This window comes from Schistocerca piceifrons, chromosome 2 (assembly GCF_021461385.2).
Source record: "Schistocerca piceifrons isolate TAMUIC-IGC-003096 chromosome 2, iqSchPice1.1, whole genome shotgun sequence".
Classification (NCBI taxonomy): Eukaryota; Metazoa; Arthropoda; class Insecta; order Orthoptera; family Acrididae; genus Schistocerca; species Schistocerca piceifrons.
In genome coordinates, this window is record NC_060139.1 from 362,662,658 (window position 1) to 362,734,746 (window position 72,089).

Consider the following 72,089-nt stretch of genomic DNA (forward strand, 5'->3'; position numbering starts at 1 on the left):
GATGAAATTAACAAACTTCGAAATGACATCAATGGTTTGGAGCTCGCAATTTCAGTACATTCGGGCATGAAGTCCACACAGGGCAACAAAAACAGCCTTAAATCTTCAACGCCTACACGTCACAGCACAGTAGAAAGTTTTGACCATTCTAAGGATGATGTTAAGCCAGATTTAAAGAAGCTGTAGACTCAGATAAAGTCTTCCACATGGCGTTCATGTGTAACGGAGAATTCTGTGGTGGAGCCACGATCGGAGTTCGAAATAACGAGATGTTTGCCCACCAATTTCAGCTCCTCGCCCCCACCACACTTGCAATTATGAGAACTTCTATTAATGCTGTGCCAACCGCAAACGTGGTTTGCGCTAATGGAGATCATATTCTGGCAGCAAAAGGTGTCTAATGACTATGAACAATTCAACTTAATAATAGGCATTTAAGGTTAGCCCCATGGAAGGGGAAGGGGGGGCGGGTGCAGCTGGAACTGCCTGATTTCAATAAACAAGTGTCAGAATCAAGCTCATTAAAACGCACCACTCCCAAGTGAGTGCTCATAAAAGTGTTACACAAGCATTTGAATTTATATGTTGACCCTTGTGCAGTGCCACCTGAGTTGGATCAACTTCATATAAAAAATTATTAGAAAAATTAATTGATATTCCCCAAAATCTGTGATCAGGGAATGAATATGCAAACTATGTTTCACTACTGAAATTACATGAAGTTTTGGTATCACAATGAGATTTATTTAAATCAAACACATTCATGCGAATAGTGATTACGCACTCGAATGTAAAATGCACGTTAGTCTTGAACATCAGTCACAGGAGAAATCCGGGTCTGTACGTTGGCAAAATTGACCATTGATCCTACATGTTCTCTGTGACATACTGTAGCACATAGTGTGTGCCAGAGGGCAACGAGATCAGACGTGAATTAGAATACTACACCCTAGTGATTGATGACTTGGGAAAGAATACTGTGGAACATGCACAATTGATTCGTATTACACCCTCAGGACAGTTGACTCTACTACAGAGGGGTGTGTAAACAGCCTATTAACTTCCTAAATGCGAGAGCTGCACGTATTAACACTACTACTGTCATCATGCGTGTGGGATGGTGGTCGATGCTGCGATCAAGGAGGCAGTGCGCCAAGTCGATCAGAGGACTCTGTGGCGACGTGCAGGAAAGAAATATCGCCATGAAAATTCTAAGTTTTGCTTCTGGCGGTCTGGATGACGCCCAAACAAGTCTCTCTGTTGTTTGGAAGGGAAATGCACGTTGTTCTGCGCAGCAGCTACCAGAAGTCACAGCACTGAGTCCGCCAGAAGCCAGTAATTGCCAATCCTCGCTGACAGCAAACTCTACAATAATCACATATGCAAAACTAGTGCACTGGACTCCTGCCATGATATCCTCCACTGGACTAGCTTCCCATCAGAGTAAACGGCACCTGCAGACGTGAGCTGAAGTCATAGTCAGGCCATCAATCACTGAGCTCGCAGACTGCACGCAGGAAGCCATAGGCGTGGGTGTACGCCAACGCAGTATGCGAAAAAGGCAAAGTCATATTCCTCCCCCACCCTCTCTGCTCCACTCGCGGATCGCGCGAGGAAAGAACGACTCTCTGGACGCCTCAACGAGTTCTAATTTCCTTTATCTTTGAATGGTGATCATTGCGCGATTTGAAAGTTGGTGATAATAATATACGCTCTACAGCCTCGGCGAAGTCAGAGGGTTGCTTACTCTGCGGGGCTGAACACACAGTTCTAGGACGGCCATCAAACAAAAGTCTGTTGGCTCTGTAGCCAAAGCCTCAACACATCTTTGGACGCGCGGTCTTGGTCGCCTTGCCACGGTTCGCGCGGCTACCCCTGTCGGAGGTTCGAGTTCTCCCTCGGGCATGGGTGCGTGTGTTGTCTTTAGCGTACGTTAGTTAGATTGAGTAGTGTGTAAGCCTAGGGACTGATGACCTCAGCAGTTCGGTACCATAGGAGCTTACCAGAATATCCAATTTCAATAATTTCGCACGCAAGCATCATGCATCCAAAGGAACACGCCAGTCTCACTGTAAAACTATTAGCAAAGGCGCCAGGGCGGGGTGGCCAGCAGGACTTGAAAGCTATACATGTGTCCCCAGCCAGAGTACAAAAGCAGCCATGAGGTCACACTGCAGTTACCAGTCCATCAGCCGTCGACCACCCCTTGCCAGCTCCCAGCAGACCCGCTATTGTCCTTTCCTCCCGCCCTTCCAAGAATTCATCCGACGTCCTCGACTCATTAGCGCACCCCTTGGCTGCGTGCCTCGACTTTACCAAGTGGCCACAAAACAAAAGACAGAAAAAAATCAGTGGAAGGAAGAGAGTTTCACAACCAAAAGTAATTGAAATATCGGTTCATTAGCGTACATAACGCTCAATAACTGTATCTGCATATAAAAGACAACCACACACATAATAATAATTGAAGAAACGGCAAAATGAAAAATGGAATGGGCCTGAAGAGAGATAGACGGACCAAAACGGCCTGTTATATTTCAAGTAATTTGGAACAATAAACAATAGCAATGACGTCGGATATTATAGTGCACCGCCGCCAGATAGAGCTTACAATAAGCTGCAGTAAGAGCTGATTTCTTGCAGCACAAAGCCCACCAACTTCAGAGTCATACAGGTACTAAGACAGGTGAAACGCGCTGGCAAGATACAATCTGAGTTCTGGCGACGTCTGCACAAATTAGTAGTCATTTCCGCAGTGCCAGACAGTTTGTTGCTATGCTTTTGGCAGAACAACCACCGACACACGTACAGACGACATTGGCGGCATACGACAACAGATCATCCAACAAATTACTGCAGGCCACACAAAGGGTCTATGTAACACTCAGGTCGCCCACAACAGCTGCCATGACATTGGCAGACCTGCCGGAGCTGGCAGATAATATCACCTGACCCTAGAACTCTGGTCTGCACGGTTACCACGTCGCGAGACCCAACACTAAATTCGAGGTTTAAGAGCCACAACAGAAGCGCTTGCAACGTAGTTGCACATGCAGCAACGACGACATGGCGCCACAAGTCACAACCAGGATCTATTCAAGGAGATGTCATCGTCATGTGGACTATGACTACAGTGGAAAGGCTCTCACCAGGTATGCTGGTATCACAAACGTTTCGGCCGATATGCTCCAAAGTGTACGCCATCGTGCATATACTCAGATGACCAAAGCGTCCTCCAACGTGTCTACACGCTATTGTCAGCAGCACATTCTCTCACATCGAAAGGACTCTATGTGGCAGGTAGGCATACAGCACGATGTGCCTCGTAGACACTGACTCAGACATCAGCACACTTCCTGTCAACCATGCACCACACAACAAGCAGGACGTTCAGTCACGGATGAAGGCAGTTGATAACGGCACGATCAGCACTTACGGATACGAAATCTATGTCAACAGTGGTTTCTCCAATCATTCATGGGGTCTTCTGTAGCTGCCGATGTCTCTAAACCTATATATGCACTAACTTCCTAGCACGTCTTGTGTTAGCCGCTGTCCTTCAAGGGAACAAGGTTTCTAAAGTTAGTGGACAGCAATACAGGAATTAGTGGTCATAAAACTTTCAGTGTGGTACAGTGGATAGACAACACAAGCCCTTTGAAGGGACCTAACACAAATGCAACATGACTGCGTTCTGATGACAACACAATTAAGTCAGCAAATGAGTTGCAAGTATAGGTTCGCCACAATGGCTTTAAGTACAATACAGTGCACTACATTTGCACAACAGTAGGATGGCCTGTTTGTTACACGTGTGTGGAATCACACTTGTGTGACTGAGAGAGATGAGGACAGTTTTTGAGCATATGTTACAGTCTGGAGTTATTCACCATTCGGGCAGCTCATGGTCTTTCTACATCTGGTTCATAAGAAAGATGGCTCGTGGAGGCCATGTGATGATTACTGAGCTTTAAATACAAGAAAAATTCCGCACTGGTATTTGGTGCCCAACGTACACGACTTCACGTTCACACTGGCCAGCGCGAAGATTTTCATTATCCTTGACCGTAGTTTCTTAGTGTCCTTGACTGCAAAAAAGGGATACAGCCAGATACCAGCAGCTGATAGCGACATCCTGAAGACTTCCATGATCACATCATTTGGTTTATTTGAATTTTTGTTAATGTATTTAGGTCTAAAAAACGCCACCCAGATGTGGCAATGTTTTATCAATGAAGTAATCAAAGAACTTTCACTTTGTTTCGCGTACTTGGACGACATTTTTGTGTTCTCCCCTTGTGCTCAAGTACATGAACAATATCTGAGCAAAGTACGCCAGTGTCATTTTGATTCATGGAGTAGCGTTAAATTAAAGTAAATGCATCATACAGAGGATTCAGTTTCATTTTCCTGGGCCGTACTGTTTCAGCCGACAGCACTTACTCATTGGCAGATAAAGATACAACATTACAATCTCTGCCAAAGCCAGCACATTATTAGCATTTGAGACGTTTCCTGCGAATGGTAAATTTTTACCAATGCCACCTCTCGGCAACAGTGGCAGTAGAGAAATTGCTTATGGATGCAGAAGTGGGCTCTGATGTCACAGGATGCCGATCAGTCAAGTGTACACCAGAAATGGACAAGGCATTCCATCATCTACCAGTGAGTTCAAGCTAGACAATGTTACTCACTCACTTTATTCCCCACAAATACCTAACTGTAGTCGTTGATGCGAGCCAGTCAGAAATTGGTGCAACCGTCCACCAACAAGTAGATGAATAATGGCAACCAGTGAATTTTATCTCTAAAAAGTTGCAACCATCCCAGTAGACGTGGAGTGCATATGATAAGGAACTTTTGGCAATATATGAGGCAGTCAGGGACTTCTGACCTCAAATAGAACCTCGACCAGTAATCATTTTACAAATCATAAACCCATTACCTCTGCACTCAAGAACGTTAGTGATAAGTGTTCACCGTCCTAGACAGTTTAAATACATTGACTTCATAAGCCACTTTATGACAGACATTCAGCATGTAAAAGGTGCCAAAAATTTAATGAGTGACCACTTGTTTTATATTTGTGGAATGTCGGAGATTATAGTCCATAAATAACTCTATGCGGAGCATACCATGGACCTATAGTTATGACAGCTGCTAAACGACTCATCTACAGGTTTAAACCTTGAACAGATTTCTGTGCCCAGCTCAAAGTTGAAATTATAGTATGACATTTCCTGGAGCAAACCACGACCACACATTTCGAAGAAGTTCCGAAAGACAGACTTTGACAGCATCAACAGCTTATCTCATCTGGGGGCCAACACTACGGTCATATTACTAACGGACTGCTTTGTGTGATCTTCTATGTATCAAGATGCATGCGCCTGCATACGTTCATGTGTTCTATGCCAACAAAGTAAAGTGTGCTGTCACGTATATGCCGGCATCAGTAGCTTTCAAGGTATGCCAGTTAGATTCGCCCACTTCCACGTCGACCTAATTAACCCTCTTACACCATAGGAGGGATCGAGTTACTTGTAAACAGTGGTAGAAAGATGTGCATAATGGGCAGAGGCAACCCGGATTGCTGACATATTGGGTGAAGCTATGGTGAAAACGTTTATATGTACATGGATTATGTATTTCAGGTGCCATCCCTACCTATCAAGCCCGACTGTCCAAGTCCACACTGTTCCAGGGACTGGCCAAACTGTGCGCTTTCCCACAACCATCTATCAACCTGCCGATAATGGTAGAACGCTGGCACACAACTTCAAAGACATCACTAATCTGTCGGAAAGAGAAGTGGAAAGAGGCTCCTCCCTTTGTTCTATTAAATCTTCTATTAGGGTACAAACCGTATATTGGAGCGTCCAAGGAAGAGATGGCTTACTGTGAGCCTCTACAACTTCTGATGGATTGCTTAGTGCCATCACCACTGACAGACGCAGCGGAACTTCGACTGCACCAGTATACGATGCTCACCCCCTTCTCTCCACAGCAGTCATCAGGTGTTACTATACGAAGACTTGCACAGCTGCAGGCATGCGATACTGTGGACAGACTCAATCAGGTCCTCACTACAGTCAACATACACTGGACCATTCCCTGTGTTGAGCAGAGGCGATCATATCATGGACATACTGTGTAATGGCGCGCCATTGAAATTATCAATTGCAAGAAGATCATCGAAATAGTTCAGAGGTGGGCTGTTAGATTTGTTACCAGTAGGTTCGAAGTGAAGGAAAAAATCGCAACCCAAAAAGTAATTAATGTAGAGTAATACATTTTGTCTAGTTAACAATGCAAGACCACAGGTGTTGAATGCAAGCATGTAGATTTGTATGCACCGTGTTGCACCGGTGCTGGACGTCAGTTTGTGGAATTGAGTTCCGTGACTGTTGCACTTGGTCAGTCAATGTAGGAACGGTTAACGCTGTTTGGGATGACGCTGGAGTTTTCACCCAATATGTCCCACATGTGCTCGATGATACACAGATCTGGTTGACCGAGCAGGCCAAGGCAACATGTCGACACACTGTAGAGCACATTAGGTAACATCAGCGGTATGTAGGCAGCATTATCCTAGAATGCTGTTCATGAATGGCAGCGCAGCAGGTTGGATTACCAAATTTTCGTGCAAATTTGCATTCAGGGTATGTGGGATAACCACGAAAGTGCTCCTGCTGTTATACCAAATCGCACCCTAGACCACAACACCAGGTGTAGGTCCAATGTGTCTACCATGCAGACAGTTTGGTTGCAGGTCTTCAACTGCCCTCACACACCACAACACAAGCCCATCACTGGTACCGAGGCAAAACCAGCTTTCATCAGAATACGCAAAGGATCTCCACCCTGCACTCAAGTGAGCTCTCACTTTATACCACTGAAGTCGCAAATGGTGGTGGTTTGGAGTCAGTGGAATACATGCTACAGAGCGTCTGGCTCAGAGCTGTCCTTGAAGTAATCGATTTGTAACAGTTCGCTGTGTCTCTGTGGTGCGAACTGCTGCTGAAATTGCTGTTACAGATGCAGTACGATGCGCCAGAGCCGTACGCCAAACACGACGGTCTTCCCTCTCGGTAGTGCCACGTGACCGTCCGGTGCCCGGTCTCCTTGCAACCGTATATATTCCCGTGACCACCGCTCCCAGCGCTCATGTACAGTGGCTACATGACTGCCAAGTCTTTCTGCAGTATCGCACATGGAACACACAGCTTCTCGTAGTGAGGTCTCGATAAAGGCGTCCGTGTCGGCTTAAAGACATTCTTGACTAACATCAACTCACCACGTCCAGTCTCAGAGGTAACTAATACTCACGACCCTTACAACGTGCACTTAAGGTAAACCTCATTAGCATACTCATAGTGGCACTACTAGCGTCACTATTATGCGACTGGTGCTAAATTTTGGGTAGACGTCATCTTGCAGCTATTGTAACCCGGCTACCAATTTTCGTTTATGTCGGACAATTCCTTGGTGTTGCAAGATTTTTCCGTCAGTGTATTGCGGAGATGCTTAGGAACTCAAATGGGAATCTCTAAAGGGAAGGTGACGTTCTTTTCGAGGAACAAGAAAATTTAGAGGATTGACATATGAAGGTGACGGCAGATGAATTATGCTGGCGCTAATGTGCATTTCGCATAAGGACCACGAAGATAAGATACGAGAAGTTAGCGCTGATACGGAGGAATATAGACAGCCATTTTCCCCTGTCTGTGTTGGCGAGTGGAAAAGGAAAGGAAATTAGTAGTGGTACTGTAGAGTCTCATAAATTACAAATATGTAAAATTAAATCACAACAAATAACTGGCAATCGCTTGTTATGCTATTAATTCCAAGTCATTCACTCACTCATTCTTAATTTTTCGTTACAAATAGGGACCCCAGAGCGTTGCTTAAAATACTCACATTTGAAACATAGGCTTTGGTATGTTCGACATTCGATGGTAGAATCCCCAGCACCACTTCAGATGAATTAATCCCTTTCGCCTTGCAGATGACGTCATTTGTTCTCATTATTCCGTCGCAAGTTAATTCAGTTTTTGGTGATGTTGTCCGTATACTATGCACGTGCAATTCTTTCTTTAACACGAAAATTTCTTCTGGTGGTACATCAAAGCAGCTAACGTTATTGAAATGATGACGACCTAGAAGTTTTAAGTAATACATACGTAAAAGTCAGATGCACTATTTTGTACAACAATCAATACAAAAAATTATGATTGTATCTATCTATGACTAACAGAACACTGTTATTGGTCTACGAATTATGAAAATACTTACCGCACGGCATGTACGTAGTCGATGGCAACATGACGCTCGCAAAGCTGAGATGCCTCCTCAGCTGCACAACGAATGCTGCCTTCTCCTTAAACGTGAAAGGGTACAGTCCTGAAGCCACAGACCACGTTGTGAGGCAACTCACGAGGGCTACCAGTGAAAACGTGTACCGGCTCGACATTGCCAGCGTTGTCGACTTCGGCATGTGCTTTTCAAAAAGTACTGAAACTCAGCCTGAAGGAAAACAATAACAGGTTAGTACTTGGTATAGAAATCGTACCCATACATCTTACCGTCTGCTGTTTGTTCTCCGACAAATGTGCTATCTAATCACCTATCGTAAGATGATGCAGAAATTTAATCTCCCGAAGACGCTCACACACCTTTCCTAACTCCCAAGTTAATCTTGAAACTACAGTACTACTGAAAAATAAAACTGTGTGAAAGAAAACCTCACGTCACTCCTAAACGCTTTCCCAGAAACAGGACTTCTAAGGTCACTGCGACAAACAGTTTCATTTATCTCATAACCTGGCTCGAGAACTAGATTTTTTTCCGAGTGAGTGTGTACAGTAGCCAATTGGGAACGTGTAATGGGGTCCAAAAAGTCGCGACTTGGCCTCGTTTCAAATGATGCAAGGCAGGTGCGCCGACGGCGTTTATCCTGCAGCATGTGGAGGGTGTAGTTCAGACTGGAGTTGTTCTGTGATGTTGGGATGTTTCTCGTAACATGACTTACTTGCTTACTTACTTACTGGGTTGGCCACACAACCGCACTCGGTCTCTGATCACGCCAATCAGCCTCCTCCATCTTCTTCGGTCCGTGTGTTACTCTACAGCTAGTCTCACGGTATTCATATCCGCTCTGATCCCGTTAGCACATTTTTGCCGTGGTCTTATCCTCAGTCTGCTGCCTCTGATGCCTTCTTCCATCATCTGCCTGGTGATCTGGCCTTCTCGACACAATTCCTGAGCATACCACATCCGTCTCCTTGAAAAGCGTCAAAGCAGAATGCTTTACCTCTTTGCGTTCCAGTGATATATTATTATGCAAATTGGCCACATTTTTTATGGAAATTAGGGTCAATTTGATATACAAATCAATTTAATTTCAAATTAAAATCACTCAAAAGCGGAGAGACCATGGAAACGAACATTTTTTTCAATTATAATACAATTCTTCCATCTAGACAATATAGATATCCCATTGCATGTACTGGGTAAGGTCTAAAGCGATTTTTGAGGGCTGTGTTAGCCAAAAAGCAGCAAAGACAGTCCAATGGGAGAACCGTTCCAGTAGAATCGCTTTGTTGTCTGTCTGTCTTTCTGTCTGTCCGACTGTTAAAAACCTCTTGCCTCAGAAACGAGTAGACGTATCATGTTGAAATTTATGTCAAATACTGAAGTCTGTGGTTCCTTGGCGGGGTAAAACATCGAAGCTCCAAAGCCAATGCAGTTAAAAAGATACGATCATTTATGTCACAGATTTTGATAATCGCAAACTCACTCGTTGAAACCTGTAGCGTACTTCCCATTGGCCTATAATTACGAAAGTCGTGAAAAAGACAGGTTTCACAGTACGTTGAAAGGAAAAATCCGAAAACTGTTAATTTGTAATTCAATAACATGAATTTTTTGTCATTTCTTATCTGCCTCTCTGTTCTTTCGTCCGTCTGTTAAGTCTCCGTTTTCTCAGGAACATGTAACCTGCAAAACACCATATCTACGTGCAATTATCGCTCCTGTATATCTCATGATGGATAAATTCCGAAACGCGTCATATGAGCAATAAAGTCATTCCTTGCCGGATGATTGATTTCTACAATTGCGACCCTCTCACTCTGGATGCTGAACTACTGGTTATTATAAAAATGATCGCTTGCCTCTTGCGTGGCTTTATATCACATTTATGGTACCGAAATTAAAACATTCTTGAAAATTTTGGATTTATTGGACCGATATCTTACTAGTATCAATGTCGATGATTGGCAAAAATGGTCGAGATTCTGGATTCCCAGAATGGACGCTCTATTTACATAATTGAATTTGTACGGAAACCTCAGTGCGCGAGTCATACCCGCCGTACCTGGCCAATTTTCGTTCTTTTTTTTCGTTGGTGGAATAGAAATGTTACTTTTTGGCTGATAGCTGCTGCTTGACATGCGGGTAATGTCCATAGAACTGACTAGCTCTGCGCCTTTAAGTTCACTTTGGATTTTGCTCTGAGTATGGCGACTTCAAGGCGCATTCACGCTGCAACGATGGTTAGATTTACGTGCAGCACCGGTGGTATAGGTCGTAATGAATTTAATAATCGTGAATAATTTCACAGTTGGGCTCTAACTGGCCACTGGGCTGACACAGTTGGACAACAACTTCACTTATATTCCAAGCAAGAATGCAATCAGTGTTGTCGATTCGCTTATTTGAGTCAGTTAGAATATAATATGTCTGAGAGCTGAACTTAGCATCACGTGCTTACTTTCCCATACTTTTCCAGCCATAAGTCACTTCGATTTTTTCTTGTTCTGTGTTATTATTGTCCTTGCATTTGGAGTAACTTTTACTGAAATGCTTGGCAATGTTTTCAGCCAAATAAACTTATGCTATTAAATTCAGGAATTTGTCATAAATTTCAATTTCATTTAATAGCTCAGTCATCCCTGTTCACGCTTGAAGAAACTGCGTCATTGCACATACTCATTGATCCATTGCTGGGCCTAAATTAGCATTAATTTACTCCGTTGTGCACAGTTAAATTAGATTCGTTCCTTAGGGGAAAGATGTAGGTAGGGAACTAATTAGCATCATTTCTCACTCTCCTTAATAGAGAGGGAGGTTTCGCATTCACTCTTTAATTACAGCCACAATGTCCAGCGATTCGTTCAGCTCAAGCAATTCACGGTTTTCCCTTTTTCTCCAATCGTCTCCATCCTTCACTGGTCCAAAAATTCGCACGGAACAGCATTTCAAATGTCAGAAGTTATCTTTACATCTTTTGTCAGGAATACAAATCTCTGCCTCGTATAGGACGACACGTTATATTGCTATCGTGCAGATCCTAATCTTCGTGGATCTCGATAAAAGCTGGGACACGAGCAGCTTTCTGAATGCAAACTTTGACCTGTTTCCTGCTTGAGTTCTTGCCATTATTTCCTGGTCCATTCCATTCACTTCAATGAGTATTTCCCCAAGATATTTGAAGTATTTTACCCTCTCAAAGATTTTAACATCCACATTTGGATCTGTCATCGTTCTCTCTGCTCACTACAAGGTATTTGGTCATATCCATATTCATATATTTATCTTCAGACCTGTTCCTATGGCATCTTCCGTTAACACTTTTGTCATCTGAACCAGATCTTGCTCATTCCGTGCTATTAAAACTACATCATCCGCATAGGTCAGGATGTTGGTCCTTCCACCTAGCTGTCTCTAGACATGCTACCTTTCTCAGTGCTCCTTCTAGAAACAGATTAAACATAAGAGGGGAGAGACTGTCTCCCTGTCGCACTCCATTTCTCACCTTGAGCATTTCTACCATGCACTTTCACCGTGCATGTTGTCTCTTGTATATATGTTCGTGTTGGTTTTATTAGTTTTCTGGAAACCCACTCCGTTTCCGGCTCTTTCCATGTAGCTTTTTGGAAGTCCATAAAATGATAGTGAACATCTCTACCAAATTTCCAGCTCTTTCATAGCCCTTGCCTTATTATATGTGATTTGCCTACGGTTGATTTTCCCTTTCCAGACACTGGCCGTTCGAAGCTAGCCGCTTCAGCAACAACAAGCTCAGGAACTTAAGAGCTGCGCACAGTAATGTAATATAGTTGCTGCATTTGATTGGGTCTCCTTTCTTAAGTACTGGGCAGATGACAGACTGCTTCCATTCTGCTGAGATCCTTTCTCTCCTCCAAATTACACAGATTGAATGGTACGCTCTCACTTGTAGGATATCTTTTCCCTCTTTCAGCGTTTTTGCAGGTATGCCGTCTATTGTAGTGCCTTTCCTCTCTTCAGCATTTTTGTGACTTGTCCTACCGAGCATGGATGATATTTTCGGCATTTCCTTCTCAGCTGTTGATACTGTCACTCTGTCTTTTCCGTACAATTCTTCTTCTTCTGATGCTGCTGCTGCAGCGCTGTTAATGGTGTCACCCGCACTCAGGAGAGTTTCGAAATAGTTTTCCCATCCCTCCACAGCTATCGTTTCATCTGGTATGGTTTGTCCTACTTGATTTTTGACCACGTCAATCTTTGCCTTATATCCTTTCTTGAAAAACCTGACTGTCCTGTAAAAGTCTCTCGTATTGCCTAATGTTCGATGCTCTACTGCCAGTGTTGTTGTGCCATTTATATACTCTCGCTTTTCTGTTCGGACGACTTCCCTTCTCAAGCTGCTACCATCTAATCGAACTGTATTCTTCCATCTTCTTCGTTTGCCAGTCATATCACTTCAGCCGGTTTTCTCTTGTTGACTGCGTCCCTACACCTGTCATTAAAGCAGCTTCGCACCTTCTCTCTCTCTCCGACGGTTTCAGCACCTCATCTGCGGCGTATTTGTCTTCCATTTTGAGCTTGGACCATAACTTGTCCACATCATCTCTTTCTTCTCCCAGGGCAGGAAGCCTCTTTCGGGTTTCAGTTGTATACCTATTTTGTTGTGGTCGTCTTTCAGTGGATGTGAGTTTGTTTTCCAGCATGCTTCTCTCCTCCTGCTCTTTCTGTATTGTATTATTTCACGAATAATTATTAGCACAAGATGTTGTTGTTGTTCTTGTGGTCTTCAGTCCTGAGACTGGTTTGATGCAGCTCTCCATGCTACTCTATCCTGTGCAAATTTCTTCATCTCCAAGTACCTACTGCAGCCTACATCCTTCTGAATCTGCTTAGTGTATTCATCTCTTGGTCTCCCTCTACGATTTTTACCCTCCACGCTGCCCTCCAGTACTAAACTGGTGATCCCTTGATGCCTCAGAACATGTCAAGAAGAGAAGATAGTGAACTGATTCTACTATTTCTGTACGTCTTCTCAATAACACTTCTGTGTCCAGCATTCACTATCATCTGGTCTATTTTTTGTGGGTAATTATCTTAGAAATGTATTTGCTAGAAAGATAGGTCTCACAATCTCTAGGTTTTTTGAAGTTGTCAGATTGACTAGTCTCATTCCGCTGTTGTTGGAGAAATCGAGTAGACTATGGGGACCTCAGAAAGGTCTCCCTTCCTACTTTGGCACTGGCATCATCTAGGGACACTTTTACATCGTGTGACGGTGCATCTTCATAAACTGATTCTAATTTTTTGTAGAAACTGCCGTTTTCGCTATCGTATTTATGTTCTGCAGGTGAATGATATGAGACAATTGTTACGTCGTAAAACTTTCATTCTTATCCAGTATATTTTTTCATTGACAGCCTTGGAGGCCATGCTATTTCCCTTATGATGTTGGTTACTGAAAAACCAACTCCAGGTTGAAGTTAACCTTCTCTATTTCCACTACAAAGGTCGCTGCAGAACTTATGTTTATAAATCCCTTCTCTCGGTCATCTCATCTCTTGTAGTGTCTAGCCTGTACCTATTCAGTTCTTCACCTACCACTTCCACCGCTCCAGGAGTATAGAGTGATCTTACATTCTAGGTGCCACACTTCATTCTGTGACTGCTCGGTGACATTCTATCATTAATCTTTGATTTTCTGTTGTCATTTCACTGATGTTAAATACCGAATCAGAAGCTATTTATTGGCATTTCTCAACAATTGTCTTTTTTACGGTGTGGAGGAGTTGGTCCCACACCCAGCCCCCCACCTGAAGGACCATGGCATCCCATAGAGTCTGGATCATCAACTTTGACCAACCTTGCACGGGAGACCCTACCAGTTACAAATATATCACCATAATAACTCTCAGGATAATTTAACAGTGCAAGCCCTTGCACTACGATAAGGTAAGGATACCAGTGGGAAGTTTGTGCGAAGATTTGGGCCCACTTATTCACATCGCCCTAAACTTGAATCAGGATGTTTATTTCAACATGAGGTTGTTATGGACATTCTCGTCTTTTAAGATGACGACAGCTGTGTTCACAGTACGGCTTGTATACATTTCCGGTTTGCATACTGTCGCACATCAGTTAGCCAGATAAATCACCCGATCTTAATCACAAAGAAAATTCTTGAAGATGTTTGGAAAAGCGGCTGAAACGTAACAATCAATATCACAGTTTGGTAACTCTACGGAATCTCATCATTAATGAGCGGTTTAGCTAGATATGGAATACCTGGAGAAACTCATGGGCTTTCTTCTTGCCGAATTGATGCTATTATTAAGACTAGAGGCTGTGTTACACTACATTAGAGTGATGACTGTTTGGGGAGACCAACTTTTTCTCCAGTGTATTCAGCTGTTATGTTTTGGTGTGCTTTTCATAGAGAGAATGTGCATGGGCGTCTGTAATGCTGTTTGAGAAAAGTGAAATTAATTTAAATTTATGTTGCAACAATAGCGAAATGCAACGTTAAAACATGCTAGTAATGGAACTGAGTATGTTCTGCCACTCTGATTTATGACCCTTATGTAAACAAACATCACCTGTCACTTTCATGGTGAGCTCCCACCCCTCCATAGTTCAATAGGTCCATTGTTCTCCTTATTTAAACAAATTGATTACTTCACCTAACTTCATTAAGTAACAAAATGCTCACTTGTGCTCTTAACTTACGTTTATGTAAGTCCAATTTACAGCCAGTTGCTGTTAGCCTTGCCTTAATTGCCTTTATTTACTATCCAAAACGACTGCGGCAGTGAAAAATTGGTTATCTCTATATATAGACACCATCTTTATCTTAATTAAGATAATTTATATTCCAGAACGACCAAGTTCAAGATCCACACCACGCCCCTGATCCAGATAGGTAATGGGAAAGATACCTCATTGGTGGGATTTTACCCTCGCTACTAATCCCACTCCCCAGGATATGGTAGCCACTGTCATGAGGTAGACTTGTCATTTGTGCTTTGTACATCGGTCGAGAACCATGAAGCATCAGCAGTAGCAGCAGCGATCAGCCACCGCATGCAGGCAGAATGAAAAGAAGAAGAAGACTGCCACATTCAAATGTAACTATTGTTAATCACATCCATGTCTCTCATCGCTCATTATTTTTGTTCTTACTTCTATTTCTATTTATTATTCATCCCACAGCGCGATGGGCCCCCGAATAAGCAGTGGAGTAACAACTGTGTACCCCGCTGAAGCAGCCACATGCAGTCAACCTACATGATTTGTGGGATCAGTAACTGTACCCAGATTTCGGGTTTCAACCAAGACTAGAACTGCAGCAAAAGCAACTTGTTGACCTATCTTATTTATCAGATCATCCTTTCCCCTACATCTAGTCTGAACTGCAGCAGCTGCAGCAGTATTATCAGCATATGAACGATGCACTGGAGCAGGACATACAAGAACTCTTCTTGCAGGATTTCATTTCCCTATACCACCATTGTCACCACTGCTCACTGGGCAGTTACTGTGGCATACCTCACCTATTCAAGTGATGTTATTATCTATGCTGTACAACCTGAATGTGAGTGGAGCGAATGTGCGGCTGCCGTAATGTCGTCTAATCATGAGTTCAACATAGTGGTAATGTTTGAAAATTTCCAGCTTAGTGGCAGGAAAGCTGTGAAGATTATACACTATTCAGTGCTACTGTACTGCCATACAATATGTGTTGGTAACAACACAAGACAATCAAAATATTCAGCAACGAGAATACCACACAGTGCACCCACTATCAGGAATCAACATTCCGAAACTTACTACTTGCTAGCTTTACTATCGAATCTGTTGTGAATCTCCATATTAGGTGGTGGGAGTGTATGTGGGATTCTTTTGTGTGTATCAGAGTATTTACAACGATGGAGAAGGCGCTGAATGCCATTAAAATTGTCACGAAAGTGTGCCACTTGTCACCAAAATGCTGTGCGGAAATTCGCACTGTTTGCAAAACGCCTCCCACGCAATCGTTTCCTCAGTTGTGGAATGAGGTTGAAGTCACATCGACTGAGGTCTGCTAAGTAGAGTAGGTGTGGGAGGATCCATCTTGTAGCAACGCCAGCATCACATTGAATGTTTCCAGCCCTGGTGCTGAGCCGTCTTAGAATGTCGTCGTAATCTGTCGATTGATTTCGGTAATGTTTGCAGCAGGCTTTCGAATGTACTTACTGTGATTACGGTGACGGCACACATTCATACAATGTACCGTAGTTTCCTTGACTTATGAAATGATCCTCACACTTGCACTAAAACGGAATCACCCCAATTTTATCGTAACCCCAGCAGGCTAACCTACTGACTATACAATTTCATGTGACGGAAAAACATGTGTAATTCATTTCGAAAAAATATTTTATTTGTTCCTTTTTACAGTGTTCAAAGTGCAGTTTCATGGGATGATGTCCATCAAGTTGAGATTGTCCATCCAGCTGAGAATGCTTATCACAAAAGTCACACATCAACAAAATGCATTGCTTTGAAACACCAGCAGTAACTAGCGAAATCTGCGTACAATGTAACACGAAACAGGCATCAGTTGTTTATGAAACAAAAAATAGTCAACCACATTGAAATTATGGCACTCTTCTCAAAGAGTTTTGTAAATTTCATGAAGTAGCTTAAATACATTTTTAGACCTGAGCCACTTGAATGTGTAATAAGCATTAACACTCTCTTTCTCGTTTAATCCACAGTCTTTCAGTTTGCAGCATTGTGACTTAAGAACAGTTTCTTCCACAATATTTAGGAAGTCTGGGGTTAATAGACTTCTTGAAAACACCAGTGCACTACAGTCATCATTCTTCTTTAGCAGCGGCTTGCAAGATGAGTTCAGAATACTGAATGATGCTTCAGTGCTAAGAATTTGCAGTATACACTCGTTACCATTACTTAAATTAACATGTCATACTGTTGATCTGCATTTATCAAATTTAGTTTTGAGTGTCACAATCTTATTCGCTTTTTCAAAAGTATGTATGGGATATCGATGAAATGACTATGGAGCTCAGTGCCAGCTTGTTGTGTGCCTATAAGCAAATGTGACATACACTAATTTTTTCGTGTTTCAAAGTTGTATACACTGCTGTGAATGTTATTTATTATCAGCAGCTGTAAAAGCATTCTCCCAGTTGCGTAAGAACAGGACGAAATGAGCAGAACAGTACTCTCTCTTTCTCCCTCTCAATGCAGCCTGAAAGTAAATATTACTGATAATGATTGAGATAGCAGAATGTAGTCAAACATGTATGTGTAACTCATGTGTTTTTTTCTCATGCACGTGAGGCAAATCCATCATAGTCACCTCACATGAAAGTAGTGCTGTTTTATTCAATGTGAAGTTTACATAGCAGTAATATCAAATGTGTCAGTGTGGAAATTATGTTGGATCTTGAGTTTTACCTAGTGCTGGATTTCGAAAAACAATACAGTGAAAAGAAAGTCTCGTTTATCACTTGATGGGTGGCTTCACCTATATGACACTTAAACAGAAATTTCTGCTATGTTTTACAGTAATACTCAGGCTCCAAGCTCCCTCAGTAGTGCCATGTGATCATATGAACCTTCATAGGGATCTTCCCACGAATGACTGAACTTTTTAACGGGAAGGAATGCACTTATCTACTGATGCAGACATTTAAAAGCTTAATGTATGCCAGTTACGCAAACAAGTGGCTAAGCTGGAAGATACATGTACAAGGATTCTACAAGAAAATATGGAGCAACTTGACAGAGTTTGTGTGCTAAACTTTTCATCTGTCAGAAAAAATCATAACTGACCTCCACATGATACATGCCGTGCATCAGTACATGGAAATATGTTAGAAGCTACCATGCCTGATCTGTGCAGTGAACTACCAATACTACTGAACAACTATTACTATATACATCCAGCGACATATAAGAATTTACAAATGAGATAAAAGTGTAAGAGTCAATTGTATGTGTTATTTTTCCGTATGAAATACCCTGCAGGCTACTGTAAATCTGTAGGCATCACTGTAGCTGACTGGACAAAACACCTATATCACAAGGAGTTCGTAGTAACCGACTGGTCTTGCAGTGACACTTAAAACCAGAAGAAGAAGAAGAATAGTGGACCATTCCTTCCTAGTAATATACAAGTGACAGTCGTAGACCCACTGGACTGCAGCAAGACAGCTGTTATTTAGTGATTGCTAATAAATCCTGATGGAATTAACTTTGAGAATATGTACATATTATTTCAACCCAGGTACCAATATTACTGGAGATACTGTCCCACATGAATGGTATAAGGTATATGTCATTCAACAACAGGAGTGATATCTCACAAATGGAAAGAATAATGTCGAACACAATGATGCTGTGGAAGAGCAGGATCGTATATGGAAATACTCCTGTTTTGGTCAGCATATGGGGCTGATGTCGTTTATTTAAGCCAGACATATTCCAGCATTCCAAAGCAGGTGATAAAGAATAATGAAAACCAAATTACAGCTGTCAAACAAGATCATATGAATTTAAAACACACTTATCAAGCACATGCAGGAATGTCATAACATTCAATTAATTTATAATCATATGCTAGAGACTGCTGGGATTACACACATTATAAATTTTTCTGGTTATTCATAAAACAAGAAAACTGAATGACGGGTGATATAGAAAAAACTCCCAACAGGCTCTTTTTAAAAGATAGTGAACAGTATGCAAATGTATCAGTATATTGTGTAGCATAGACAAATTCACATACTTGTCAAGCACTCATTCCAAGTGGACTATGCACAGGCCACAATTCCTTTATACATTAATACAAAAATTGTAGCAGTCAATGAAAGGGTCATTTCAAAATTGATAGAATCAGATATTCTTACTAAGGCAACAACAATAAAAGGTGAAATGTTTGGATCCAGTGTGGCACAGGTGAATGAAAATCTATCGATGTGAACCCAATGTCAAGGGAAAAACTAAAGCAGTTAATGAATATCTCAGTGCAAGGTTGTGAGGGCACTAGCTATGTAAGTTGACTTGTATGAATTCCTGATGGAAGATATGAGTGAAAGCCTCGATTAATATGGAGCCAAGATAGAAAAGCTAAAAAAGGAACAACCCATCACCACCAGCAGCCTGAGAATATATAAGCTGAATACTATCAAGGCTATTTAGTATGCAACAGCAAGGAGATAAAATGCAAAATGCAATGAGATGCAGAAGGCTACATGGCGAAAATTATGATTACTAAAATTAGGGCAGTTGAAATGAAATACTTCTCTCTGAGAAACATTGAAGCCTGTAACTAAGGGTCTTGAATGGTTCCCACACACTACAGATGGAGGAAGAAAAGGAGAAAAAGAAGAAGAAGAATATAATATTACCAGTTCCAACAATCACAGTGGTAGTGAGATAGACAGAAGATAAAGGGTCATCAGTGATGTATCATAGATGCTATGTAAGCACCATATGAGTTTAAAAAAAAGCATGCAGTACATGGTGGGGATGGAGAACTTGAAAGAATGCTTGGTTTAGAGGATGTAAGAATATTAAAAACTTCAAAATTGTACAAGTATATTCCAAAACACATAGAATTGTGTGCTGAAATATTATGTATGATGGTGGAATAAAAAGCACAAACAGTAGGAAATACAAAATATTATTAATCTTGCTTTAGCTCATATACACTGCACTGAAAAAGGTATCGACATTGACATCAAAGAAATGAACAATCTCGATCTCCCCAGTGTAATATGATAATCCCAGTGAACCAATAAAATAATTACAGCTGCTTCTGGCATCAGCCACTACTAGCAATATGACACAAATGAATGAAATCATGTCATTATGTTTGGAGCTTTCAGAGACACACATTACTGAATAATTATGGAGGCAGTAGTTCGAAAACTACACAAACGAAATGCAAAACATTCTCACAACGATGTAGTATAATTCAAGGTAAGGATGATTTATGGTAGGTAGATCACATAGACATGACACAATACTCATTAACAAGTAAATGTATCAAATGTATGTTAATGCTCATTGATACTCGAAATTTACATGAAACCTACCTGTGAAAGCAAAGACTGGGAGAGAAGTTGCACAGGTTTTTTAACAATTGCTGGAGACAGGGATGAATCAGTGTCCAATAAAACAACAAACCATTCATGTGGCGAGTTTTATAATAGGTATTTCAAGATAGTAACGAATCAGTGTGGAATACACTGCTTCACGTTCTCCCCATTAAAGGCAAGTTTGAACAGAATAATGGGAACCTGTATTCAGAAATATTTTAATCTTCATGGTTAATGCAAATAGATCGATATTCTTCTTCAAATAATTGGAAAGTATAATCTGTACACACGTGGGCAATGGAAATGAAACCAGTTGATGTTCATGATAATAAACTTCTAAATACAGTGTACTATCGTATTAAAATGACAGGTCCACACAAGCAGAAATTTAATGTGGCGATTTAGTACATATTTCAAAATAAAAGATCTCATTTGAGAAATCATACCTGCCAATCTGTTCAGTGGAGGTATTTAATGTATCCAGAGTGCAACAAACGAACCCAAGAGCTTACATCTTAAAGGTTAAAGGATGACAGTGGTGAACAAATAGCAGGTAGCTTTTACACAGAAGAATTACAGAGATGCAGTGAATGAGACATGTTTCTTATAGAGTGTATCATAACACAATGGAGGTGTAAACTCTTGTTTAAATGGCTTCGCTTTCTTTCATTGCACAAGAGCTAGGTGGATGCTGATGATGTGGTATATAATAACTTACACAAAACCTACAACCATGTAGTAGCGTAACATGTATTGGAAGATGTGCATTGTACATGGTACTGGCATTATTCTCAAAAGTAGTATTGCACATTCCCTCATATAAGCTGTAGAAGCAGCTATTGTGTGACAGTAATGGAATTAATCTGCTGAATGAGGCTAGCAAACAACGCGACATCTCATATTCTGCAAGTAAACGTTTGGTAGATCGTCAGGCTGCAAATCGAATTTTGGCTGATAAAGCCAAGCTAACACATGGATGAATGGTAACTGGTATAGTGCATCATACTGCAGAATTCACAGTTGACAGAGTAGTGTGTGCCAAATTTAAACTGGCTGCTGGAATAAATTTCCTGCAAATTATGGGCGCAGCTTATCGCCCACATAAGAAGCAGAAGAAAGCTCTATTACTTTTAAAAAACTACATCCAGTCAATACGGTTGGCAACTGAAAATGTCTTGAAGCAGAAAAAGAGTAATAATAAGGAGATGGGTTAAAAATGCTTACACTGTAAGCCTGCATTCTACCATTACCAAAGTGAAATACACTCTGTTGCCCCTTTGGTCAATCAAAAGGGGTGTATTGATAGCTTACATACCATAGCCTTTGTTACCGATGGGAGCAGGTCATTTATCTCTGCTAGTCTTGTGAATCATATAGCAATATCAAGTTCTCAAAGAAGGCAGCTGGTGTTTGTAGAACTTGTCACCACTGGTTCACTGTGTATAAGTTTTTCGTGAGCTGCTGGAAACAGCAATACATTCCATTGTCATTGTATTAAGAATTGTATATTTCGTACTTATCTTTTGTAATACGATCATGTATATACAGTAATTTTGTCAGGCCGCTCTTCAAATTCTACCTGATTGGCTACTATTGGCGTCAGGCAGGAGATAATGGAAGGGGGGTGGGGGGAGAGAGTGAAGCCTTCTCCACTTAAACTGTAGCTTCCTCACGCTATCTGTCCAGCAGTTGACGTCCATGTCTTGTTGAAACAGTTCCTGCTCCGTGTCACCATCTCTTCCTGCCACTTTTAGGGAAAGCATTGATTAATTGCTGTTGTTACTTTCAGATTTAAGCTGCTGTTCTTATTTAGACACCCTCTAACTCTCTCATTTTACTCATATAGCAGAGTAAGGTCTGATGATAGTGTAAAACAAATTGAAACCGGTCACGATTTTTATATAAATGTGTTCATGCAATGAAGACTGGTTTTCAAATTTTTAAATATTGTTTTTCCAGTTATGATTACAGAAACAATCGTTACCTACGGCATCAGGTGGAATTATCCTAAATTCCCACACTTGTGGGATTTTCAGCTAATAGAAACTTAGCTGGAAGAGTATCAGCAATAGCGTAACCAGTGAGAAATACGACAAGTGCACAATAACAGATTGAGGAGGCGAACCAACACTATATGGGGATAATGGAATCTGTCGCCATCAGAAAGGATAATATTTAGTACCTCGAAGGAAATGGCTTTGACTATTCATAAAAAAGATGCTCGTTGTATTACTTGTAAGTACAGATTCGCATACATTCACCAAAAAATTCCATATTATAAGATTTCGTGAAATTTTTCTGCTGTATATGATGCCTAAATCAGTGTGGAAATGTAAAGAATGCAATGTTGCAAATGTAGATATAGCAGAAAGATCTGGAACTCATTTGTTTGCATGTGTAAAAAAAGGAAAAACGTCTACTACTTTGATTCATTCAGAGATTTATTACTTCCAGAAAGCTGCACCATTACATTACCAACAACCACCTGAACTACAATTTTCGACACTACCAAAATTTTGATACATGTCCGTGTGGACATTTCTGCCTCATGTTTCTCCTGATGAGTGCTTTAAAAAAGGTAAAATGCCTGTCACTGGGTCAGGTGAGGTTTATATGTGATATTGTATACTCTGACTTTAAAATACAATTGCCTGTTCTATGAGCGAATTTCTGTCCGCCAATTGATCTAAGCAAGTTTGAATGGGGTATTGCACTGATTGGGTTGTAAAAGTCGAACACCATTCCTAATGTCGCTGACCGCAATAAATTACATCTATGAACTAGCACAGCTGTGGAAATACCCTCTGGCTCATGTCATTTCAATGATTTAAAAGCACTTACGAAGCAACCTGTAGAAGGATTTCAGTTAAATGCAAATATTAAAATGTCTGAAACGTAACTGAAAGTGACATAAAAGACGATAGATTTTAGTTGGGAAGCTCAATATGACCATTGATGTGTTTCTTAAGGAGTCAAGTTTTGGAGAAGAAGATAAATTTTACTAGTCAGTACAACCTGTGAATATACTACCTGTTAGTGTAATTCATTCTGAGTGTAATATTGCATCGAATTCGTATCTTAACGACACACTGATTCACACAATCTACGGATTCTTCCGTACAGTGGATGCAGGATATAACATCGTTGAGGTACTTCATCTTCCAGTGACTGTCCAGATATTAGACAATCTTGAATTAAATATTAGAGAACAGGATGGGAATGTAGTCAGCTTTCATACTGAAGAGATTGTCAAATGTCTATTCTTGAAGCAAGAACAGTAGTGTTAGTGTAAGATATAAAACAGATGTACACAGGCGTCAGGACACCACTTTGCAGACAAATCACAATATGTTAACATGGGAAAATTACAACTTTCTTAAGCCGATAGGATTGAAGCAACACATTCAGTATGGTGAGCAGATGATACGCCAGGAACGTATCTCCCATAATCCTTTTACTTTGGTGACGTTTAATAATAATGGTGAGACTACGATCCTCATTCAATACCAGGACGCATTACCAATTCCAAGCAACAGTTTTCTATACCTGGAAGAAAAATTTGTGAAGAAGGAAGGAGTATTTCTAGGGCATCGTCACGACTTACACAGAACACATTTGTGTTCCAGTTTAAAAAAATAAGATATGACTGAATAGAGTTGAGGTTGACTTCACAAGAAATGTTGGAATCGCATCAACCCATTAAAAATATGTTTCCTCATGATATAGCTTAAAAATGCAAGATTTTTGTTCCCATACAGTGACGTCCACATCTGATTGTGATAACACACAGGCTGGAGACAGCATTTTAGAGCCGGGTTCCCCCCTCCCACCGCCAACACCACACACTGCTGTGGCTACGCAGATAGTGATAGGAACGGGGTTGTGGAGCAAGCATCGGCAAAGTACGTACGATACCGAGGCGGACAGAGCAGCACTCATCGGGAACCGTCTGAAAATGGCAACGAGTCTGTTTGCCGAAATATCGTGGAGACAGCAGAACTCGGAACATGAAAACTCTGGTGCGTGTTGTCCTTAGCGTAAGTTAGTTCAAGTTAGATTAAGTAGTGTGTAAGCCTAGGGACCGATGACCTAATCAGTTTGGTCCCATAACAACTTACCACCATCAAGAAAACTCTGTTTTGCTTGTGGAGAACCATAGTGTCAGCAAACTAGACAATGTATGCATCACTCTTTAAGCAAATTGCACTGCATTCATTGTGTACATGAGGGGTGCTATGATGATTCATCTACTGCAAAATAAATATATTGATACCGTAAGAATTCATTTCCACGATCATTGTCACCATTTCGAAATTTCAAATATTAGGCTCTTTCTTCGAAATCAATCTTTATTACAACAAAGTTAGAGCACAGTAATAAAAGAAAACTGAATGTATTTCCAGTCTCATAAGTTATTAAAGCGCATTATTCTCAGTCACCTTCTGTGACGAAGCTAAAAATAGAGTTGTTATCTGGATTAACTGAGCTCTTTGGATGAATGAAATAAAGCACCTGACTGAACAGTTATTACAGTTTCGATGCATCTCTTAAATACCTGGACCACGTAATCACCATGTTATATGATGGTACACTGTTGCCTTACATGTCCACAAACTTAGCCTGGATTGTTATTGCACCGATCTCCTTGAAATGCAGAAAACGAATTACCGCACGATAGTCCACATTACCAATGGCCTTTATCATTGTCTAGAGGCGTATGATGCAGTAAACTGGTAACTAATTAACTCTTAACTTCTTGTCCCAAATACAGTGGTTAAATATGATATAGCTATCCGATTAACTACACTCATGCTCATAAATTAGGGATAATTCTGATACATGGTGAAACAACGCTCTGGTGGGCGGTTTGCGGGTTTAAATCACATCGAGCTATGTCCATGAGGTGCATTTGACCGGCGGTCGTCGCACGGTGGCGCTGGCAGCAGTCCACACAAGCAGAAGTGTGTTGTTGCATGTCAGAGTACGGCGCAGCGAGTAAGTGTGCACGCGTTTTCAGACATGCTAATGGTGACTGTGTGTTGAAAATGGCTCAAAGAACACATATTGATGACGTTATGAGGGGTAGAATACTAGGGCCACTGGAGGCTCGTCAAACACAGCAGGTCGTAGCACAGGTCCTCCGTGTACCACAAACTGTGATCTCAAGATTACGGCAACGATCCAGCAGACAGGAAACGTGTGCAGGCGCTACAGTGCGGGACGTCCACAGTGTGCAACACCACAAGAAGACCGATATCTCAACATCAGTGCCCGCAGACGGCTACGGAGTACTGCTGGCAGCCTTGCTCAAGACCTTACCGCAGCCACTGGAACAGTTGTCTCCAGCCACACAGTCTACAGACGACTGAACAGACATGGTTTATTCGCCCGGAGACCTGGAAGGTGCATTCCACTGACCCCTGGTCACAGGAGAGCCCATAAAGCCTGGTGTCAAGAACACAATACGTGATCATTGGGACAGTGGTCCCAGGTTATGAACAGTGATTCTCGCCGAGTTTTCACCTGGCGTGAACCAGGAAACAGATACCAACTCCTTAATGTCCTTGAAAGGGACCTGTATGGAGGTCGTGGTTTGATGGTGTGGGGTTAGATTATGATTGGTGCACGTACATCCCTGCATGTCTTTGACAGAGGAACTGTAACAGGTCAGGTGTATAGGGACGTCATTTTGCACCAGTATGTCCACTTTTTCAGGGGTGCAGTGGGTCCCACCTTCCTCCTGATGGATGATAACGCACGGCCCCACCGAGCTGCCATCGTGGAGGAGTACCTTGAAACAGAAGATATCAGGCGAATGGAGTGGCCTGCCTGTTCTCCAGACATGAACCCCATCGAGCACGTCTGGGATGCTCTCGGTCGACGTATCGCTGCACGTCTTCAAACCCCTAGGACACTTCAGGAGATCCGACAGGCACTGGTGCAAGAATGGGAGGCTATACCCCAACAGCTGCTCGACCACCTGATCCAGAGTATGCCAACCCGTTGTGCGGCCTGTGTACGTGTGCATGGTGATCATATCGCATATTGATTTCGGGGTACATGCGAAGGAAAGAGTGACGTTTTGTAGCACATGTGTTTCGGGACGGTTTTCTCAACTTATCACCAATATCGTGGACTTACAGATCTGTGTCGTGTGTGTTCCCTATGTGCCTATGCTATTAGCGCCATTTTTGTGTAGTGCCACGTTGTGTGGCACCACATTCTGCAATTATCCTTAATTTATGAGCATGAGTGCATAAATACTACACTGCACGTCATATGGCCATAGATTTTTGTCTAATGATTTGTTATTAATAATAGATTGAAACCTAGAGATTGAGCATCGCCAAGACCACAGCTCGCCGTGTTTCATGAAGGCAAACAGGTCAGTCGATGATGTACAGTGTGATTTTTATTAACGTTTAAAAACCGCCAAGTGACGTAGATGACGCTGAAAAAAGTAATTTAATATCAGACACAGGGGGCCACAACTATCAGGATATACCTAAAAAGTGGGTGACAAATGCTGAATATGTGACGTCACCAGATGACATACCTCGCAACACAAACAGTGGTTGGCATTATCGATCCTATACTCGCTGGAAGCGGCAACGCCACACACCACTCAACTAACCACTCTTTTTCCGTAAACGTAAACAGATTTTCATAGTAGTCCTGTATTACCACAACAGCGAGTACTACACTACTACGTCGGACAGCGCAAGAAGAAAAACAGAGTAGCCTGGGGGAGCGATGTGTTGCTCTGCCCCCTACCATCGACGGTGGGATCGACGGACCCAAAACGCTTCACGTACGGCAAGCTACGTCACCTGGTGACGTCAAAATTTCAATATTTGTCATCCACTTCTGAGGTATTTCCCGACATTTTGGCCCCATGTGTCTTATATTAAATTACTTGTCTCAGCGTCATCTACATCGCTTCGGGGGTTTTCAACCATTAATGAGAATCACCCTGTGATTCATGAATGTGTGAACTCGTCATCAAGGAAGGATGTGAGGAATTTTATCCTCAGTCTGCCATGGGTTAAGGTCCTCAGTTTCACTCTTACTTTTTTAATTAAACAATGGATATCCCCAGAAAGATAAAAGTTAATTATTTACCACTCATGTTTCAGTGTAAGATCGTTTGTGAAGTACGGACACCACACAGCAGTCGACGGTGAACTCTGTTCGTGCCAGACCGCGCTGCTTTGGCTGTCGTAACAGACTACTGGTCTTACAGGCTGTCGATATTCATCACACACGCAATCGGTTGCCGTTATCCTACGAATAAATTTCCCATATGTCACTCCGCTCCGAACTGTCGCTGCAGGCCATTAGCTGCAAATATGGAAATAAAATATTGGGACTGATTCTTGTCTACTGATAGGCCAAAAGTTGAAGCTTGACGAATTCTAAAGATTGTTTCTCTTTTTTATCATGTTTTCTAATACTCCCTAAGCAGATTATCTGCTTGTGATATCAGGTACAATATGTCTCCGTATTTGATGGACTTCAGTAAAACTCTTTACATAATGACATTTCATGTATTTTTTTTCATTTTGCGCCATTGTACGTTCATACAGTGACATACTATAACGTCACAAAAAAGGAACAGATTGATTGTAACGTGAACACTTACTTCGCTCGCTTCCTTGGAAAGCTCCAAATAGGGTGTGATTAAGATTTGCTCGTGGGAAGGAGGGATCAAATGCTCATCCTGTCAGTCTTACTCAGATTTTGTGTCATTTATCTGTATCACACGGGACGAACACTGGAATGTTGTCCTGAAAGAAAACACAGTTGATTTTCTCGCCCATTGTTGTAATAACGATGACTTGAATGATGCAGGGTCATCAAATTCTAACAGTCATATTTTCTTTGCAAATAAACCTTAATTCGTGGTTCTTTGATAAATTTTCGTTCATTAACACTTTTTGTCTTTGTCGAATTTACACCATTAATGTTTCTTAATTAGAAATGTATTTCGAAGAAGTATCTTTAATAGGATCTAAATTAGTAATCAAAGTCGTTAGTGCAAGTTATAAGAAGATCACGACTTTTTAAACCCAATAGCATATGCTTGTGTGTTGTTACTGGAGAACACTTCTCTGATAATTGTAATAGTCCACAGGTCCGCTCTAGAAAACTTTCACCTATTTATAAGAAACCTAGATGCAATATTGAGCTACCTGTCCGACAGAAAGAAGCAGTAGTGTGTGGAGATTTCACTGTAGATTTCTTAAAAGATACAAACAAAAACTATTTGGATGTTTCAATCTAACTTCACTAGTCAGTTTTCCAACTCGTGCGCAACAAAATAATAGGACAGTAAAACATGAAATTTTTATAGAAAGTGATCTGGCTGAAACAGTTAATGTTTACTCAATTGCTATTGGCTGTCTGATTATGATACACGATTAATGGAAATAAAGAGTATAGCACCTTACAACCCAGAGGCATGTTCATACAAAGCAGTGAAGCTTGTTGATGAGAAGAGGACACAGTGTTTTAAGAATAAGGTAAATGGAGTGGTATGGGATGAGGTATATGTAGTAGGAGATGCCAATGTCAAATCCTGGTTATTCCATGTAAATTGGTATCAATATTTGAAAGCAACTTTCCTAAAATATTATCCAAAAGATCCATTAAAAAATAATCAATCTGATAGATAACTAAGGGAACTAAAATCTTATGTAAGAGGATAAGGGACATTTATGCAAAGGTCAAAGTAAGTCAAGATCCTACATTATTTGCATACTACAAAAAACATTGTATTATTTTGAAGAAAGTCTTTCACATGTCCAGAAGTATTCTTGTCCTAACAGAAATAAATAATGCAGATAATAAATTACGTCATATAAGACTTTGTCAAACAGGAGACAGGGCAGCCAGCCACTGTACAAGATTCCATAACAATTAAACTAAATGACAATAACGTGACTGATGATTCACAAGCTGTGAATACTTCCAATGATCCCTTTCTAAACGTAGCAGCAAATATAGAATTAAATGGTTTAGCTGAAGAAGCAAGAGAATATATTAAAAATGTCATTCAACAAAAATTTAATCAAATAGAAGTAGCACAAACATCTTTTAATGAAATTAATACATTTATAAAAAATTATACAAATCGAAAGCTCTTGTGGGGTTGATGTCATTTCAAACAGAATTCTTAAAAGTTGTTCCTGCTTAATAAGTAATGTCCTTAGTGATATGTGCATGCGTTAATGGCAGAGGGTATTTTTCCAGACAGGCTAAAATATGCTATTATTAAACGATTTCATAAGAAACGTGACAAGACAGGCTTAAGCAGGTATCGTCCAATTTTTCTTACTGACATCTTTTTCCAAAATCTTCGAAAAAGTAGTGTTCCTCAAGATTAGTCGCACACCTAATTGAAAGCAATTTACTTAGCATATCACAGTTTGGATTCCAGAAAGGTTAATAAACTGAGAATGCTGTTTATACATTTACTGATCAAATAGTAAAAGTCTTAAATAATAAGATATCGCCAGTTGGTAATGTTGTGATCTCTCCAAGCTATTGTGTAGATCATGATGCTCTATTAGAAAAACTCAAAATTTGTGGAATTGATGGCTTTACACAAAGCTGGTTTGAATCACAGTTGACGAACAGAATGCAGAAGGTTGTGTTGATAATTCAGACAACGTTAGAATGGTTGAAAATTTTAGTGGCTGGGGTAAAAATCATAAAGGGGCTCCACTCTTATTCCTTAACAACTGAATGACCTTTGACTTAACATTCAACAAGCAAAATTGGTACTTTTTGCAGACAATACTCTTGTTATAATAAATCCCATTAAAGAGAAATCAACAGAATACTTAGTAACTGATCTTTTCCAAAGAATTATTAAGCGGTTCTCTGAAAATGGTCTCTCTCTAAATTTTGAAAAAAAAAAAACACTCTACATTCAGTTCTGAACAACAAAGAGTCATATCAGCAACTGATGTAGCACATGAGTGGGATAGAACGCTCAAAAATTTTGAGTGTACATACTGATGAAAATTTGAACCGGCCTATTACGGAGCTTCTCAGACCATTAAGTTCAGTTGCTTTTGTTCTTCGTATAATTGCTAATCTTGGAAACAAACGTATAAACCTCCTGATATATTTTTCATATTTCCGCTCAATACTTTAATACAGAATTGTTTTCTGAGGTAGCTCATCACTTAGAAAGAAACTATTGATTGCACAAAAGAGAGCAGTGAGAATAATTTGTCGTGTTCATCTATGGACGTCGCGTAGACACCTTTTCAAGGAGCTAGGCATTTTAACTATGCCGTAAAATTATACATTTTCACTAATGAAATTCGTCATAAATAATTCATCACAATTTGAGAAGAAGAGTTATGTACGTACCTACAACACTAAAGGGAAAAATGATCTTTATTATTCATTGTTAAGGCTATCAGTGACTCAGAGAGGACTGATTTTATTCAGGATTCCAATACTTTATAATTTCCCACTATTTTGGCTAGAAAACCATATTGTTCGAAACAATCTCTGTTCAGTGTGACGGCCTTGGACCACCCTAGTCGGAGGGCCTGTATGCCCGCCTGGATCGTCATTTTGTTTCTGGTTCGAAATGGTGAATCCATTTTCATCGCATGTAACGATGTTCGAGAAAAAATTGCCAAGATCAGCCACGTAACATGCAAGCAGCTCAACACAGATGGTCCTTCGTTGTTGCTTATGATCTTCTGAGAAACCCAGCGGGCACACAGCTTTGAGCACCCCAATAAGTGGGGGAGTGTGTCAGCACTACGAACAGACGTCCAGTTGTGCAGCAAGGTGTCTGATTGTGATCTTTCGATGAGCTCGAGTGAGAGTGTGCGCTCTTTGCAACAAGGCAGAAGCCGCAACCGTGTGTGACCCCCCGACACGAAGGATATCGGACAGGTTTGTGCAACCTTGCTGCTATGTTGGCAGACACATCACCCAACGACTCACCGTGCTTTTGTTCACTGCCAGGTGTCGGTAGACATTCTCTAAGCGTCTGGGAAATATCTCTGATGCCCTGATTTTCTCCAAAAGAATCTCAGTGACAGCACTCTGCTTGTAACGCACCTGTGTTGACATACTCCATTTTGAAGACTGCGTATATCGATGCCAATTATCGTAGCTTCATGAAACTAAAGAGCAGAGTCAGGTATTTTCTATAGGGGCACATGCAGGAATATTACACTATGTCCCACAAAAAATTCCAGTTTTTCAGCTAAAATTGGCATTACTTGCTGAACGCCCCTCGTACGAGGATAGTGGGAGACGGAAAATTGAAAGAGACATCAGGCAAGGAGATTTATCTCATCGAAACTATTCTCTGATGAAGCTATTAAATAAATACTGCAGTCAGTTTTCTTTACCATATAGAACTTATGGCAAAGAAGATGGACGTTTCATCCTAAAATCTTTATAAAAAATAGGTTACTCAGGAAACAATCGAGTGATAAATGTTTAACACACCTAGGAAAATAGGAAACAAATTGTTCGAGGGAACGATTGGAGTGGAAGACGTAACCGTGACTAAACGGAAAGGAAACAAAGGTGGGCGGTCCTTCAGCCAAGCGAATTGGTGGAAATTATTTGCTGGGTTTCACGAGATAAGGAAAAAAACTAAAACGACACCCCGTGGAGGAAGGGTAGATGATAATAATAGCCATGAGGGAGCAGCATGGATGCGTATCTCTGAAGACTATAACACACGGAAAAATCTAGAGGACTTCTTTATCCTGCAGTGGATGTCAAAAAACTAAACATGATTAGGTAATTGATAACTTCTTTTTAACTGACTTATAAAAGAGGAATTAAATCGCAGTACGAAAATGTTAATGTTTAATATGCGCAACCAGCATAATGCGTAAACATGGCTAGGCTCTAAACGAATCAATGAAATGCATATGTTAGCAGAGGAAACAGCATGATTGTAGGAAAAGTTGAAACTTCCGCTTTGAATGTAAAGAATAATTGTGCTGGTAAAACTTCTACGTTACTTGATTTTCAAACGCCAGAGTGTAACTAAACGTACTGAGACTGTTTTCTCTTTACTCATTCTCAACATTTCTAAACTGACACATAATATTTTAGCGCAACGCAATCTTCACTTACCTCACAAAAATCTTCGTTACTCGAACTACTGCAATACAGCGAGCGCCAATACCGCCAACTAAATAAGAGGTTCTAACTACTGAAGGCACTAACTACTGATAGGCATAGTTAGCAAACGAAAGATTTTGATAGAGAACAAACAATGTATTTACATTGATAGTGTTGAAAAGTCATTTCTTGACATCCAGTTATACAGACTTCATTTTTCTGACGGACACACGTCCATATCGTCCGCTCATATTAACATCACAAAACCCTGGCATCTCTCTCTCCACATCCACCACTGCTGGCGGATCACCTCCAACTGCCCAACGCTACGGGCTGTTCACATCCAACTGCCCAACATTACATTAGCGAGAAACTTCCAACAATGAGTCCAACCAGCCACAGACTGCACACAGCGCAGACAGCGATTTTAATACAGAGCGCTACGTGGCGTCACCAACATAAAAACCTGAACTGCCTACTTACAAAGTGTTGACAGGTAGTAAGAATAATTCAGTATCTAGTGGCTGACACTATCATTCTAAGTAGACGCGGTCTCGCTATTGGTGGTACTGGACTCACACAGAATAAGCTTTCACAGCCAAAAGTGTTGCAATTGAGGGGTCCACCGGAAAGAGGGGGTAAGTCAGTTCTTAATTTTTCACGAAAGAAGATTTTAACAGTAAACCGTATGTACCAAATGCAATTTTTAGTCAGTCCTCTTGAAATTTATGTTTAGTATAGCTTACTTGTAGCCGTTAGATACCTCTACAAGGTTTTTGTGTAAACGTACTGTAACAACCTAAAGAAAATATTATATCGAATAACTTCAACTTTTTGTAGGGAAAAATGTGGTAAGTCATTATAGAAGGGGGAATGTCAGTAAATCTCGATAATTTGTTAACTTTGTTTAACCTGGTACAATTAGAACTAACTACCAGTATTATTTAAGAGGTCGCTAAAAATCTAACAAACGAATGTGCAAAAATTTATTGGTTACGAAAAAACTATAAAAGTCATAAGATACAAAATTATAGACTATAATGAATTCTTTATAAATGGAACCAAACTTTGTAGGCCAAAACAATTTCTTTGTAAACTATGTTCGCTCATTGTTTACTCATTTCCGCTCTGGGTCTGCTTCTTAGCACTTGCACTTATTGGTTTTGGAAAAACAGTGTCATCTTGATGACACAGTTTCTTGTTATGCTTTTATCCTATTTCCAGTTTTGACAGCAGGGAGAAAACTGCTTAGACTCTTCTCCACAAAACATCTTTAACTGTTGTAGGTCTGCATACTTGTCATAAGTAATAGGTTGTGCACCTACAACAAAAACACCTTCTTGTAGGTTTTTCAAAAAGTAAATGTAGGTGTAGTTGTTTACAAAATTTAAAATAAAAGCTTTTTTAAGTAAATAATACAATAAAAATGACGATAAAAAATAACCTTATATGCATAGTCAGGCAGAAAGAACTCTCCTTGAGGCTGAGGTTGTTCTGTTGCAACCGTAAGGCACGGCGATCCCAGTGGCCATGGAATGTATATCTGTATTCCAAGAATCGTGGATGCTCTTTTGCAGCCACTAATTCTCTTATTGGTCTACAAGGAAATGGGCATTTCTTGAACTTCGATAACATGAAAAGGTGATGGTTTTGCTCTTGCACTCTCTATTTGTTCTATCCAGTCATTGGGCATTTCAACCTTTTTTTTTTTTTTTTTTTTTTTTTTTTTAACTGGCCATGTTACGATCACATTCAAGGTACTACGAGATGTCATGGATTGAAAAAGTAATATTCACGTGTTTTCAGGTATCTTGACGTGATGAACGATGTAATGCAGTAGGCGGAAAATAGTCCAATTCTTGTTCTGCCGCCCCGCAAGAGTCTGAAAATACATCTAATTTTCTAACAGAGGGATCAAGAATTGTCGTCACAAAATAAAACAAAAAGGAAGAAACTTCGTTAGACCATTTGTAGGCTACTGTTTCATCATACAGGAGGAAATATGATTCATCGGTTGACAATATATGAATATTAAACTTGCGCAACGTTATCTTCTCTTGTAGTACACGTCGTTAGTTGTGATATTAGGGATAGGTAAATTTTTCTGGAAGTCCATAGTAGTACTTTCACATTCTTTTGATACCCTGATGTTTGTTTTAGAACCTCTTTTACGAATATAAAACATGTAAAATTTTAATAAGTGATTTTTTTCACAGTTGACAGTTGATTGATTTTTTTTTCTGCACTCGCCCTTTCTAAGCTGTTTTCTGGGTACGATTTCAAGACATGTCAACAGCAATTTTGGCAGCATGCCTATCACAGTAACTACAAGTGTCCATTCTAGGGTACCCGAAACCGACGTTAAATTCTGTATTGAAAAGAAGTCTATATTTTTCATACGACACAGACTGAGTACGGTATGATTTCTTAAATAACTCATACATCTTACTGCTGTTTGGATCTGGTGGGAGGTACACTTTCTTAGAGGTTTTCAAGCTGTATTGGCTTCGTTCACCTTTAAATGAACTAATGTGTTGGCGAACTGCGTCAAGTTCCTCCGATGTCACACGATGTTTCCGATTAGAGTGTTGGACTCGACCTTCCTTAGCACTCATGGTGAGAAATCGAATGCGTCTTGTTATGCTTCGTCAAACTAATGGTGATGAAATAATTGAGTCTGAACAAATTTAAATGCGTGTGTATAATTTTGTAATATGTTTCACATACAGGTATGTTCATTTATCTATACAATAATTTCTTTGATTTTTGAAGATGCTTAATGCAAACTGTTTATATCTTTATCGACTACAACATTATTACATTGGGATAAAATAATGTTCAGATTTTTATGAAATAGTATACATGGTTGAAACTTCCTGGCAGATTAAGACTGTGTGCCGGACCGAGACTCGAATTCGGACCTTGGCCTTCCGCGGGCAAGTGCTCTACCAACTGAGCTACCCAAGTACGACTCATGACCCGTCCTCACAGCTTCAATTCTGCCAGTACCTCGTCTCCTACCTTCCAAGCTTCACAGAAGCTCTCCTGCGAACCTTGCAGAACTAGCACTCCTGAAAGACAGGATATTGCGGAGACATGGCTTAGGCACAGCCTGGGGGATGTTTCCAGAGTATACATGGTTACTAATATACTATCAACTGCTATTAATATTTACAAAATGACGCCTTTCAGAAGCATGCTGCCATTATCAGGCGCATTTACAGTTACTTTTACATTGTAATTAACAGGATGTGAGTTTAGTTTCTTTTGATGTCTGTGCCAGTGAGGTTATGTGACGAAAAAGACACCTGTTCAGGAAGATTAATGAGCCATAAAAGCTGTTCAAATGTGTGTGAAATCATATGGGACTTAACTGCTAAGGTCATCAGTCCCTAAGCTTACATATTACTTAACCTAAATTATACTAAGGACAAACACACACACCCATGCCCGAGGGAGGACTCGAACCTTGCCGGGATCAGCCGCACAGTCCATTACTGCAGCGTCCTAGACCGCTCGGCTAATCCCGCGCGGCTAATGAGCCATAAAGTCAAGCTTTACGGATAAAATTATTCACTACAAACGTCATGTTGATGATACAAATGTTATTGACAACATACTACATACATTCAGTAAACAGAATAGTAATATGAAATTCATGGTGGGATATGGAAACAATGGTAGCATCAATTTCCTAGACCTTAAAATAAGAAAACAAAATAATTCACACACCTTCAAAGCCGGCCGGATTGGCCGTGCAGTTCTAGGCGCTACAGTCTGGAGCCGAGCGACCGCTACGGTCGCAGGTTGGAATCCTGCCTCGGACTTGGATGTGTGTGATGTCCTTAGGTTAGTTAGGTTTAATTAGTTCTAAGTTCTAGGCGAATGATGACCTCAGAAGTTAAGTCCTATAGTGCTCAGAGCAATCTGAACCATTTTGAACCACACACCTTCAAAACATAAAGAAAGACAAAAGCCACAGATACCACCATACAGAGTTCATCTTGCCACCCCAAAACACACAAGTATGCTGCATACAGAGCATTAGTTAACAGAGACAGCAGAGTACCATTTAATAAACACGTAAAGCTTTATGGGCTCAGAAGAATAAAACAAAAAGCTACCGCAAATGACTACGATGGCACACTAATTGACATCATCACAAAAATGAGAAAAAAAACTATATTAAACCAACTTCCACACAGAAAATGAGAAAGAAACTCAGTGCCTGAATTACTTTCACAGGAAAACTCCCTACAAAATGGTATTTTCAGAGCACGTAGCATATTGCAACACACACTGAGACACAATATTAACTCACATACAGATAAACACAATCAGGCATTTATAAAATAGTACAGTAGAGCGTCGGTTATCCGAACGTCGGTCAACCGAACGACCGCTTAACCGAACTGTGTACTCGCTCGCACCTGTTACTCTCCCACCCTACCGTCCATCATCCCCCTCACTCCCAAACCACGTTTCCCACAGTAGTCACCGCAATGGGCCACCGCTGGCGGAACATTGCTTCTAATGGGGCCTTCACAAGGCGCTGCTGACCGGCCAAGCCGACAGTCGCTGTGTTTCAACAATCAGCACACTTCTGTCGGCTTGGCACTGGCAGTAGATGTAGCGGCAGTGTCAAAGCTGTTCACAGCAACAGCTGCGCCAGCTTAGAGTTGAGGCGTGCCGCTCCGCGCAGTTTGAAGGATTGCGCGCCCCTAAGAAGAGCTTCGCACGGTGCAAACAGTCACCTTCTGTTCTCTGTTACGACCACTTGTGTGCTGCTGCGTGAAGAAGTGAACTTGACGATACAAAATGCTTAAAGGTAAACGTGTTGTCCTTTCTATGAGGGACGAGATCATTAAAAAGTTAGAAGAAGGTGAATCTGCAACCACTTTATCCAGTGAGAAGATGGTGGGGAAGTCGACAATTACGGATATAAAAAAACAAAAGACGAGCATAGCAAATTTTTTTAAACATTAATTTTGTATACTGTGTGTATTGTTCATGCAAAATGCGTATGTAATATGTATATATTTTTGTTTAATAAACTGTACCACATACTATATATTCCTACTTAAGCTGCCTTTGTATGTTACTTTGTAATACTAAAAGAGATGCCTGTTTTTATGAATAAATTTACTGTACAGTACTTCTTTTTGGCAAATAAACATGTACAAACCAGTTTTCCGAACACCCATGTCCCCCAATTACTTCGGATAATCGGCGCTCTACTGTATGTTGTACTTGCAAAGCCATCTGTGTAGGTCAAACTGGGCAAGATTTCCAAGAATGATACAACGAATATATAAATGCGTACCACACTAACAACTATGATAAATCAATATTAGCCACACACATAAAAGCACAGGCCAACCATTCTATGATATTGTGCATGATCTTCATACATTGAGTACACCAAATGAACTTATATGAAAGCTTGGAAATATTCTTTCATGGCTCAGTACAGAGAGATATGGTACTAAAACATAAACTTGAAGGTAATAATATTAATGTCTTTAAAAGCTTCTTCATTGTTGAATGCCTATTTCACTGAAAAAAATTGTCTTTACCAACTACTCACCTAATTTCTGCCAAGACATAAGTACATTTAGATATACAGGGTGATTATAATTAAACTTTCAAAACTATGTAGAAGTAACACCACTGGTCAGAACGACGTCAAATTGTGACGCAACACTATCGGAGAAGGGGAAAAACATATGACAGAAGAAAAAAATAGCGTGAAAACTGATCAATAGATGGATCTGTATGTGGCAGAACACATAAATGAAAACACCTCACCTGTCATGCACATGACCCATTGAAGCTGGTAGAAACACGCCGGGTACACAGCTTTTCTTCCTTTCGTGTCTGCGACGTTAGCCGTGACTGTCTCAATGCAGGATCGCACTCTGCTTGTAAAGCTATATTACAAGAATGATGACTGTGCACACGTCGCTCTGTGAAAGTTCCGGACACTGAAGGGTTTTAAAAAAAGTCGTTGGTCCAATGACTGCCATGGTTCTGGAGAAAATGATTCAGAAATTCGAAAAGACGGGTTCTTTTGGTGTGCAAAGTGGTAGGGGGAAGAAACAAATTGATCCGACGTCAGTGGAAGCAGTGGCCACAGCAATACGGGAGGAGACGAGTGGCGGTGGTGTGCAAACGTGTAGTGCACGGAGAATTGCCAGAACATTGGACAGACCCGTGAGCACGGTGCGTAAAATCCTACGAAACAACCTTATTTGCAATCCATTAAAAATTATCCATGTGCACGAGTTGCTTCCTGTTGACCAGATACCTTTGCTTTAGAATTTCTTGCTCGTATGGAAGTGGACAATGATTGGCCATGGAAGATTTTGTTGACAGACTAAGGCCACTTCCATCTCACAGGATATGTCAATACGGAGAATTGTCGAATATGAGCAACGGAAAATCCACACGCAAATCAGCCAGGACCACTTCATCCTGAAAAGATCACTGTGTGGTGCGGGTTTACGGCATCATTTATCATAGGGACATATTTTTTCGAAGAGACAGGTGCTTCCGGTACTGTTACCTGTATTGTCACTGGTAAGAGCAATTAGTGTCTTTTGCGCAACCACGTCATTCCAGCTCTCCAAAAGCGTGGATGTATGGATGGGATCATTTTTATGCAAGACGGTGCACCTCCGCACATTGCAAATCCATTTGAGCAGCTGCTGAAGCGCCATTTCGGAAATGCTAGAATTATCAACCGCCATTTCCCTACATCCTGGCCCTTCTGATCACCTGATCTTAATCCGTGTGACTTCTGGCTGTGGGGCTATCTGAAAGATGTTGTGTTCAGTGTTCCCACTGCAAACTTAGTTGCACTGAAGGCACGCATTGCGTAACACATTCTGACAGTGACCCTGGAAACACTTCGATCAGTTGTGGGACATGCTGTTTCTCGATTTCAACTTGTTGCAGAAAACGGTGGACAGCATATTGAACATGTTTTGCGCCAGTCACACGGAAATTAATAATCCGATTTGGTTTTGATTGATGATTTTTATGCGGTTTTTGGCCTCAGAATAATTAAAAACCCATGTCCTTGATGCTTTTCATGCGGTTTTTGACCTCAGGACAACTAAAAACCGATGTGAGTGATACTTTTTATGCGTTTTTTGGCCTCAGGACAATTAAATACCGATTTTCCCATCCGATGTGATATGACCTTGCCGTGGTGGATGGTCTTACGTAACTAACAGTATCACACCTGTACACCCATGCACACTGAGTGGTACAGTTTGTTTAACATCAAACGTACACCTTAGGCATTGTTGTATGATTCATTTGTCATTTTTAGTCGACCACTATTAAATTATGATGCTTACAGCGCAATCTATTGCTACATTTTGTAACTATTTATTTTTCTTCTGCCATACCTTTTCTCCCTTCTCCGATGATATTCCCTTGCAATTTGAAGTCATTCTGACCAGTGGTGTTATTTCTACAGCGGTTTTAAAGCTTAACCTTAATTATAATCACCCTGTAAATGCTTCATCTCCGCCGTATACTTCGGTCTTGGCAATAGAAACTAGTTTATATTAACTTTTATGACTATTTAGATTGATGTAAACGAATAATTGTGAAAGTGTTAAGTTGAGACGTACTTGTTACGGTACTCTGTGTGTCAGACAACGAATTTACCCACAAAAATGTAAACAAAGGCACCAATAAAATAACTAACCATAGCCGGTCCCAAGCCCGGTTGAAAAAGGAGGAGGGGGAGGAGTAACACCTCATAAAAAAACCTTGGTTCACCTGGCCCGGGTGATAGTACCTCGTGAGGGCCCCTTGCCAGGGACACGGTGAAGACCTCAACGGCAGTGAAGGCGGAGATGAAGATCATCGGTACGGCGGAACTGGCGGAAGAGGCAACCTTGCTTTTTGGGATACTATAAAAGCTATCGTCCAAGGTTATTTGGACAAAGGGCACGACGGTTCCACAGGTTAGTGGCGGCTGATCTATAAAACTCAGAAGTGGAACTCTGAGGTTAACCAGACTGAAATCTCAATTTCAGTCACAAACCCAGTCCAATTAAATCAACATGGATACAGCACTTTCAAAGACAAATTACCCCAGTGGGTCAAATCCCAAGGTTGAAAAACCGCAAGTGGTCTATTCGGATTCTGGGGAGACCACAGAAGTGTGCATGGAGGTAAATCGGAGTACCTCAAAACCCCGTAATAACAAAATCAAACCAAAATCTAGAATTTGGCTAATGACATTTAATGTAAATTCTCTTTTAAAAATGGGAAAACTAAAAAACATCCTGGACAAATCCAGAGAACGTAAAATCAAAATTTTTGCATTTCAGGAATCACGATATACAGATGAAAATCCTTTTGATTCGGAAGGATACAGGATATACAAAGGAAAACCTGGAAAACGAGCCATGGCAAATTGTCCACAATTTGGAACTGGATTTATAGTAGATACATCAATACTTGATTCAGTCGCAACTTTCAAATCTTACTCGGGTCGGCTCTCCGCGATGACAATAAAATCAGCTAATAAGATATACACCCTAATCAATGGACATGCACCAACTAACATCACTAACAAAAACAAAATAGAAGAAGTAGAAGAATTCTGGAACAAATTAGATAATATTCTCCAAAAAATCCCAAATAACCATGTCAAAATCCTTATGGGCGATTTCAATGCACAAATCGGTAAAGAAAAGAAATATCGATATTGGGTAGGTAAATGGTCAGGGCATACACAGACCAACCGGAATGGCACGCGACTCATTGAAATCTGCAAAAACCATGACCTATTTTTCAAGTCAACATTTTTCAACAAAAGAGCCTCAATAACGAAAACTTGGATCTCACCTAATCCATTACTAGGTGAATATCAGTTGGATCATGTAATGATCTCCCGCGTAAATACAGTAGAAATCATGAAACGTAAAGTCCTTAATGGACTAGACCTAGATTCCGACCATTACCCAACAAAATTCTCCCTAGATGTCATTCCAGAAAAAAGAAAATTCACTAAGAAATCTCCACACCGTAAATATGATGTACAAAAGATAACTGGCAATGAACAATTTACAAAAGAAACACAAAATTTAAAACCACAAAATTGGCAACAACTGCAAGCAGGACTTTTAAATGCAGCTGAAACTGTAGCACCGCAAACAAGATTACGTAAACACCCATGGTGGACAGATGAGTGTGACCAACTGATAAATCTCAGACAACAGGCGTGGCAAAATTGGTTGTGCAACAAAAATCAAAAGACCCTGGAAGATCTCAAAGATACCAGGAAAACAGTCACAAAAGCAATACGAAAAGTCCGTAAGCAACATGAAGACAAAAAATTGCAAGACATAGAAAATGATTTCAAGAAAAACAATTCCCGAAATTTCTACAGAGTATTCAAAGAAAAATTAACAAAGTACTCTCCTCCATCACTCCAGTTCAAAAATGACCATGGGGAAATTGCTCATACCAACACCGAAAACTGTGAAATTCTTGCAAAATACTTTTCTAAATTACTGAATTGTGAAAAGCCTGCAGAAAAATTTGAGTTCCATCGTACACAACGAAACCCAGACTCAAAGCCACCAAGTTTACAAGAGATTAAAGAGATAATTCAGTCACTGAAAAATAACAAAGCATAAGGAGAAGACCAAATACATCGCAGAATTATGGAAAAATGCTGGAGGAAATCTTATTGCAAAACTCAAAGAAATTATACATGAAATCTGGAAAACTGAAAAAATCCCCACAGATTGGAAGACTGCAATCATACATCCTCTGTACAAAAAAGGAAGTAAAACAGACCCCAAAAACTATCGTGGAATCTCTTTATTGTCAATAACATACAAAATTCTGTCTAGAGCCCTACTAAACCGCGCAGAACCTCAGCTGGATTCAAAACTAGGCGAATACCAAGGTGGGTTCAGAAAAGGTCGATCTTGCGTTGAACAAATCCTTAACTTGAAAAACTCACTGAAATATTTACGTAGTACTTCAAACAAAAGCTATGTCATCACGTTTGTCGACTTTAAAAAAGCGTATGACAGTATAGACCGAGAATCTCTTTTTGAAGTATTAGCAGAATTAGACTAGATCAAAAGACAACAAACATCATAAAAGAAACACTCACGGAGACCAAATCCAAAGTAAAATTTATGGGAGAATTGAGCACAGAATTTGAAATAGACACAGGAGTACGACAAGGGGATGTACTGTCCCCAGTGCTCTTCAATTGTGCTCTTGAAAAAGTTGTTAGAGAATGGAAAAAAGCAGGTGCACCAGCACACAGACTGGGACCAAGACATAAGGGCATAGAATTACACTGTTTAGCATTTGCTGATGACATGGCACTGATCGCACAAGACATTACTGATGCACAGAAACAGCTAGAATTATTACAAGAACAGGCAGCTAAAATAGGATTACAAATTTCATTTGAAAAAACAAAATTTATGACTGACGTCAAAGATGCACCTTCTGATCTCAAAATTGGTAATAACTACATCTCTCGAGTAAAAGAATTTAAATATTTAGGTGAATGGATTGCAGAAGATTGTAATGAAAAGAAATCTGTCAGATCAAGAGTCCAGAAAATGGAGACGGCGTTTCAGTTAACAAAAAACATTTACAACAAAAAGAGTCTCTCGTGGAACTGCAAAATACGACACTACACAACAGTAATTAGACCCGAAGCTCTCTACGCATCTGAGACACTAAACCTTCAACACAGAACACTAAAAGAGGAATTAGAAGTGAAAGAACGTAAGATAATGAGGAAAATCCTAGGACCAAGAACTAAAGATGGGGTACATTATCCAAAACCCAATGCAGAAATATATAAAAATATCTCCAAAATAACAGACACAATGCGCATGAGAAGAATCCAATTCATGGGGCACTTAGAAAGAATGGACTCAAACAGGTTAACGCACAAAATCCATACATTTTTAAAGAACAAAACTACAAGACCGAACTGGTACAAACAGACGGAAAAAGACCTGAGAGAATTAGGGTCTCCAAATCTACATGATAGAAATGAAATCAGAAAAATCACAAACACACGGGGTTTTGAGGAAGAAGAGAGAAAAACTAACCGACATACATGGTCTACGCAACGAAAGCTAGCCCATTCGTTGTTTATGAAGGAATAGTGGGCGAAAAGGAAGGCCAACAAATGTTGATTACGCGTGGTCCTAAGTGATCCATCCGCGAAGAAGAAGAAGAAAATAACTAATTACGCTTATCACCTAATGTACACATTATAATATAAATATCTTCAACATTTCGCGGCACTGTCAGCAACTGTATAAATATTAATTTTAATGCGTTTATGCGTTGTACCCAAAGCTAAGCAAGTGCTTAACAATAACGTCTTAAAAATTTCTAGACCTAGTCGTAATAATGACGATGTTGGCTTTATATTATCCTTCCCACTCCTAGGTTCTTTTTACGTGATTAAACTTCGTGCTTAAGCACAAATTTTTCCTACATAAGCCTTACCTTGTACGCACATGATGCCTTCTTCATATCATGACCAATGAGTACTTCATAAATGTCAAGACAGTCTATCTAAGTACGTTATGCACAGGTTAACATATACGCCCTTTTCCTTAGCTATACCTTTTATTTCACTTTACTAATAAATTCAAGGTCATGGGTTCACGTCTTGTCCCAACAAGGATCATACAGTTGCGCAGGCGCAAGGTATTGTGTCTGCCTAGGCGGGCCTCATGACACTACGGTCACTTCCAGTACAGCACTCGTGGCTGCCGCATCGCGGTCGCAAAGTGGGGCCGAGGCAGTTTCAGATAAGTTTTATAGTCTGACGATAATTTATGGATTTGTAGTTTTAGCTTGTCCTGCTATGGACAAACGGTAGTTGCTGTTATTCTGAAGAAGGTTGGGTTATCCCGACTGAAACCTAGGTAAATTCTAAGTAAGCGGTGCAACTGAGGCTCTTGATTATTAACATTAAAATTAACGTTATAACATGTTCCATTTTCGACAAACAACCTCGCTCGTATACATCGCAAATGAAACTAAACTCACTTCGTATTAATTACAATGTAAAAGTAACTGTAAATGCACCTGATGACGGCAGCATGCTGCCGAAACGCGTGTTCACAAAATATTTGTGACAAGTGACTGTTCCGGTGTATATTATTTCATAAAAATCTTTCAATACAATAGCAACCCTGATATAACATCCACGTAATATGGATAAACTGAAGTAAATGTGCAGGGTGGTGTGGTTTATTTGAATGGCGCTCTGAGGGTCTGAGCCGAGCGCGCCCTCCGGCGGCAGCAGGTGAAGAGGCGCCTCTCGAGCTGCAGCAGCGCCAGCGCGGCGCCGATGACGGCCAGGTAGATGCACAGCAGCGCCGACACGTTCTGCAGCGCCACGCTCTCGTAGCGCGCGGTGTTCGCATCCGGCCGTTCGTGCAGGTCCACGTGCCGCCTCTTCGTCTGCAGGCCGGAGTGCCGCATTTTGTTGATACTGCCGAGCACACGCAAAGTCCGTGTCATCCACCACTTAACTCGTCGTCAATTACAGAAGCAATTTACATCTACTTTTATACCGCGAAAACCACCTTACACTATGTGGCGGAGGGTACTTCGTACAGTAAATGTCACTTCCACCATTTCCTGATCCAGCCGTCGATACTGCACTCCAATTTTAACTCCGTGGTATTTCCGCGAGAAATAAACTGAGGTGACAAAATTCATGAGATAGCGCTATACACATTTACAGACAGCGGTAATATCGCATACACAAAGCATTGGCGGAGCTGTCATTTGTACTCAAAAGGGAACCTCCCCATCGCACCCCCCTCAGATTTAGTTATAAGTTGGCACAGTGGATAGACCTTGAAAAACTGAACACAGATCAATCGAGAAAACAGGAAGAAGTTGTGTGGAACTATGAAAAAAATAAGCAAAATATACAAACTGAGTAGTCCATGCGCAAGATAGCAACATCAATGATAATGTGAGTTCAGTGGCGCCGTGGTCCCGTGGTTAGCGTGAGCAGCTGGCGAACGAGAGGTCCTGGGTTCAGGTCTTCCCTCGAGTGAAAAGTTTAATTTTTTATTTTCAGACAATTATCAAAGTTCAGGCACTCACACATAATCAACTTCGCTCTCCAAAATTCCAGGACATGTTCAGATTTGCTTGGACATATGCAGGATTTGACGGTCTACACACGGAAAAATTTGAAAACGTTAAAAACATATGTTTTGACAGAGCACAGGGAAAACTGTGCGACTGTGAAACTGTTGCATTCATTTGTTGCAGTTTATGTGACAAACTCTTATGTTTTCGTCACTTTTTTGGGAGTGATTATCACATCCACAAGAAAACCTAAATCGGGCAAGGTAGAAGAATCTTTTTACCCATTCGCCAAGTGTACAAGTTAGGTGGGTCGACAACATATTCTTGTCATGTGACGCACATGCCGTCACCAGTGTAGTATAGAATATACCAGACGTGTTTTCCTGTGGAGGAATCGGTTGACCTATGACCTTGCGATCAAATGTTTTCGGTTCCCATTGGAGAGGCACGTCCTTTCGTCTACTAACCGCACAGTTTTGCGGTGCGGTCGCAAAACATAGACACTACACTTATACAGTGAACAGAGACGTCAATGAACGAACGGACAGATCATAACTTTGCGAAAATAAAGAAAGTAAACTTTTCACTTGAGGGAAGACTTGAACCAAGGACCTCTCGATCCACAGCTGCTCACGCTAACCACAGGACCACGGCGTTCCTGAGCTCAGACTATCCTTGATGTTGCCTATCTTGGCATGGACTACTCATTTTGTACATTTTGCTTATTTTTTTCATAGTTCCACACAACTTCTTCCTGTTTTCTCCATTGATCTGTGTTCAGTTTTTCAAAGCATATCCACTGTGCCAACTTATAACTAAATCTGAGGGGGTGCGATTCGGAGGTTCCCTTCTCAGCTGACTTACGTGAAAAAGTTTCCTACGTGATTATAGCCCCACGACGGGAATTAACAGATTTCCAACGCAGTATGGTAGTTGGAGCAAGATACATGGGACATTCCATCCCTGAAATCAAGAGGGAATTCAATATTCCGAGGTCTACAGTGTCCAGAGTGTGCCGAGAATGCCAGATTGCGGGCATTTCCTCTCACTGTAACATCCGCGAGATAAATTTTAGCTACAGTGCGACGAGAGGAAATTATGTCTCTAACGGTTATAAACATTATCTATCCGAGATATGAAATACAGTGAAATAAAACTATGATAAATATTAATTATTTATATAATATTTTATGATGTAATTGGACATATCGATGTGTATCATACAAAGACAATGATAATTGTAAATTCCTTGTATGATCTGCGTTTGTCTTCCTTTGTTTTTACCTTTTGTTGGTTGGCTTTTGTAGGTTGCGGACGCAAGATGCATATCAAACTGAGGTCTGTTAAGAAATTGTAATTATTAGTTAATTATTACTTGAGAATTGAGTTCATTATTATTATAAATATGACTGAATAATTATTTGTAACTTTAATTCCTCTTTCAATAAGCATTATCTGTTCAAATGGCTCTGAGCACTATGGGACTTAACTTCTTTGGTCACCAGTCCCCTAGAACTTAGAACAACTTAAACCTAACTAACCTAACGACATCACACACACCCACGCCCGAGGCAGGATTCGAACCTGCGACCGTAGCGGTCGCGCGGTTCCAGACTGTAGCGCCTAGAACCGCATGGCGACTACGGCCGGCAGCATTATCTGTGTTAATTATTTCTTCCCGCTGCAAGGAGCGCAGCCATTGATGATAGCGATTTGTATCGCGTTTTTATCTGTGTTTCTTACGAAAGTATCTAAGGTTTGCTTGATGAATATTAGTCTAAATAGTGCACAATATGAAAGTAAAGTTTAATAAGCTTTTCAAATACTTATCCTTTTAAAAGGAAATTTGCTCTAACAATAGAAAGTCTCTATCAATTGTCTGCCACCATCTTAACAATTATCTCAAGGGCAAATTGAAATTACGCAACTCTGCAGACATAAATGCCGAAGGTAATAAAAATGTGTAAAAATAAATCTGCACCGGTGGTCCCGAACTCATTTTAATGAAAATCATTCTAATCAAATTGGTTCTTGAAAAACAGTGCTCATAGCACAATCCATATAACAAACTTTTCTTGCTGATGTATGGATCCGAAATTAATTACGCACGAGTGCTAAGAATATTGTTTCAGGTAACATACGTCAGTGTCGTGATCGGCTGATATTCGGTGGTTTTAATGATCATTTTGCAGAAGATAACTGTTCCATCATAATAAATAGTTGTATACTCGTAGAATCTGTTGTATGAACTGTGACTTAGTGACACTTACACAACTTACAGACAACACTTTAACACAACGTTAACTTGGAGTTCTTTAGCAAATTGACCAAATCTTTAGCCGAGAGAAAAAATTATTTAGTAATTACTCACTGTAATGAAATAAGATTATTATTTTCATTTAAAAATTAGTTAAATACCAAACCACTGCATAACACAGCGAACGCCACATCACCATCGACAACGCAGTAGCCGACGGCGTTCACTTAACGATCGAGAGCAGCGGCGTTTGTGTAGATGTGTCAGTACTAACAGACAAGCAACACTGCGTGAAATAACAGCAGATATCAGTGTGGGACGTACGACGAACGTATCCGTCAGGACAGTATCTCGAAATCTGGCGTTAATGGGCTACGGCAGCAGACGACCGACGCGAGTGCCTCTGCTAACAGCACGACCCCGCCTGCAGCGCCTCTCCTGGGCTCGTGACCATATCAGTTGGACACTAGACAAACGGAAAATCGTAGCCTAATCAGATGAGACCCGATTTAAGTTGGCAAGAGGTGATGGTAGGAATCGAGTGTGGCACAGACCCCACGATGCAGTGGATCCAAGTCGTCAACAAGGCACTGTGTAGGCTGGTGGCGGCTCCAAAATATTGTAGGCTATGTTTACATGGAGTCGACTGGGTCGTTTGGTCTATTCCAACAGGACTGATCATTGACTGGAAATGGTTATATTCGAATACTTCGAGACCATTTGCGGTCATTCATGGACTTCATGTTCACAAACAAAGTTGAAAAACTTATGGATGACAAAGCGCCATATCACCAGGCCACCATTGTTCGATAGCGGTTTGAAGAACATTCTGGACAATTTGAGCGAATGATTTGGCCAGCCGGATCAATCGAGAGATCAGTTCTTGCATAACATTCTGCGCTGGCAACACTTTCGCAATTATGGATGGCTATAGAGAGAGCATGGTTCAGTATTTCTGCACGGGACTTCCAATGACTTGCAGGCCGCGGTGGCCGAGTGGCTCTAGGCGCTTCAGTCGGGAACCGCGCGACTGCTACGGTCACAGGTTCGAATCCTGCCACGGCCATGGATGTGTGTGATGTCCTTACGTTAGTTAGATTTAAGTAGTTCTAAGTTCTAGAGGACTGATGACCTCAGATGTTAAGTCCCATAGTGCTCAGAGCCATTTGAACATCCAATGACTTGTTGAGTCCATGCCACGTCGAGTTGCTCCACTAAGCCGGGCAAAAGGAGATCCTACACGATATTATGCGGTATCACGTGACTTTTGTCATCTCAGTGTACACTGATGAGCCAAATTTATAGCCTGTTGGTCCACCTTTGGAACGCAAAACAACTGCAATTCTGACATGGTTTCGATAAGTTCAGAAGGTTTTCCGAGGTATGTGGCACCAGATGTGTAAGTCCAGGTCATACAGTTACCGTAAATTAGAGGCCGGTGATTTGTGGGCGCAAAGCAGGGCCTGATAGCGTCCCTGATGAATCCCTGGGTTTCGGATCAGTCGAATTTGGTGGCCAACACATCAACTTAATTTCACTGTCATGTACATGAAACGACTGGGGTTGTCGACACGGGCACCTTATACACTTTCCTTATCGCGTCACTTACTTCCTAATGTCACCATGTGGGATTCAGTCTCTCGATGGGTAGAGGTCATAAAGTCTTGGTTCGGCAGTGTACATAGGGGAAAAAATGGTAGCTCCGCTACCAGCTCCAGGTTATCTCGTTGTGCTGACGGGAAAATGGTTCAAATGGCTCTGAGCACTATGGGACTTAACATATGAGGTCATCAGTCCCCTAGAACTTAGAACTGCTTAAACTTAACTAACCTACGGACATCACACACATCCATGCCCGAAGCAGGATTCGAACCTGGGACCCTAGCAGCAGCGCGGTTCCGGACTGAAGCGCCTAGAACCGCTCGGCCACAATGGCCGGGAGCAGAATGGGTCAATACATCGCTCTCCGAGCCATTATCAGCATTCCAGATATTTGAACAGCTACGTCTAATTCAGGTAGCTCCTCAACTGGTCTCGCAATACTGAGTGATCTCCGTTACAGTCCTCACACTAAGGGAAACTGCGGCAGAACCAGGAATTGGGCCCAGATTCTGCGCATGGGTGACAGAGCGGTTCTAGGCGCTTCAGTCTGGAACCAGGCGACCGCTACGGACGCAGGTTCGAATCCTGCCTCGGGCACAGATGTATGTGATGTCCTTAGGTTAGTTAGGTTTAAGTAGTTCTAAGTTCTAGGGGACTGATGGACTCAGATGTTAAGTCCCATAGTGCTCAGAGCCATTTGAACCATTTGAACCTTATTTGTCGTAGATTAAGCATCATTTATATTAATGATAGACAGTTTTGATTACAGCACCTAATGAAACCCGTTAAATGATAGAGCTGTAACAAGTTTCAAGACCAACCACTACAAGGTATCTTAAAGTCGTAGTTCAGAGGTCATGTTCTACTGTCAGTTCCGTTCTAAAAATTCTAGACTGCGATGTTTGAAATCGGTCGAGCTACAACTTTTTCTGTGATTAAAGCCCACTTAAATCCCTTAGTACAAAATTGCGAAGATTCTAAATTAATAAACAACAGTGTTGATGTTGTTATTGTGGTCTTCAGTCCTGAGACTGGTTTGATGCAGCTCTCCATGCTACCCTATCCTGTGCAAGTTTCTTCATCTCCCAGTACCTACTGCAACCTACATCCTTCTGAATCTGCTTAGTGTATTCATCTCTTGGTCTCCCTCCACGCTGCCCTCCAATGCTAAATTTGTGATCCCTTGATGCCTCAGAACATGTCCTACCAACCGGTCCCTTCTTCTCGTCAAGTTGTGCCACAAACTCCTCTTCTCCCCAATTCTATTCAATACCTCCTCATTAGTTATGTGATCTACCCATCTAATCTTCAGCATTCTTCTGTAGCACCATATTTCGAAAGCTTCTATTCTCCTCCTGTCCGAACTGTTTATCGTCCATGTTTCACTTCCATACATGGCTACACTCCATACAAATACTTTCAGAAACGACTTCCTGACACTTAAATTTATTCTCGATGTTAACAAATTTCTCTTCTTCAGAAACGCTTTCCTTGCCATTGCCAGTCTACATTTGATATCTTCTCTACTTCGACCATCATCAGTTATTTTGCTCCCCAAATAGCAAAACACCTTTACTACTTTAAGTGTCTCATCTCCTAATCTAATTCCCTCAGCATCACCCGACTTAATGCGACTACATTCCATTATCCTCGTTTTGCCTTTATTGATGTTCATCATATGTCCTCCTTTCAAGACATTGTCCATTCCGTTCAACCGCTCTTCCAGGTCCTTTGCTGTCTCTGACAGAATTACAATGTCATCGGCGAACCTCAAAATTTTTATTTCTTCTCCATGGATTTTAATACCTACTCCAAATTTTTCTTTTGTTTCCTTTACTGCTTGCTCAATATACAGCTTGAATAACATCGGGGATAGGCTACAACCCTGTCTCACTCCCTTCCCAACCACTGCTTCCCTTTCATGCCCCTCGACTCATATAACTGCCATCTGGTTTCTGTACAAATTGTAAATAGTCTTTCACTCCCTGTATTTTACCCCTGCAACCTACAGAATTTGGAAGAGAGTATTCCAGTCAACATTGTCAAAAGCTTTCTCTAAGTCTACAAATGCTAGAAAAGTACGTTTGCCTTTCCTTAATCTTTCTTCTAAGATAAGTCGTAAGGTCAGTATTGCCTCACGTGTTCCAGTATTTCTACGGAATCCAAACTGATCTCCTCCAATGTCGGCTTCTACCAGTTTTTCTATTCGTCTGTAAAGAATTCGCGTTAGTATTTTGCAGCTGTGACTTATTAAACTGATAGTTCGGTAATTTTCACATCTGTCAACACCTGCTTTCTTTGGGGTTGTAATTATTATATTCTTCTTGAAGTCTGAAGGTACTTCACCTGTCTCATACACCTTCCTCACCAGATGGTAGAGTTTTGTCAGGACTGGCTCTCCCAAGGCCGTCAGTAGTTCTAATGGAATAGTGTCTAGTCCCGGGGCCTTGTTTCGGCTCAGGTCTTTCAGTTCTCTGTCAAACTCTTCACGCAGTATCGTATCTCCCATTTCATCTTCATCTACATTCTCTTCCATTTCTATAATATTGTCCTCAAGTACATCGCCCTTGTATAGACCCTCTATATACTCCTTCCATCTTTCTGCTTTCCCTTCTTTGGTTAGAAATGGGTTTCCATCTGAGCTCTTGATGTTCATACAAGTGGTTCTCTTTTCTCCAAAGATCTCTTTAATTTTCCTGTAGGCAGTATCTATCTTACCCCTAGTGAGATAAGCCTCTACATCCTTATATTTGTCCTGTAGCCATCCCTGCTTAGCCATTTGGACTTCCTGTCGATCTCATTTTGAGACGTTTGTATTCCTTTTTGCTTGCTTCGTTTACTGCATTTTTATATTTTCTCCTTTCATCAATTAAATTCAATATTTCTTCTGTTACCCAAGGATTTCTACTAGCCCTCGTCTTTTTACCTACTTGATCCACTGCTGCCTTCACTATTTCATTCTTCAAAGCTACCCATTCTTCTTCAACTGTATTTCTTTCCCCCATTCCTGTCAATGGTTCCCTTATGCTCTCCCGCAAACTCTGTACAACCTCTGGTTCTTTCAGTTTATCCAGGTCCCATCTCCTTAAATTCCCACCTTTTTGCAGTTTCTTCAATTTTAATCTGCAGTTCATAACCAATAGATTGTGGCCAGAGTCCACATCTGCCCCTGGAAATGTCTTACAATTTAAAACCTGGTTCCTAAATCTATGTCTCACCATTACATAATCTATCTGATACCTTTTAGTATTTCCGGTATTCTTCCATGTATACAACTTTCTTTTATGATTCTTGAACCAATTGTTAGCTATGATTATGTTATGCTCTGTGCAAAATTTTACCAGACGGCTTCCTCTTTCATTTCTTAGCTGCAATCCATATTCACCTACTATGTTTCCTTCTCTCCCTTTTCCTACACTCGAATTCCAGTCACCCATGACTATTAAATTTTCGTCCCCCTTCACTATCTGAATAATTTCTTTTATCTCATTATACATTTCATCAATTTCGTCATCATCTGCAGAGCTAGTTGGCATATAAACTTGTACAACTGTAGTAGGCGTGGGCTTCGTGTCTATCTTGGCCACAATAATGCGTTCACTATGCTGTTTGTAGTAGCTTACCCGCACGCCTATTTTTTTATTCATTATTAAATCTACTCCTGCGTTACCTCTATTTGATTTTGTATTTATAACCCTGTAATCACCTGACCAAAAATCTTGTTCCTCCTGCCACCGAACTTCACTAATTCCCACTATATCTAACTTTAACCTATCCATTTCCCTTTTTAAATTTTCTAACCTACCTGCTCGATTAAGGGATCTGACATTCCACGCCCCGATCCGTAGAACGCCAGTTTTCTTTCTCCTGATAACAACGTCCTCTTGAGTAGTCCCCGCCCGGAGATCCGAATGGGGGACTATTTTACTTGCGAAATATTTTACCCAAGAGGATGCCATCATCATTTAACCATACAGTAAAGCTGCATGTCCTCGGGAAAAATTACGGCTGTAGTTTCCCCTTGTTTTCAGCCGTTCGCAGTACCAGTACAGCAAGGCCGTTTTGGCTATTGTTACAATCCAGATCAGTCAATCATCCAGACTGTTGCCCCTGCAACTACTGAAAAGGCTGCTGCCCCTCTTCAGGAACCACACGTTTGTCTGGCCTCTCAACAGATACCCCTCCGTTGTGGTTGCACCTACGAACGGCCATCTGTATCGCTGAGGCACGCAAACCTCCCCACCAACGGCAAGGTCCATGGGTTCATAACAACAGTGTTATGAAATATTATGTGTCCGAGAAAGAGCCCATTTAGATGATGCTACTTAGGCTGTCCGCTGCGCCCGTATATAAATACGGCTGGAGAGGCAGTGAGGGGACTTCACTTCGAACCCAGCTATCACACTGTCAGCGTCAGTCCAACGCCGGCTTACGCGCTGCCGCTGATGACATCACAACCTTGCCACTGCCAAACGCATGTTTTTAGAATTAGTAGAAAATGAACTCTCGAGGACAGTACACCGTCCTGGATCGCTTGGTTTTCGCGGAAGTAACTTTTTGTTTGCCGTCCCTAATGATATCAAAACCACGTGGCAAGTGGCGAGATTATTTTCCACTTTTGTGGCCAGCAATTAACTTAGATTACTAGAAGTCAGGGCGAAAGACCATTTATTGAGAACTTACCGTAGAGGTCACCCCTGAACTGCTCATACTGGTGGTAACTTCCTATTGGACCAAACTGCTGAGGTCTTTGGTCCCTAGGCTTAATCTAACTTAAACTAACTTATGCTAAGGGTAACTCACACACCCATGCCCGATGGAGGACTCGAACCTCCGACGGAGGGGGATCCACGCGAACCGTGGTAAGGGGCCTCAGGCCGTGCGGCTACCACGTGCGGCCTTGCTCATAGTACTGTTTATGAGAGTGGTACCATATTTATTAATATTATCATCATCAGGAATACCATATCTATCAATTAGAACTTAAACTTTCATTTATAACCATAGTTCCTGATCCCACTGAGTAAGTAGAGAATAGAAATATTTCTTTCAGTCGGCTAGACAAGAATGTGGACTTGCAGACTGGAAACTATGATCAGTATGTCCATCGCTTTCTGGCTGGCCACAGAAATTGTTTTTAGGAGCTTGTAAAAGACGGCGCCACCGCCCGACAAACGTTCGTCCAAAATCTTCCGAGACTCTGTATTGCTGGGGTATAAGCGACGTCAGTGTAGTAACTACAGTACCAAGTTGAGCTACTGTCAACAAGAGATGTTCATTTGACCAATCAATTGTGAGCAGGCAGATTTTCAGAAGGCTTTCGACACCGTTCCTCACAAGCGTCTTCTAACCAAACTGTGTGCCTATGGAATATCGCATTTGTGAGACTGGATTCGCGATTTCTTGTCAGAAAGGTCACAGTTCGTAGTAATAGACGAAAAGACATCGAGTAAAACACAAGGTTATCCGGCGTTCCTCAAGGAAGTGTTATAGGCCCTCTATTGTTTCTGATCTATATTAACGATTATTTGCAGATGATGCTGTCATTTACCATCTTGTAAAGTCGTCAGATGACCAAAACGAATTGCAAAATGGTTTAGATAAGATATCTGTGTGGTGCGAAAAGTGGCAATTGACCCTGAATAAAGATAAGTGTGAAGTTATTCACACGAGTACTAAAAGAAATCCTCTAAATTACGATTACGCGATAAGCCACACACATCGTAAGGCTGTAAATTCAACTACATACTTAGGAATTACAATTATAAATAACCTCAGTTGGAACGATCACATAGATAATGTTGTGGGTAGAGCCAACCAAAGACTGTGATCCATTGGCAGAACACTTAGAAGGTGCAATAGATGTACTAAAGAGACTGCTTACACTACACTTGTCCGCTCTATTCTGGAGTATTGCTGTGCGGTGTGGGATCCGTATCATGTGGGACTAACGGATGATATTGAAAACGTTCAAAGAAAGGCAGCTTGTTTTGTATTATCGCGAAATAGGGGAGATAGTGTCACAGACATGATACGTGAATTGGCGTGGCAATCATTAAAACAAAGGCGTTTTTCGTTGCGATGGGATCTTCTCATGAAATTTCAATCACCAGTTTTCTCCTACGATTGCGAAAACATTCTGTTGGCACCCACCTACATAGGAAGAAATGATCATCACGATAAAATAAGAGACATCAGGGCTCGCACAGAAAAATTGAAGTGCTCATTTACCCACGCGCCGTTCGAGAGTGGAACGGTAAAGAGACAGCTTGAAGGTGGTTCATTGAACTCTCTGCCATGCACTTAATTGTGAATAGCAGAGTAATGTCGTAGAGGTAGATCTGCAAACAATCCAATGCCTTGGGTTCACTGTGATCGATCATCCTTCATAGAGTCCCAGCTTGGCCCCATCCGATTTTTACCTGTTACCGAAACTTAACGAACACCTTCACGAACCTCACATCTACATCTACATCTACGTCCATACTCCGCAAGCCACCTGACGGCGGAAACTGCGAAAAAAATATAATGTGAAATAAAAAGATCAGCACTCGATATGTACATTTTTTTATCAATGTATCGATGTGTTATGTAAAGATTTATTGACGATATTATTTCGTAATATTATTCGGAAGAAATATCGATGTATCGGTATACCGATATTTTAAGAGCAGTCCTATTAAAGAGTTGCGGGAAGGACAAGGCCGGTACTCACTAGTAGTTGATGAGCCCCAGGTAGGGACAGTTCTTCTTCATGAGGATGCCAACGTCGACGCTGAGGTGGGAGCCGGGCACAGGCACCAGGTTGCACGTGGCCACGCTCAGGGCTTCGCCCGCGCGCTCCTGCCGCAGCAGCGCCACGCCGTGGTCGTCCAGGCAAACTGCATCCATCGCCTCCGCGTAGCTGCCGTGCATTCGCGAGGTGAAGCCCTTGATGCCAACCCGGAACCTTGGCCCAGGAGGCATGAAATCGAAATCCTAGGACACGAGAGATGATCTCGAACACTGTGATGTTAATAAACGTAAAATTTTACAACAGCGAACCTCTTTTACAGCCACTTCTACGTTTATCGTAGTTCCTACCATGAAAGGAACCTGCTGCTGACGGCGATCTCCCATCTCCTGTGTGCAGACACTGAACAATAAAAAAAAGGCAGTGCAGCTGTTCCAGGTCAAAGTCTGGGAATGCTAACTGTTCTGCCACCTGATAAACGAATATTGCGTATATCAACTTTAAAATACACTACTGGCCATTAAAATTGCTTCACCACGAAATGTCGTACTACAGACGCGAAATTTAACCGGCAGGAAGAAGATGCACTGATATGCAAATGACTAGCTTTTCAGGGCATTCACACAAGGCTGGCGCCGGTGGTGACACCTACAACGTGCTGACATAAGGAAAGTTTCCAACCGATTTCTCATACACAAACAGCAGTTGACCGGCGTTGCCTGGTGAAACGTTGTTGTGACGCCTCGTGTAAGGACGAGAAATGTGTACCAATACGTTTCCGACTTTGATAAAGGTCGGACTGTAGCCTATCGCGATTGTGGTTTATCGTATCGCGACATTGCTGCTCGCGTTGGTCGAGATGTAATGACTGTTAGCAGAATATGGAATCGGTGGGTTCAGAAGGATAATACGGAACGCCGTGCTCAATCCCAACGGCCTCGTATCACTAGAAGTCGAAATGACTGGCATCTTATCCCCATAACTGTAGTGGATACGCAACCACGTCTCGATCCCTGAGTCAACAGATGGGGACGTTTGCAAGACAACAAACATCTGCACGAACAGTTCGACGCCGTTTGCAGCAGCATAGACTATCAGCTCGGAGACCATGGCTGCGGTTACCCTTGACGCTGCATCACAGACAGGAGCGCCTGCAATGGTGTACTCAAAGGTGAACCTGGGTGCACGAATGGCAAGACGTCATTTTTTCGGATGAATCCATGTTCTGTTTACAGCATCATGATGGTCGCATCCGTGTTTGGCGACATCGCGGTGAACGCACATTGGAAGCGTGTATTAGTCACCGCCATACTGGTGTGTCACCCGGCGTGATGGTATGGGATGCCATTGGTTACACGTCTCGGTCACCTCTTGTTCGCATTGACGGCACTTTGAACAGTGGACGTTTCATTTCAGATGTGTTACGACCCGTGGCTCTACCCCTCATGCGATCTCTATGAAACCCTACATTTCAGCAGGATAATGCACGACCGCATGTTGCAGATCTTTCTCGATACAGAAAATGTTCGACTGCTACCCTGGCTAGCACATTCTCCAGATCTCTCACCAGTTGAAGACGTCTGGTCAATGGTGGCCGAGCAGCTGGCTCGTCACAATACGCCAGTCAATACTCTTGATGAACTGTGGTATCGTGTTGAAGCTGCATGGGCAGCTGTAGCTGTACACGCCATCCAAGCTCTGTTCGACTCAATGCCCAGGCGATCAAGGTCGTTATTACGGCGAGAGGTGGTTGTTCTGGATACTGATTTCTCAGGATGTATGCACCCAAATTGCGTGAAAATGTAATCACATGTCAGTTGTAGTATAATATATTTGTCCAATGAATACCCGTTTATCATATTCATTTCTAATTGGTGTAGCAATTTTAATGGCCAGTAGTGTATTAACTATGACAACATTTCGATCATAAAGTTTTCGAAATAGAATCACACGACACGGAAAAGAGCACGTACCCTATGAGTCCCCTTGCTTAAATTATAAGAACAGTAGTCAGGTATACTGGGGGAAACTCAGCCAGTTTCCAAAGTTTCTTTCACAGTCTTGTCACTACTCACGACATTCGATGAAATCCCTGCCTTGGGAAACTTTCAAGAAACAGCAGCTTTGTTAAAAAATGCTCAGAAGTACGATTTCAAGAATCAGAATAAAATTAAAAGGCTATGAATTAATTTTTTTTGAGCCGTATCGTCTTCAGATCTGCCACCAAAAATAAAGGAAGAACATGTCTTCGGCAGTAGTATAAAGAGATCGTCAACATCATGAATATTTCACTTCCTGACAAAAACGTGAAACACTCTAAAGACATGGTCGGATCTCAATATAACTCCATACGAGTACACACCATCAGCGAGTATGTTAACGATTACAATTGCAATTTTATGTGACAGAACAGCCACTAGAGTGCGTTATCGTTGTTCGCTTTTGGAATTGTTACTTGGTCTGGTAGGGCAATAAGGTGCGAGAACAAAGTTAGGTGTTGAGCGATCACTGTGAAGGACACGGTGAGACAGCGTCATCAGCACCTGAAACAGTATGAAAGTGACTTTATTCCGCGTATCCATTCAGTCGGCCGGTCGAATCATGCTGTACTCAGATTTGTACGGAATTCCGATGCGACAGTGGTCCGACGTTGTGACTGCATCGGCATGTGAGGGCAGGTACACTCATTGTCAAGTTCTGATCGACCACATCTGGCCTCAACAAGTGAGGATTATCATATTGCCCACATCGTAATCCCTTCATATCTGCACTTGCCATCCGAAAACAAGTAATATTCAGTGGCATTCAGCATCGTTGGTCAGAGACTAGCAGGTGAACGGGCAAATTTGCTTCCCACACGTAGGCTGCCATCAACATGAAATGGCTGCCTTTGGAGCGGGGAGCATTGCGTCACGTTGTGTTCAGCGATGAATCACGGTTCAGCAGTGTCCAGAATCACCATCGTCGGCAAATATGGTGGTGACTTGCAGAGAGGTTCCATTCTTCTGGTGTTTTAGAGAGCCCCAACAGTGTGATGCTCTGGGGAGGCATCGAGAATCACTTCATGCTACGGCTAGTAGTGATTGAGGGTGCTCTGTTGGCACAATGGTACCTGATAAAGACACTATTCTTGAACAACACTAATTCCCTCCTGTCGCCATTCTATCTCTCACACAGAATTGAATTTCTAATCATTTACGTATACACTGATGGTCTGTACGTGTATGATGCTACATTAACGTTAGTAATAGGGCAGCAAGGATATCACCGCGTTGTTAGTGCGGGTTGCCTACATCATGGGCAGGTATGCACTCAGGGGCAAACCTATTGTTCTCCTCTGATTGACAGGTCCTTAACCTATTGTGCTACTAAAAGTGTCCTTCCTTTTGATTGACAAGTCCTTAACCTATTCCCCCCCCCCGCCCACCCACTTCCCCCCCCGCAGGAATCCTACAACCCACCCCCTCCCCCTCGCTGTTACAGGTACACTTTAAAGTCTGAGTTATTTGAATAGGCCCCTCTCACTCTTATCAATTTGAATGAGTACTTAATTATATTGATCAATTAATTAAGCCGACATCCCTCCCCCTCTCCCCCACCCCTCTCTGCCTCCCCTCCCCTCCCCTACCTAGAAATTGGCGGCTCTGTGGTGGAGAGGAAGGATCTCACGAAGGGAAATTGAAAGGTATATGGTTTATTTACAAAAAAAAAAAAAAAGTAGTTTGCAGGGGTTGGATTTCTCTTGCTCAACATATAGGTAAGAAAAGAGGGTTGCTACCCTTTCAACTACCCAGTTTCAACTACTTTTAAAGGTCATCCAATCGCCCACTTCTTTTGTCCGAAATGCAGACAACCTTGAAAAGTAGTTGGAACTAAGCAGCTGAAAGCGTAGCGACCCCCTTTCCTTACCTATATGGTGAGAAACAGAAATCCAACCCCTGAAAACTGATTTTTTAGTAAATAAAACATTTTGTAAATAAACCCTATACCACTGAATTTCCCTTTGTGAAATCCTTCCTCTCCACCACAGAGCTGCCAATTTCCAGGTAGGGGAGGGGAGGCAGAGATGGATGGAGGAGAGGGGAGCGGAGGCATGGGGGACTTACCAGAGGGGAAGGGGTTAAATAATTGATCTATTTCATTAAGTAGTCATTCAAGTTATAAGGCTGAGAGGGGGCTATTCAAATAACTCAAACTTGAAAGTGTGCGTATAACAGCAAGAGGGAGGGGGTGGGTTGTAGGTTTCCTGAGGGGGGGGAAGTGGGTGGGTGTGGGGGGGGGGGAAATAGGTTAAAGACTTGTCAGTTAAAAGGAAGGACCCTTTTAGTACCACAATAGGTTAAGGACCTGTCAATCAAAGGAGAACAATTTGTTAATGACGTGTCAGTCAAAGGAGAACAATAGGTTTGCCCCTGAGTGCATACCTGCCCCAGATGTAGGCAACCTGCACTAAAAAATGTGGTGATGTCCTTGTTGCCGTACTACTAACGTCTGACCCTGTATTCTGGGAGTTTCACTTACTTTGTCAGACAGTATTCATCAATTCGTAACTGGAGACACAATTATGTCAAAGCTAAACAATGTAATTTTCTCATATTAAATGTTTACGAGGTGCGGCTAGGAAAAAACCGGACTGATGCTGGAAAAAACATTTATTTACAATTATTTACAATTTCATGTTATCTCCTTCAATGTACTCTCCTCCTCGGTCTCTACACCGCTCCATACGAATTTTCCACTGTTCATAGCAATGCTGCAGATCATTTTCGGTAAGTCCATACATTACTTCCGTCGCTTTTTCTTTTACTGCTTCAACAGTCTCAAATCTAGTTCCTTTCAAAGCTGACTTGACTTTAGGGAAAAGAAAAAAGTCACAGGGGGCTAAATCAGATGAGTAGGGTGGATGATCTAAGATGGGAATGTTGTGTTTTGCCAAAAACGTCTTCACTGACAACGCACTGTGAGCTGGGGCATTGTCTTGGTGAAGGATCCATGACTTTTTTCTTCACAAATCGTTCCGTTTTCTCCGTACTCGCTCACGTAGGGTAGCCAGGACGCTAATGTAGTAATGCTGATTCACTGTTTGTCCCTCTGGTACCCAATCAATGTGCACAATCCCTTTGATGTCAAAAAAAAAAACAATCATCATTGCCTTGAATTTCGATTTTGACATTCGTGCTTTTTTTTGTCGTGGAGAACCAGGAGTTTTCCAATGCATCGATTGGCGTTTAGTTTCGGGATCGTAAGTAAAAAACCACGATTCATCGCAAGCAATAACATTTTGTAAGAAGGTGGGATCACTTTCAATGTTTTCCAGGATGTCAGAACAAATCATTCTTCGGCGTTCCTTCTGTTCAATTGTGAGACACTTTGGAACCATTTTTGAACACACTTTGTTCATGTTGAAACTTTCATGAAGAATCTGCCTAACACTTTCCTTGTCAACTCCTGTTAACTCAGACACTGCTCTGATTGTTAAACGGCGATCTTGTCGAGCAAGTTTACCGATTTTTTCAATGTTTGCATCAGTTTTTGCTGACAATGGTCTGCCAGTGCGAGTGTCATCACTGGTGTCTTCGCGGCCATCTTTAAATCGTTTAAACCACTCAAACACTTGTGTTCGCGATAAACAATCATCGCCGTACACTTGTTGTAACATTACAAACGTTTCACTTGCAGATTTTCCTAGTTTGAAACAAAATTTGATGTTAACACGCTGTTCTTTCTGTACACTCAACATTTTCCGACGCACAGACAAAACGTCAACTACTTAAAACAGACGCCACGGGCAGACTGAGTGCAGGAGGCAGATGAAAGTCGAGCAGTAGGCGGAGCGAGAGTCACGTGACAGGCCACGCGACTTTCAGCCTTATTGCATTCGTTTTATTGTTTCACCAGTACTAGTCCGGTTTTTTTCTAGCCACACCTCGTATAACAACTGGTTATGGGAGCGAGAGATTAAACATCATTTACATCAAAAAATAGTCTTTTGAATCCTTCTTAACTTGCTTTTTCTTCTAATGTTGGTATTTTTATCTGGTCTTCTGACTATCCACTCTGCGAAAGCGTCTAGGCTGATTTAAGAATTTTTAACATTGTATAGACCTGTCAGCAACTGTGATAATTGAACATGTAACATGTCAGCCTCAGCTGCAAATAGATACCAATCTTTACCCAGATTTCAGCCAAAATAATTTGGCCTTCTTCAGAAACCAGTGACACTAAACTATCGTATGCCAAAGTTTTGGCCATGTAAAGTATAAAACTGTAGCATCGCAGTAACCAGTCATGAATCTACATTACCACACAAGTGAACAAACAGGCATTGGGTTTTGTGGTAGAGGACTAACATTTTCGATCGACAATGGGAGCCAGATAAAGTGACACGCAGTAATAGTAGTTGTTGGTGTTTTCAACACGAATTACTCAAAGGGAATTGTGAAAAGTATGATTGCCTATTGTACGTCACTGAAACGTGTAACAGTCTGGTAAAGATGCGGTTCGTTTCTTTGCCACTTACGATGAGCATATTGGTCTCCTTAACGTTGCTGACGAGGTGCAGGTTGTACCTGCCGGAGTTCGCCATGGTCCAGTAATCGACGACGGTGGACTCGTCGAAGCCGGCGAGGCAGGAGACGAGCGACGCGGAGTAGCCGGACCACAGCACGACCGTGGTCAGGTGCGCCGACACCAGCAGCACGCGCAGCCAGCCGCGGCGCGCCGGCCGGCCCGTCGCTGCGGGGTAGCCAGACAGTGTGGCCGCAGAACACAGGCGCTTGCGCCAGCTGTTAATGCTACCGAAGAAATTTTCCGAAGAAAACGAAAGTAATTTGGAATTTAGTGCAATGGCCCACAATCTGGCGCCTCTACCAGCTGCCTCGTGTTGTCCCAAGTTAAGTAAATTTGATCGTTTGAAAGCTGCCATGGTGGAGTGTCACAAATTAATCCGGAGCTCTTGATCTGTTCAATATCTTGAATTCAGCAAGCGTTGAAGCATGTCCTGCAAGCGTCAAGTTCCTCGTCACTATACGTGTTCTTTAAGTAGTCTTTTATTAGTACTTCTTAAGTACTTTATTAGAAAAAAAATTCGAATAAGTGGGTGTAGGACTCGCGCACCGAGGGTTCCATACGAACTTAAATATGTTTACAAATAGTTCATCCATCAAGTATGTAAGAGTGATATCAGGTGTGCTGCAGGGGAGTGTCGTAGGACCGTTGCTATTCGCAATATACATAAATGACCTTGTGGATGACATCAGAAGTTCACTGACGCTTTTTGCGGACGATGCTGGGGTACATCGAGAGGTTGTAACAATGGAAAATTGTACCGAAATGCAGGAGGATCTGCAACGAACTGACGCATGGTGCAGGGAATGGCTGTTGAATCTCAATGTAGACAAGTGTAATGTGCTCCAAATACATAGAAAGAAAGATCCTTTATCATTTAGCTACAATATAACAGGTTAGCAACTGGAAGCAGTTAATTCCATAAATTATCTGGGAGTAGGCATTAGGAGTGATTTAAAATGGAATGACCACATGAAATTAAGCGTCGGTAAGGCAGATACCGGACTCAGCTTCATTGAGAATCCTAAGGAAATGCAGTAGGTTACAGTACCCTTGTTCGTCCACTGCTTGAATACTACTCACCTGTGTGGGATCCGTATCATACATACATAGAAAGAAGGATCCTTTATTGTATGATTATATGATAGCGGAACAAACACTGGTGGCAGTTACTTCTGTAAAATATCTGGGAGTATGCGTGCGGAACGATTTGAAGTGAAATGATCATATAAAATTAATTGTTGGTAAGGCGGGTAACAGGTTGAGATTCATTGGGAGAGTCCTTAGAAAATGTAGTCCATCAACAAAGGAGGTGGCTTACAAAACACTCGTTCGACCTATACGTGAGTATTGCTCATCAGTGTGGGATCCGTACCAGATCGGGTTGACGGAGGAGGTAGAGAAGATTCAAAGAAGAGCGGCGCATTTCGTCACAGGGTTATTTAGTAAGCGTGATGGCGTTACGGAGATGTTTAGCAAACTCAAGTGGCTGACTCTGCAAGAGAGGCGCTCTGCATCGCGGTGTAGCTTGCTGTCCAGGTTTCGAAAGGGTGCGTTTCTGGATGAGGTATCGAATATATTGCTTCCCCCTATTTATGCCTCCAGAGGAGACCACGAATGTAAAATCAGAGAGATTCGAGCGTGCACGGAGGCTTCCGGCCGTCGTTCTTCCCGCGAACCATACGCGACTGCAACAGGAAAGGTAATGACAGTGGCACGTAAAGTGCCCTCCGCCACACACCGTTGGGTGGCTTGCGGAGTATAAATGTAGATGTAGATGTAGATACAGCGTTGATAGAAGAGATAGAGAAGATTCAACAGAGAGCAGACGCTTTGTTACAGGACCATTTAGTAATCACGAAAGCGTTATGGAGATGACAAACTCCAGTGGAATACCCTGCAAGAGAGACGCTCAGTAGCTCGGTACGGGTTTTTGTTGAAGTTTCGAAAACATGCCTTCACTGAGGAGTCACACAGTATATTGCTCCCTCCTACGTATATCTCGCGAAGGGACCATGAGGATAAAATCAGAGAGATTAGAGCCCACACAGAGGCATACCGACTATCTTTCTTTCCACGAACAATACGACACTGGAATAGAAGGGAGAACCGATAGAGGTATTCAAAGTACCCTCCGCCACACACTGTCAGGTGGCTTGTTGAGTATGGATGTAGATGTAGATGTAGATATGTTTAAAAATAGTTCATCCATCCAGGGAATCGAGAATTTCGACGATTTTTACCTTTTGCCGATATCGATACTGGCAAAATATCAAAATATGTGACATAAATGGCCGTATATTTGATTCCATTGACCTTCAAGCGCCTGCAGACATGAGTATGTAACATTTGTTACGTCTACCCGTCGCCGAGAAAAAGGCATCTTAGCAGACGAACAGACAAACAGATAACAAATGAGAAAGCATTTTTTATGTGATATACAGTCATGTTCAGAAAAGAAACAGAACACTTTGAACGAGTGAAGATAGGACGTTCACATTCACAGGAGATGTAAGTATTTTCTGCATTTCAGTCACCTCGTTTCAGCATGTGTCCTGTTGCCCAGTAGGCACAGTGTCCGCCATGGGCCCTGATGACTTGTTGCATGCGTAATGGCATCGACGCTTATAAGGCGCCAATGGCGTCCTATGGTATAGACACCCACGTTGCATTCACCTGGTTCCACATTGGGTCACAACGCTGCACCCTCGTTTCACCATATCCCACGCATTTTCGACTGACGACAGGTCTCGTGATCTGGTGCGCCAAGAAGGAACGTTTTCGTGGAGCGAAATATTGTCGTGCATTGTCTTGCTGAAAAATGACGTCTGGGTTGTTGTGCAGAAAGGGTATGGCAACGGGCCGCAGGATGTCATTCACATGGGTCACGCTGGTCACAGTGCCCCGGGCACTACCCATCTTTGATTTGTGGTTGTGCCCAATAGCACCCTACGTCATAAGGACTTGAGTTGGCGCTGTGTGCCTTTGCGAATGCAGTCACTGGGAAGCCGCTCCCCCTCTCTGCGGCGGACCAAAATGAAGCCATTATTTTCAAACAAACAGAACCTGGATTCGTCAATAAAATACCGTCTGATGCCACTCCTGTCCCTAGTGACGTCGTTCCATCCACTATTGCCCTATGGCATATTTCTGCACATTCGTCAGAAACAGATTGGAGAAGTGGACGAAGCGCATATAAGTCATGCCACAATAAACGGTGACGGACTCTCACCCCTGATAGCGAACGAAGTATTACACTTTTACGCCAGAGCAGAGGAGGACGCAAATCTGTTCAAAAATGGTTCAAATGTCTCTGAGCACTACGGGACTTAACTGCTGAGGTCATCAGTCCCCTAGAACTTAGAACTACTGAAACCTAACTAACCTAAGGACATCACATACATCCATGCCCGAGGCAGAATTCGAACCTGCGACTGTAGAGGTCGCGCGGTTCCAGACTGTAGCGCCTAGAACCGCTCGGCCACTTCGGCCGGCGCAGATCTGTCCTGCAATGCCATTAGAATGAGTTATCGATCTTCTATGGGAGTAGTTTGGGTGGTGCGACCCGACCCATCTCGTAGTGTTCTACGAGACGAGCGCCTTCTATGGTGTACTCAATGACGGACCGGGGTGCACGAATCGCAAGACGTCATTTTTTCGGATGAATCCAGGATCTGTTTACAGCATCATGATGGTAGCATCCGTGTTTGGCGACATCGCGGTGAACACACATTGGAAGCGTGTATTCGTCATCGCCATACTGGCGTATCACCCGGCGTGATGGTATGGGGTGCCATTGGTTACACGTCTCGGTCACCTCTTGTTCGCACTGACGCACTTTGAACAGTGGACGTTTCATTTCAGATGTGTTACGATCCGTGGTTCTACCCTTCATTCGATCCCTGCGAAACCCTACATTTCAGCAGGATAATCCACGACCGCTTGTTGCAGGTACTGTACGGGCCTTTCTGGATACAGAAAATGTTCGACTGCTTCCCTGGCCAGCGCATTCTCCAGATCTCTCACCAACTGAAAACGTCTGGTCAGTGGTGGCCGAGCAACTGGCTCGTCACCATACGCCAGTCACTACTCTTGATGAACTGTGGTATCGTGTTGAAGCTGCATGGGCAACTGTTACCTGTACACGCCATCCAAGCTCTGTTTGACTCAATGCCCAGGCGTATCAATGCCGTTATTACGGCCAGAGGTGGTTGTCCTGGGTAATGATTTCTCAGAATGTATGCACCCAAAATGCGTGAAAATGTAATCACATGTCAGTTCTAGTACAATATATTTGTCCAATGAATACCCGCTTATCATCTGCATTTCTTCTTGGTGTAGCAGTTTTAATGGCCAGTAGTGTATATTCATCCGACCTTGAATTTAGATACCAAAAAGTGCAGAAGTGCCAAAGCTAAAAGCTGGCCTCCAAGCGTTTATTACGAGCAGGGTTAGTTCCCAAATCTATCCCGTAATGGAACTGTCCATTGTACGTCACCACTCTGCACTGAGGAGACCACAGCCATGGTAAGCTGATGCGCCAGTCTGTGTCCACATCAATCAAAGGTGCAGCTGTAGCTGTGCCCAACTGGAATTCTGCCGTTCCTCCATTAATTTCCAACCGCAGCATGAGTTGCAATTGGCGTCGGCCCGAGAGAGTGCAGTGCTCTGGTGGCAGTTGTTGTCTCACACTGGCCAAGGCAGACACTCGTTAACTGCTCTGTTTGCGACATGAAAAACCTGTGACGTCACAGAACGGGCAGTGACGTCGTTGATGTCTTGGGCCGCAATCTAGACACGATTTGATTGTACTAACTTCTCTGGGACTCTTTGACAACGGCGAGGAGGAAACTTTCGTGTAGCCTTCCATTCGCTTTCGGACACTCTGATAGCGAACATAGCGCCTCAGTTTGTGCGTGTCTACTAACGTTAAGGGCTGTGGATGCTTACCTATTGCTCTAACTACTGAATCGCGCTTCGTCGACCTACCAGTGCATGCATGTCTGAAGGATAATGCATAGTTCATCGTCAAACTCAGACACTGTAAATAGTACTACATGCCAAGACAGGCCGCGACAATAGTTAAGTCTCTCCCTGTGTGTGAATCACGCCAATTGTGCGAGTGCAGGAGGCAGACACTCGGAGACGTATGGAGATTTAGGTCGGTCCTGCAGACGTTCTCGGGTAGGCAAAATGATTAAGGCGACCGCTCGTGTAAAGACGGAAATCTGTGTTCGAGTCCCAGTCCGGTGCAAATATTCATTTGTCACTAACAAAATTGTTCATTTCTGAAATGTATCTTCATTTTATTAAGCCTTTGATTGTAGCAGTGTCTGTTTCTTCAGGCATGCGTGCATGTTGAAGAACATTGCACATTTCATAGCTAAACAGACGCACCGCAAATAGCAATTAACAGAAAATAACAATTTTCACACACTTGTAATTCGTAAATGACAAGTTAAAAATCAATATTCTTTCAAAAATACGAACTCACATTTTTGCCTATTATCCTTCAAAGTTGAGGCCGCATATCCTGAAAATGGTTACGAGAGACTTTTTAGAGACGTGGCTTTAACGTGCATGCTGCTTTCGTGTTATCAGCCGAATCACCGACTTTTGTGACAGCCGACAGGGTGTATTTTAAGAGCTGCGGAGGCCGACATGGGCGGCACTGGCTTCATGTCGTCGTGAGTATTTGGCGGAACCCTTTGAGGTGCGGTGACTGGCAGAGAGCTCTGGGTATGAGATATCTACAGGACAGAGCAGCTAGGCCGAGACTGAGACTGGTCACTGGGAAAAACCTTGCTGTTAGCATGGACTTGTACGAGTATCTCCCATAGCCAACTGAACTGAATAGGGAAAACATAAAATAAGGAAAACTCTAATAAAGACCAAACCCAATCAGTGACAGAGACGCCAGTAACATGATTACGAAGACAAAGTTTAGACGAGTGCGCGGGTGAAGACGCGCCCCCACTATGAAGCATAGTTTTTAATTTATTTAATGTTACATATCTTATGTATAAAACATTTGAAAATTAATACCTCAGTGAACCCTTTAGCGTTACTTATAAACGTAGCGTCCATGGATAGATCTCAGTGAGCACTATCAAACTGTTATAATAAAGGCAAGGGCTGCGGTCCAGATTGTATACCGGTGAGGTTCCTCTCAGAGTATGCTGATAAAATACCTCCATATTTAGTAATTATATACAACCACTCGCTCAGAGAAAGATCCGTACCTAAAGACTGGGAAACTGCTCAGGTCACACCAATACCCAAAAAGGGAACTAGGAGTAATCCGCTGAATTACAGGCCTGTATCACTAACGACGATTTGCAGCAGTGTTTTGGAACATATACTGTATTCCAACATTATGAAGTACCTCGAAGAAAGTGATTTATTGACACATAGTCAGCACGGTTTCAGAAAATATCGTTCTTGTGAAACACAACTAGCTCTTTATACTCATGAAGTAATAAGTACTATCGCAAGGGGATGTCAAATTGATTCCATATTTTTAGATTACCAGAAGGCTTTCGACACCGTTCCTCACAAGCGTCTTCTAACCGAACTGCGTGAATACGGAGTAACGCCTCAGTTGTGCGACTGGATTTCCTGTCACAAATGTCACAGTTCGTAGTAACAGACGGAAAGTCATCGAGTAAAACAGAAGTAATATCCGGTGTTCTCCAAGAAAGTGTTATAGGCCCTCTATTGTTCCTGATCTATATTAACGACATAGGAGACAATCTAGGTAGCCGTCTTAGATTGTTTTCAGATGATGCTGTCATTTACCGTCTTGTAAAGTCATCAGATTATCAAAACGACTTGCAAAATGATTTAGAAAAGATGTCTGTATGGTGCGATAAGTGGCAATTGACCCTGAATAAGGAGACGTGTGAAGTATTTCACATGAGTACTAAAAGAAGTCAGCTAAATTTCGATTACACGATAAGTCACACAAATCTGAACGTTGTAAATTCAATTAAATACTTAGGGATTACAATTACAAATAACCTAAATTGGAACGATCACATAGATAACATTGTGGGTAGAGCAAACCAAAGACTGCGATTCATTGGCAGAACACTTAGAAGGTGCAACAGGTCTACTAAAGGGACCGCTTAGACCACGCTTTCCGCCAAATTCTGGAGTATTGCTGTGCGGTGTAGGATCCGGATCAGGTGGGACTGAAGGATGACATCGGAAAAGTACAAAGAAGGGCAGTTCGTTTTGTATTATCGCGAAATAGGGGAGATAGTGTCACAGACATGATAAGTGAACTGGAGTGACAATCATTAAAACAAAGGCGTTTTTCGTTGCGACGGGATCTTCTCATGAAATTTCAATCAGCTGTTTTCTCCTCCGATTGAGAAAACATCCTGTTGGCACCCACCTACATAGGGGGAAATGATCATCACGATAAAATAAGAGAAATCAGGGTTCGTTTTACCCGCGCGCCTTTCGAGAGTGGAACGGTAGAGACACAGCTTGTAGGTTGTTCATTGAACCCTCTGCCAGGCACTTTATTGTGAATAGCAGAGTAATCACGTAGAGGTAGATGTAGAAGTAGATGTTATGGTAGATGTTTGTAAATAGTACATAATTAGAGGCTGGAATGTGCAATTCAAGTATAAAAACTTGAATGATCTCATAAATAAGATAGGAAGTCCTGAAAGTAGTGACAGAATTAAGAAGCAAGTATTATTGGGGATGTATGAGGGTAAGTGGTTTTCATTGTATATTTTTTCGATATGCATAAAGAAGCAAAGTAGCGTCTACATGGAAAAAACATTATTTGTGACCAAAGCATTTATTTTACATAAAAGGTACGATGAGGTTTAGAAGGCTGATGGAAATTTATGTCTAACTTGATACATAATACATGTGCTGCATCAAACCAGTCTTAGGACTGAAGATCACAACAACAACGACAACACTAGGTTTATAGTTTTATGTTTTTGCAAGTAGGGAATGTGAGAGTTGTCTCACGTCAGTACGAGAGTATAAATAACGTCAGCCATTTTCTCGTAGAGTCCACTTTGCATTCGTCCGGTGGTCGGAGTTGAAATCTGAAAGGAACATTGCAAATGAGAGGCAGTATTTAATAGTATTTGGTTATGGTCTTATGATTTTCCATGTGTTTTGACAGTGAGCACGCTGAAATATTTTCATTTTGTGTTTTCCGGGAAAACTAGTTGCATTAGGGACTTGCTACATTTATGTGTGTTGATAGGGAATACTTTAAAATATTTTCAGCATGTGGATCCTGAATATTTCTGGTTAATTGACTTAATCTAAACTTTAAAACTTTTCTGCAGTTGACTTCGAGCCTTATCTCCCCTTAGAATTTTGTTAGTTTGTGATTACAGCATTTTAACTTTAGACTTGTGTTAAGAGAACTGTGTTAAAGGAATTATTTATTGTGAATTTCCAGAAATTTACGCGAACAAATGATCGAGTTCAGCTTATTTAATCAGTATATGCTTATCAATTTAGTAAAGAACGACTGTTAATTGTGCAAAAAAGATATTTTATTTACAAACAGTTTTCTGTTGAGTGCAACCGCAGCTGAAGAAATCCATGTTTCTGAAATAAACCACTTTCAGTTGTATATGATTATGATATTTTATTATTTTGAATAAACTCAATATCTTAAAAATTTCAAAATGCTGTGAATAGTGAACATCATTTCACCACTAATTTCTGCCTGTAGGCCTATATGTTGGACTTGTGACTGAAGTTATTTAGGGTTAATGCAAAAGATTTGTTGGTTGGCTTCTGGATAGAAACGTAGTCAACATTTTAGAAATCCAACCGCACACTGAGGAGGTCATATGAAAAGTTTCTTCCTTGCTTTTCAATTCTATGCACTCACGAGCCGTTAATCGTTGGCAGCAACAGGATTTAGCTTCTCCGTTAGTCATGCCTTAAATGAATTTTACCGCATAGGTTGGTCGTATCCGAGTCGCCAAAAGAACATTTTACATTTCACAATGTCTATCCTAACGTCACAGAGTGTACAGAATGCAGTTACTCCGCCTTTTGAGTGAATGGTATCAGTAATTCGGCTTTGCACAGATGTTCATAGTGTATATACACTGAGCAGCCGAAACATTACTATCACTTGAAACTTACCCATAGAAAAATTATACACGACTATGCTTAAACTGACACACAATATTTTTAGCGCAACGCAATCTGACTTTCAATAATCCCTACAAAAGAATGGCCCTGACTAACATTAACCTATACCTTTCAAGAATAACTTACCTCA